This window comes from Vidua chalybeata, chromosome 8, assembly GCF_026979565.1.
Source record: "Vidua chalybeata isolate OUT-0048 chromosome 8, bVidCha1 merged haplotype, whole genome shotgun sequence".
In the NCBI taxonomy this organism is placed as follows: Eukaryota; Metazoa; Chordata; class Aves; order Passeriformes; family Viduidae; genus Vidua; species Vidua chalybeata.
In genome coordinates, this window is record NC_071537.1 from 36,574,373 (window position 1) to 36,637,750 (window position 63,378).

The 63,378-nt window shown below is 51.8% G+C and overlaps 1 long non-coding RNA gene across 1 annotated transcript; it reads right to left on the reverse strand.

Moving 5' to 3' along the window:
* Positions 1–7,419: 7,419 nt before the first annotated feature.
* On the reverse strand, positions 7,420–12,224 carry LOC128791398 (uncharacterized). The gene is made up of 2 exons (XR_008432042.1): positions 8,375–12,224; positions 7,420–8,263 (listed from the first exon to the last, which is right to left on the reverse strand). It is a non-coding gene; the product is annotated as an uncharacterized LOC128791398 (long non-coding RNA).
* Between the last annotated feature and the right edge of the window lie 51,154 nt (positions 12,225–63,378).

Here is a 63,378-nt window from a genome sequence, read left to right on the forward strand (position 1 = left end):
CGTCATGCATCCCACCTTGGGAATTCTTGTTGCTCCCCAGAGGCTCCGAGATGCAGAGAACACGGTGGCAGCTGCTGAAAAAGAAGGGCAACTGTGAGTGGTCAAGAAGAAGAACTAGGCAGCTAGCTGTGCTTGGCAAGGAGCAGCTGCGGATTCTTTCGCAATTGCCTTCAGTGCGCCACAGAAGCCCGCTGCTCTGCTGCTTGGTTTTTCGCCTTCAGTCAATTACACATGCTGAAGCTGAGCAGTGTTCACAGCTTTGCTGCTTTTCAGCATCTCAGCTGCCCTTCTGCTCTGTGACAGCTTCTCCAGGTTTCTTGCCTTCGCCAGGCTGCAACGTGCCCGCTAGTACCAAGAACTGGGGCAGGAGTGGGCAGAGAGCACGGCCATCTGCCAGCAGGTGCAGCTTGCCCAGGAAAGTGCAGTGTCCTTGGAATGTGCAGCAAATCTTATTCTGGCAAGGTCGGGCTAAGTGAGCAGTGCTGGTACACTTTCTCCTTGAGAACTGGAGCGGAAAAGCTTTTCGCTAAGATGTAGGCGACTAGAGAGGCAGAATACGCAGCTCCGGAGCTGGCCGAAGCAAGTGTCTTCCGCTTGCCGGCGTCTTCGGCAGAAGCGGCGCTTCGGAGCGCACCGTGCGCTCAGTGATCTGTGCGCGAAGTAGAGTAGCCGTTCTTGTCCTCCGGCGCCGGAGATCGCGGTAGCTGCAAGAGGCGAAGAACGAAGCCGCCAAGAAGCCGGCTTGTTGTGCGAAGCTCGCAGACAGCTGCGGGACGGTGGCTGCTGCTCTCCTGCCTCTTGAATCACTCTTTGGCATGCCAATGGGAGGTGTTCCAGGACAACTTTCCTGGGTTTTGACCTAGTCGTCATGCATCCCACCTGGAAATTCTTGTTGCTCCCCAGAGGCTCGAGATGCAGAGAACACGGTGGCAGCTGCTGAAAAGAAGGGCAAGTGTGAGTTGGTTTCAAGAAGCAAGAACCTAGGCAGCTGCCTGTGCTTGGCAAGGAGCAGCTGCTGGATTCTTGCAATTGCCTTCAGTGCGCACAGAAGCCCGCTGCTCTGCTGCTTGGTTTTTTCGCCTTCAGTCAATTACACACTGCTGAAGCTGAGGCAGGCTTTTCAGCTTTGCTGCTTTTCAGCATCTCAGCTGCCCTTCTGCTCTGTGACAGCTCTCGAGGCTTCTTGCCTTCGCCAGGCGTCAACGTGCCCGCTAGTACCAAGAACTGGGCAGAGTGGGCAGAGAGCACGGCATCTGCCAGCAGGTTGCAGCTTGCCCAGGAAAGTGCAGTGTCCTTGGAATGTGCAGCAAATCTTATTTCCTGGCAAGGTCGGGCTAAGTCAGCAGTGCTGGTACACTTTCTCCTTGAGAACTGGAGCGGAAAAGCTTTTGGCTAAGACGTAGGCGACTAGAGAGGCAGAATACGCAGCTCCGGAGCTGGCCCGAAAGCAAGTGCCGCTTGCCGGCGTCTTTCGGCAGAAGCGGCGCTTCGGAGCGCACCGCTGCGCTCCAGTGATCTGTGCGCGAAGTAGCCGCTTCTGTCCTCCGGCAGCCGGAGATCACGGTAGCTTGCAAGAGGCGAAGAACGAAGCGCGAAGAAGCGGCTTGTGTGCGAAGCTCGCAGACAGCTGCAGGACGGTGGCTGCCGCTCTCCTGCCTCTTGAATTCAATCTTGGCATGCCAATGGGAGGTGTTCCAGGACAAACTTCCTGAGTTTTGATTTTATTTTTTCATGCATCCCACCTGTCACGATCCGCTTTTGCAGGGTGTCGTGATGGTTCTTTTCACCGATCCAAAAGTGCAAAAAGGCAAACAACAAGGGACTATCAGGTTAATCACAACAAATGCACCTTTATTAGGGGCCAAACCAGTAAATGCGATAGTGGGGATCGGAAAGGAGATAAAAGGAGAGAGAGAGAGAGAAGAGGGGTATGGGAATAGCTACCAACACAGGCGAGATCCTCAGTGGTCCGGACGATGGGATCCGTCTGTCGTGTCGGGGGAGTCTCGAAGTTCTGGTCGACTCGGGGCTCCAGTTATAGTCCACAGAGGAAAGAGGGGGGAGCAAGTGTAACAACGAAAAGTCCATTGTTAATCGCCACGCGGGAACAGCTGAGTCCACAGAAACCACCAAAGCAGGACGAATACAATGAAGAATGAGTCCATTTGAATCACTGAAGGGAAGCAGGTCATGTCATTAGTGGTCAGACCACCAATTTCCCCTCCTCCCTGTAGCAGGGGTCTCAGTCTCAGTCCTTGGGAGGAGGGTTCTCATTCTTTGTTTGTCACAGTGGTAACGAGGCAGATGAGGGGTCTCAATGAAGGACCCCGGGAGACACCCCCAAAAGTTCATTTGGCTTAAGAACGGAGATTAGAAGCAGGCCGCGCATCAGGCTGTCCTGTGCTGGGTCCACGTCAGGTCTTTGCCAAGTCTTGCCAAGTCCTTGCCAAGTTCTTGCCAGGCCTTGTTCGGAACAGCTAGCATGACGGTTCAGTGGTTGCACCTGCACTGTGTCCTGTTCTAAGCCGGAACTGCAGTGGAGGAAGGGATTCTTTCTCGTGGCAATCGGAAGGCAGAATGGAAAATGAGGGCTTCAGACGGGCTCTTACACCACCCCGTGACTGACGATTGCCCTCGAAGATCTTCATCAGCAGGGTTCCATGGTGTCGTCGTGGAGTCTTCAGGACTCATCAAGTGTTGGCAGCACATTCCAGGGAAAAGGGAAGAGAAAAAGGAAAGGAAAGAGAAAACAGGAAAACTAAGACAAGAATTAAATCAGCAATAGTTTGTTTAAATAATAATCAATATTAATCAATTAAACAATAAATTGATCAAATAATAAACCAGTATAATCAATATTAAGCAGTAAAGTAATAAACTTAGTATCATCGATATTACTCAGTATAATTTTATAATCAAGAAACAAAAATAATAAAACAGTGATTAAAGGAAATCATAAAACAAAATGATGTAAAAACATATCTACCAACCCTATAATCTTCTTGTGTCTACAGTCCTGGGAACATCTATAGTGTAAAGGATGTCGGCCAAGTGGTGTGCATTAATTATAGATGTTAATTTTGTTCATCGTTTCATCATTCTCCAATTTACAATAAGCAAGATTACTGATAAAACAAAACCAATCATAACTAAAATCAGAAGAACAACAACGGGATGGCACAATTGTTCAGGATACGGTGGCGGTGGGTGACCACCCGAAAAGGGTATCCCACCACTTGTGCTCGGCATCACTTTCCACCCTTTCTACAACACGATGTATTTCTTGCACATCATGATGAACAGTTACCAGAGTTTTCTGTCCATTCTCCTTGATTTTTCCTAGGATCTCTATTAGATCTTGATGAAGTAATAGTTGCTTTACCAAAGTAAGGTTCATCCCAATGGGAGTAGGCAGTAGCTTGTGAATCAACATGAGATTGGGTTCTAAAAGTTCATGTAAGGTAACTGGAGCTACAAAAGAAAAATCACATCCTGCAATTTTAGTAAAGTTGCAAGCACAATAATTTGAATGATTTTTAGTATCTACTACTGTACTTTCTATATAAACACAGTATCACAAGCGGTTCTGAAGCAGGCACGCCCATTGCCTGTAGATACAAGGACTGTTTCAGAAGTCTCGTTAGGATGAATATCAAAATGACAGCTATTTTGTTCTGTGTCTAAACAGATATCTTGAGCTATAATTGCGTTACCTTCGCAGATAAACCTAGTTGTTCTCGGATAGTACAGGACTCTAAATTGACAGTTTGCCATTTGTCATCAATTTGACGGGCCCATTCTCTATGTCAGAAGGATAGAAAGTGGGTCCATCATGATTTAATCCTAATGCGATGCTAGGGAATATCAAATGCACTGAGGCATTACTTATGGTCAGCACAAAATGCTGTGGCTGTGTTTGTGTTAGGGTCATAGGTAAAATTCACTAAATTCCACCAGGATTGGAAATCTCTTTCAAAGTCAGTGGCACTGTCCCAGACTATTTTCCTAATCTCAGTAGGAAAAGTGCCTTCTTCACCTTCTCTTATAATTGAGGCAGCAACTGACTGCATTCATAATTGAGCCTGGATACAGCTAAGAGCTAAGGAAACATTGCTTTGTGTGGCATTAAGTGCATCAATGATCATTTTTTATCCTTCACATTTATCTTTTCCCAATTTGGTAGAATGTTTGATAGCAAGCACTGATGTATTCCCAAGGCCGATAAGGACGACTGCAGTGGTTGCTGTATTTTGGTCAAATCTCTAGTCGTAGAAGCCAATTTATTCATTAATACCTCTGAACTGATTCCCAATTCTGTTCCCACAACACCAGTTAATGTCTCTTGGCACCCGCTTTTAGGAGGGTTCCACTGTCGCAGCCAGGCTGTCCAAGCCTGAAAAGAGGTTTGCAAAAAGGGTGAACAAGCTGGTTGTATTTCTGAGACATTGTTTTGCATCAGAATTTGACTTGTTTAAGAGACCATGCCGGATCAAATAATATCTGTTGTTGGCCAGTTTTCTGATTATATATGGTCCAACTTCAAAAATTTTCGGGGTAAGCATAACTGGTGGCTGGGCTCGAGTGGTGGTAGTGGTGGTGGTATAAACCGTAGTAGATTGAGCTACAGCATTTATTATAAACTTAAAAGAAAGCCCTTTGGTGTTTTTTTCCCCATAAACAAACCACTTCTGCAGTCTGTGTTAGTGTAAAATTGTGCCAACAATCCTGTACGCTTGGGTGCGTGCAGACCTTTTTGTGCTTAAAGAGATCCTTTCACTTTTTCTGCATGCTACCACAATTAGTTCAGACCACGGTCACTCAGCTGGTTTCTGGCCATGGGGTTGTGGTAGGATGCAGAAAAGTATTACCAGTTTGATCATGGATTAGGTGGTCTTCATGTCCCTTGGAGTTCTTCTGAAAAAGTAAACACAACAGAATTCTGCCACGAGAGGCAGAAAAGTTAGAATGATGGAATTATTCAGCATGTATTTGTCCAATGCTCTTTCCCTAGAGCACCAGAGGCTTCCCATGCATATTTATTCAGAGGGGGTTTTAGCACAAGTGCTACTAGTCCTATAGTAAGAGAGGTCCACCAGAACAGGTTGGCCAGGGTCATGAGCTGGATTATTAGGATCATTTGGTAGAGAGCATAGGAGTCAGTGTAGATGCAGACCAAAGAGGATTCTGTGCTTCTCGTTGAAAAACACGCCAGACAGCTATCAGCTCCCCAATGTGTGCACTACCTTCTCCCTCTGTAATCATTTGCTCACCAGAGGAAAAGTGGAGGGCTTCTGCCCTATATTTCCATACTTTTCCTTTCCCTTTAGCAGAAGCATCAGTAAACCAAGAGTTTGCTGATTGTTTGGGGCAGAAAGGAGGGGTTACTTTGATTACAGAGGCAGGTTTGTCCAAGCTCTCAGTTTCTTGGATTGGTAAAGTTTTTACAGATCCTTCTGTCATTGAGAAGAAGTTACAGTAATGTTCAACCTGAGCATACCACTTTCTCACTAAGGCCCTCTGGGCCACCCCGTCAGGAGGGGGAGTCCCACTAGTGGCTGTCTTAATAACCTTGAAGGGGCCTCTCAATACAATGGTTGTTTTCGTGCAATTTTTTCTACTTCTAGGAAAGCTAAGATAACCATCAACAATCCTTTTTCCCAGGTAGTGTATCTTTTCTCAGCATCTTGGAACCACGGGAGTAAAACCAACAGGTCTTGTCAGACCCTCAGCACCCCGCTGCCATATGTGTACTGACAGCCCTGAGGAGGCAAATCCCATTCCACCTGGAAAGGATCTGTAGGATGGATAGGGGTCTGCAAGTGCTTGATGAGCTGTTGCTTCAAAAATCAGCAATTGCAATGCTGACTCCTGAGAAAGACTCCAATCCCATTTCACCCCTTTCCTCAACAAGTCATAAAGGGGAACAAATGGGTCCTTCTGCTTACTAGGAAATCTATCTGGTCTTTCTACAGGAGATACAGCTGCTATCGTTTTTGGAAGGAGAATTGCTGTAGGTTTGAGTGATTCTGGAAGCCCACAAATTCAAGGGGTCGTTATCTCGGGCTTCACAGGTAATTGCATCAGGGATTCAAAGCCAGGAATTAATTTCTTTTTGTGAGTCATTTGCAGGCAAGCAGCTTTGTGCACATTTTCCAAGAGTTGGTCGGGGGGTACTAATTATAGCTATGGGATCTCCCCTTTCCAAGGGGCTTGTTCCCCCGGCCCAAAAAGCTGCACGCTGTGTCAGGGACCATGTGTCACCTTTCTCTCCTGTTGTTAAGAAGACACCATGTCCCCAGTACCCACTGGCTTCCTGTTCAGTTAATTGAATTTGATCACCACCAGTGAGGGACACCCGGAAAACATATTCTGTTTCTGATTCATGTGGAGGGTGTCCATATTCCCTTTTAAGCTTAGCTAGCTCAGTGGCAGTGTTTAGTTGTGATGGTATGTGTTTGGTTGTGATGTGAGGTTGGAGATCATCATCACTGAGATAGCTATACACTGAGATAGTTTTAATCAAGGGTCTCAAGTGATGGCAGCAATGTTCCCCACAATTACTTGCTGCTTCAAGTTCTTGATGAGGATAGATTTGTTTCATGTGAGGAGTTTCCTTCTCCTCAGGCTCTGTAGAGGAATCAGCATGATGTGATTTGTTAACATGTTCCTCTGTTAAGGCAGCTCGCAATGCATAGATCACATCTTTTGCTTCATAGAACTGTTTTTGCAAAATTTCAACTAGATTTTGAAGGGAGTCTATTAGAGCATGTTCCTCACTTCTTCGCTCGAAGCCATTTTCTATAGCTGCCATAAGACAAGCTCCCAAAACTGAGCATAAGATAGTTTTATTTTTGCCCAGTTTGAATTTTGTTTCATGTTGTAATGAACACACTCTATCAATAACATTTTCTAAGTTCAACCAATTACTCTGTGCCCATTTTTCTCCTTCCGTAGAAGGTCTGGCATTGTGTTTGGCTAGTAGTGCATAAAATTCAGCTTTAATTTCAAGGCTAAGATTGTCACTCATTTTGTGAAGGGACCAAAACCACGACAGGGAGCTACAAACTTAAGTTCCACAAAACTACACAGCCCTCGCTGTGTCGCCCTTCGCTTCCCTGGCTGGGTGAAAGGACAATCATCTGCCTGGGAGGCTCTGCTTAGTTGCTTCAAGTTGTCCCTCCTTCCCAGACCAGATACACAACAACAACGAAACAAGTGTCCCGCCTTTTGCACTAGTGGATCCTTTGTGAATTTCCAAAGACAGTGTGGGTGCCTTTTCAGCTGCAACCCTTCTGTCTAGACAGAAATCCTGTCCGTGACGCCAATTTTAATGTCACGATCCGCTTCTTGCGGGGTGTCGTGATGGTTCTTTTCACCGATCCCAAAAGTGCAAAAAGGCAAACAACAAGGGACTATCAGTTAATCACAACAAATGCACCTTTATTAGGGGCCAAAACAGTAAATGCGATAGTGGGGATCGGAAAGGAGATAAAAGGAGAGAGAGAGAGAGAGAAGAGGGGTATGGGAATAGCTACCAACACAGGCGAGATCCTCAGTGGTCCGGACGATGGGGTTCCGTCTGTCGTGTCGGGGGAGTCTCCGAAGTTCTGGTCGACTCGGGGCTCCAGTTATAGTCCACAGAGGAAAGAGGGGGGAGCAAGTGTAACAACAAAAGTCCATTGTAATCGCCACGCGGGAACAGCTGAGTCCACAGAAACCACAAAAGCAAGACGAATACAATGAAGAATGAGTCCATTTGAATCACTGAAGGGAAGCAGGTCATGTCATTAGTGGTCAGACCACCAATTTCCCCTCCTCCCTGTAGCAGGGGTCTCAGTCTCAGTCCTTGGGAGGAGGGTTCTCATTCTTTGTTTGTCACAGTGGTAACGAGGCAGATGAGGGGTCTTCAATGAAGGACCCCGGGAGACACCCCAAAAGTTCATTTGGCTTAAGAACGGAGATTAGAAGCAGGCCGCGCATCAGGCTGTCCCGTGCTGGGTCCACGTCAGGTCTTTGCCAAGTTCTTGCCAAGTCCTTGCCAAGTTCTTGCCAGGCCTTGTTCGGAACAGCTAGCATGACGGTTCAGTGGTTGCACCTGCACTGTGTCCTGTTCTAAGCCGGAACTGCAGTGGAGGAAGGGATTCTTTCTCGTGGCAATTGGAAGGCAGAACGGAAAATGAGGGGCTTCAGACGGGCTCTTACACCACCTTGGAAATTCTTGTTGCTCCCCAGAGGCTCCGAGATGCAGAGAACACGGTGGCAGCTGCTGAAAAGAAGGGCAACTGTGAGTTGGTCAAGAAGCAAGAACCTAGGCAGCTGACTGTGCTTGGCAAGGAGCAGCTGCTGGATTCTTGCAATTGCCTTCAGTGCGCACAGAAGCCCGCTGCTCTGCTGCTTCGTGTTTTGCCTTCAGTCAATTGCACACTGCTGAAGCTGAGGCAGGCTGTTCAGCTTTGCTGCTTTTCAGCATCTCAGCTGCCCTTCTGCTCTGTGACAGCTCTCGAGGTGAAACAGAGATTTTTAGAGTTAGGTTAACAAAATGAATTAAGCATTTCTAATTTAGCTTGTAGAGTTATCTGTTGAATTTTCAACCTTTTACTTAAGAAACCTCTGCCTAATACAAAGGGCAAGGGAAAATGCAAATTTCTGAAGCTTTTTGCATAAAGAACAATACCAGAAGAAGCAAAGAACCCAGATAAAGAAGCTCCTCTGTCTCTAAGCCTATCAAGACTGACAGACGTACTCAGATAAGCACCAAAGGACCAAAAGCGCACGCGCAGAGAGGAAAAGTTCAAAAGTTCAATCATGAGGAAGACCATAATCTTCAGCCTCAGGACCACCAAGAGACCCCCCGTACGACCACCACAGCAAACCACGCATGCCCAGAAGGGCGTGGACTTACTTAGCATGGGAAGCGAGGACAGGCGGGGCCAGGGGTTGAATACGCATGAAAAAGTCGTGCAGTGTATTGCATATGGAACATCTTTAATAAAAGTGTGGGTCAGACTGAGGCTCGGGGCACAAGTTTTGGAGAGCTATCTCACTTGTCCCGGGCGCTGACGTACATACCCACTTCATAACTAACCCAGGTTATGGAATCTATTGATTTATTCCGCGTATCGTTTCAGTTGGCGACCACGAAGGGACTGCTCTGCTCACCCGCAGGTCCGGTTGGGAGCAGACACCCTCAGGCGCCACGGGGCTTTTCCCCGGAGGGACTCTGCGCCTCGGCTGTACACTGCGGGGAGCATACCACGGCCCGTCGACTAGCGGATGAAAGCGGTGTGTATTAATTTATTTTCTTAAGGTTGGCACTGATAAGTCGCAAAAAGATGTTTTTGCGCGCAGGTTTGCCTAGGGGCTTGCAAGCAGACCGCCATCGGGGGAGAGGCCGGCGGCGGGAGGACCTCCCCAGCTGATAGCGCGGCTCGGGGAGGGCGAAATCGCGATTTCAGTGTGTGGTGTGTGTCCCGATTGCAGTGTAGTGTGTCTGTTACGTCCGGACGTGCGTGCTTGTGCGTGTGTGTGTATGTGTGAGTGGAACAGTGATGCGCGGTGCGGCGTTGCTAAGATAGAGAGACGCGGCGCGGCAGTGCTAGAGAGCGCATGCGCAGGGCAGCTCTCAGCCCACACTACCTGCTAGTGCGGGTAGTGCGCATGCGCGGGGCAGCTCAGCCACACTACCTGCTAGTGCGGGTAGTGCGCATGCTCGGGGCGGCTAGCAGCCACTCTACCTGATAGAGCGGGTGGGGCGCATGCGTGGCACGGGCTGTCCCTGGCGAGCGAGGGGAGCGCGGCGCGGGGCTTAAGTCGGGGCTTGCAAAGGTGCTTTAGGCGCAGCCCAGCTGATAGCGCAGCGGGCGCGCGGGCACAAGCCGCGGTTTGAGGAGCTGCTTTGAACGCCGCTAGCTGATAGCGCAGCTAGTGGCAGCGTGGTACAAGCTAGGAGTTACAAGCACCGCTTACAAGCATCGCTAGTTGGTAAAAAGCTTGCAAAAGTAGCCAGCGAGCCCGGCTGGGCTAAGAGTTAAGTGTTTGTTATACAATAGCACTGCCCTTCAGTGTGAAAAGCTGTCACTGGTGTAGGAGGAGGGGTTGGGGAAGGCAGTCTAGGGTTGCCATGGGAAACAGCAGTTGTATGAATTCTCCACCCCCTTTTGTAGGAGAATTGTACCCTCCCCCTGTCTTGTCAGTTATTGTTCAAGTCTGCCCCTTAGCCTAGAATCTTCTCTGTTCCACGTTTTCCCTTTAGTTCTTCCACCAAGAACACTCCTTTCCCTTTTCCCCACTGGTTAATGTTATATTTCCCCTCCCTTTAGCCTTCTCCCTGTGATAAATTGAGGCGAATAATTTGATTCAGCCTTTTGAAGGTCAATTAGAATTTTATTAATTACAGCAAGCAGTAGCAAGCAAAACAGCGCTGGGTGGGTAGGGGTCTCCTAACCGCCCCTCCTGCAGTGTCCCACACTGCAGTGCCCCACACCCCACCCCCCTTATTCAGTCTCTTTTATAGTTTCTTGGAGGTTTCTTCATTCGCGTCTCTTGCCATAGCGGTGGGCGTAGCTTGAGCATCCCTCTGCATCGTGTCTGCGTTGTGTCGAGGCAGGTGATCGTTGGTTTCACAATCGGTTCCGGACAATGATGGGCGTACCCGGAGCACTCCTACGTTGTCTAGTCCGGTGGCTGTTGCCTGGTGGTCGCTGATTTCATAATCAGCTCCGGCCATCCCCCAACATCCTTAGCCTGTGTCTGCAAGAGAAGCTAAGAAAAGCTCCCTAAATGGTGATTAATCATACTTGCGGTCTTGCGTTTTGCAATATGTCTATAGCCTTGCAATATGCCTATAGCCTTGCGGTTTGTAGCAGTTGCTTCTTTATTGTCCTTTTTTTAGTAAAACCCACGAGTTGCTGTTTCCCAACTTCACAGATGCTTCCCCTATCTCCTAACAAGCAAGCTAGTCCCTCATACTTTAATTTTATTTTTCCTCCTTTAATATTCCAATTCCTTTGATGAACAAACAAGTTACCACAGTTTATCACAATCCCCCATTTTCTCTTTTACCATTTCGTTCATCAAATCGCTTTGCTGTTTCGTAGGCTAGAAGTAAAGTGTTTAGCATTGTCCTGACTAGAAACACCACTAGGACAGAGCAATAGAAAACTAATAATTCGCCAATAAGGGTGGAGTCCTAGCCTTGATTTTGTTTTGTAATATCCTGTTTTCCCCTTTTTGGCTTGCTGCTCCCTTGGTGTTTCGGAGGCACTTAGACTGGTCCTTTGAGGGATCCTAGTACTCGGCTGGCAATAGTTGGAGCATTTCAGCATTGTTCCACTTAGAGGGGGCTTGGCCTTTTCCTCTCTGCCTCGCTCGCCGACTCGGGTGCTTCGAGCCGCGAGGTAAACCATCTTCTCGGCAGCAGCAGTACTCGCCTGAGCGTCCCCTTTTCCGCTCCTGCCTAGCCTTGTACTGTTCCCAGTTCTTATCTTTGACCAGAAGTGGGTTGCAAGGAATCCCCTTCAGTTCCTTTCGACAACACCCTTTTATTACCTGAGCAGCAAATGGAGTGGGCTCGTTAGTATGAAAACAAAAATACTCAGGGTATACTCCCTTGGTAAATATTTCCCACCACTCAGATCCAAAACTGACCCACCAATTTTCCAATTCTCCTATCCTTAGCACAGTTTCAGTTAGTTTTCGCTGAGTTTTATAGCACTCAGTACAAACCCCAATTGGTGGTCTTCCCCTCTGGCAATGGACCCACCACCGTTCTTGGCAAATTTTACATATAAAGCACACAAAAGGATAACAATCTCCACAACCTTCCTTGTTACAAATCACTATATAGTCTTTAGCTAGTTTGTAATTGTATCCCTTTGCTTCCCCTTATGGTTGATTTGGATGATGTCCACAGAGTTCATTAGTTTTTCTTAAGAGTCACTTTCAAGTTCCCAGGCTGGCTAGTCACTCTTCACTGGTTATTTGTGGCAACCGGGCCTTTCACTCGGCTGGCGTGAGTCCACCCCTTTTCGGCCGTCTTGACTGCCGTTTCTGTGATACTTGATCTCCTGGTTTTATCTTATGGATTGGTGGTCTCTGTGCCAACACTTCTTTCTTCCTCAATTCTTGCCCTCTGCTCATAATTTGGGTGATGTAAAATTTAATATGAGAATCTTTTAGGCAGGGGTGATCTTTGGGCATTCTAAATAACATTTCAAATGGAGAGATTCCCACAGTTTGGGGTTGAGTTCGAATGTTCAATAAGGCAAGAGGTAGACACTTAACCCATGACATTTTTGTTTCCAGCATTAACTTTGTGAGGTTTTTTTGGGGTTTTTTTTTGGTGTGTGTTTTTTTTTTTTTTTTGTTTTTTTTTTTTTTTTTTTTTTTGTTTTTTTTTTTTTTTTTTTTTTTTTTTTTTTGTTTTTTGTTTTTTTCTTCTCCATTCATCCTTTCCACCCTCCCGAGCTCTGTGGATGCTATGGGGTGTGATATTTCCATTGAGTTCCCAAATCTGTCAGGACATCTTTTGCAATTTTAGAGGTGAAATGGGGTCCCCGGTCTGAGTCTAAACACTCAATTAATCCATACCGGGGGATAATTTGCTCTAATAATACTTTTACCACAGTGTTCGAAGTAGCTCGGGCCGTAGGATAAGCTTCCACGTAATGGGTTAAGTGGTCTACCAGTACCAATAAATATTTATACCTCCCCACTTTTGGTAATTCTGTAAAATCTATTTGTATATGTGAAAAGGGTCGTTGTACCAGTTCCCTTCTGCCCATTGGTATTTCTCTTAATTGTTGTTTATTTATTCTTTGACAGGTTAAACATTGTTGGGTTACCTGTTTTGCAAGATTATAGACCCCTATACACATATATTTAATTGCAAATTGGTCAACCAGGGCTTGAGTTCCCCAGTGGGTTTTCTCATGGATTGCTTGCAGGAGCCTCATTGCCATTCTTTTTGGGAGTACCTCCCGCCTGTCCGGTAGTATCCACTTGCCTCCCTCTTTTTCCTTCACCCCCATTTGGTTTAGTTTTTGTTTTTCCTGTACCGTGAAGGCTAACACATGGTTAATGGGTCCATGGAACCGGCAATGTTTCTCTTGGGGGTCTTCACAGGCACACTCATGATTAATGAGTCCGTGGCACCATCAATGTTCCTTTTGGGGGTTATCACAGGCGCACTGTATCGAATCAATTCCGTATGCATCCCAACAAGCCCAACATGGTTCTTCCTCTAAGTCAGCTCCACAAGTGGAGCAATTTTCCCTTTGTGCGACCCCCCCCTTATATGGTTTTAAACTCATTAGAGCTGCCTTTTTCGCCTCCTGGTCGGCTAAGTTATTTCCCTGTACTGAGTTTCCCATCCCCACTTGATGTCCTTTTACATGAACAATAGCTATTCTTTCCGGACCTCTCAAGGCCTGGAGCACTTTCCGAATTAATTCCCCATGTATCAACCCCTTTCCCTGTGAATTGATAAGTCCCCTTTCTTCCCAGATTTTACCAAATGTATGAACCACCCCATAAGCATATTTTGAATCAGTAGAAATGGTCCCAGCCTTTCCTCTTAGCAGTTCTAAAGCTCTGAGCACTGCATACAATTCACATGCTTGTGCTGACCAGCTGGGACTAAGAGGACCAGATTCTATTTTCTTAAGAATCTTCCCATCCACAATAGCATACCCAGATTTCCTTTTCCCTTCAAGGACCCGAGAGGATCCATCTACATAATATCGATATCCTTCTTCTAATTCCTCCTCTTTGAGGTCTGGTCTTATTTTTGTTTGTTCCTCTATTTGCAAAAGACAATGATGAGTTAGTCCCACAACTGGTTCCCCATATAGAAACTGGGCTGGATTTTGTAAGCTTGTGGTTTCGATACTTAACCTAGGAGAAGAAATTAGGATGCCTTCATACTTTAGGAGGCTGGCATCTGTTATCCATTTATCCGCTTTTTGTTGTAGTACTCCACGGATGTTATGAGGAGATAGAACCTTCAGTTCACTCCCAAAAGTTATCTTTCCTGCTTCTTCTACCAAAAGGGCAGCAGCCACTATCGATTGCAAACAGGCAGGCCACCCTCGACTAACAGGGTCGAGAAGCTTTGAAAGATATGCCACTGGTTTCTTTCCGCCAGCCCATTCCTGGGCTAACACCCCGTATGCCACCCCTTCATTGACATTAATGAATAAAAAGAATGGTCTTTTTAGATCCGGGAGGCTGAGAACCGGGGCATTGACCAATTCAGTTTTCAATGATTTTAACCGGGTCTCATCCTCAGAGCTCCACTTTAATAGCCCATCTGTTGTTAATTTTTCATACAGAAATTTAACTTTCCCACTAAAATTTTCAATCCATTGTCTGCAATACCCAGAAAGTCCCAGTAACTGTCGAACCTGCCTTTTAGTTTTTGGAGCTTCCAGGGAAAGTATTCCTTGGACTCTATCAGTATCCAATTTCTTAGTCCCCTGAGTCAGCCAGTGTCCGAGGTACTTAACTTCCTCTTCCACGAATTGTAATTTCGACTTTGAAACTTTGAGTCCCTTAAGGCTTAAATAATTTAGGAGTTTTATAGTTTCTTCCCTTACTTTTTCTTCTTCTTTCCCTGCAATTAATAAATCATCTACGTATTGTAGAAGCACAATCCCCTCCCCCTGTGAATATTCTGCCAATATTTGTTCCAGAGCTTGCCCAAACAAATTTGGGGATTCTGTAAACCCCTGGGGAAGGACTGTCCACCTCAATTGTTGTTTTCTATGTGTATCCGGGTCTTCCCATTCAAAAGCAAAATAATCTCTAGAAGTTTCCTTAAGGGGACAGGCCCAAAAAGCATCTTTAAGATCTATTACACTATACCACTGGTTTTCTGGGCCAAGTTGGCTTAAAACAGTATGTGGATTGGCTACGACCGGGAATCTCTCAACTGTTCTTTTACTGATTTCCCGCAAGTCATGCACCAATCTGTAACTGCCATTCGGTTTCTTTACCGGCAGAATGGGGGTATTGAAAGGGGACATGCAGGGTTCTAAAAGTCCCTTTTCCAAAAGTCTCTTTATTTCTGTTTTTAGTCCTTCCCTCCCCTCTTTGGGTATGGGATATTGCCGAATCCTGACAGGGATTTCTGGGTTCCTGATAGTTACCTCAAAGGGTTCAACATTTGATTTCCCCACACTGTCGGGGGTATACCAAACTTCTGGGTTAATCTTTTTCTCGTCTTCAGCCCGGAGAGGATATAGTTTCACTGTTAGTTCTCCCTTTTTTGCCTCTATCCCTATCCCCAACTCGACCATCAAATCTCTCCCTAATAGATTATAATCTGCTTCTGGAACTAGTAAAAATGACACAATTCCTAATTTAGAATCACTTTCTAAGAGTACATCCTTAATTACAGGTACTCCAAAGGGTTCCCCTTTGGCCCCAATCACCTGTATTATTTCAGGTGAAACCTTACACCCTTGGGGAAGGGTCAGGACGGTTGATCTCTCCGCCCCTGAGTCCACAAGGAACTCATATTCTTGTTTTTAATTTTACCAGGGGCTCTGTTCTTTCTCTTGTCCCCAGTAGATAGAGCCCCCGACCCCCTTAATCTTCTTTGAACTGTTCCTCATCAGCAATCTTCTGCCGACACTCTCTCCTCATGTGTCCCTTCTTCCCACAATAGAAACAGACAATGCTCTCTCCACCTCTCGACTTCCCTTCAAACCAACTCTCGACTTCCCTTCAAACCATCTTCGCTGGACGTCAGTCCGACCTCTGGACTGGCCTCCAGTTCCCCCCACCCCGGGGACTCCGCTGTCCCCCCCCACTGCTGCTAACACGATTCCAGACTGCTTTTTAAAACTCTCATCCTCTCTCCCAACACACACCTTTTGAGCCTCTCACAACAACTCATCCAATCCTCTCGCCTGCCATCCCTCCAACCTCTCCAACTTCTTCCGAATGTCCACCCAAGAATCGACCACAAAATGCACCTTCAAAAGTGTCTCACCCTCTGGGGTATTGGGGTCCACCCCTGAATACAACTGGAAAGCTTTCTTCAATCTCTCCCACTATCCAAAGAGCTGCATATTGGCTCTCCTCTTGGTTAAAGGGCTCTTTGGAGTTAATATATATATATATTTAGAGCTTGACAGATCCAATCCTCAAACGACCCAAACACGGGCCAATACAGCTGGTCTCCCCCTATCCGTTTACTCCCCCCAAATTTTCATACAATAATGGATCATTTTAACCCTATCTTTTCCTTTTCTAGAAGGAAAGGCATCCCAATACTTTACCGTTAAGCCTAGTGGAAGTTTTACCGAGATTCTCCCACCCATGGGTTCAGCAGATTTACTTTTTTCTCTGACCCATCTTCTAGAGTGCCTTCTCACACTCAACACAAACAATACGACAGTCGCTTCCCCCAGTTCGTGGCCTACTCCGTCGCCGGATATGGGAAACGCCCTACTATGGGGTCCACACTCACTTGGGGAATCTGAGCTGCCATTTCCCCTCTCACACACACATTCGCATTTGCTACACTCCAGGACTCCCACCCCTGACCGAGCGACCGAGCAGACCGGACTACTCACGTCTTTCCGGCGCCTCCGTTTCTCGACCGGGGCTTCGCCCTGTGTGTCTTCTTATTCACCTCAATCACCCCGGGACTACACACCCCTAAACGACTCTTAAAGACCCCGTTTCCGGGGTTGAGGCTTTGTCCCTTTCACATGCACTCCGGAGCCCGCTTGTACGGGGCCCACTGTCTTTTTCACACGCACACGCATTCCGGAGCCCGCTTGTACGGGGCCCACCGAGCACATACACTTATACTAAATTAGTAAGCCGAAACTTGGGGAAGTTTCTCCGGGGATCCCCCGCCCCAGGAACTTTGACGCAGTCCACCTCCGCGTCTGGGTTAGGCCCGCTTGCTCTCCTCCTAACCCAGGAGCCTCCCCACCGAGGGTAACTCGACGCCGAGGGGGGTGCAGCTCCCCCCCTCCAACGTCCCCCAACCCTGGATGCTCTTGGAACATTAGTCCCTCAATCCAGCAGGTTTGAATCAACCCTGGATGCTCTTAGAATATTAATCCCTCAATCCAGCAGGTTTGAATCAACCCTGGATGCTCTTGGAATATTAATCCCTCAATCCAGCAGGTTTGAATCAACCCTGGATGCTCTTGGAATATTAATCCCTCAATCCAGCAGGTTGAATCAACCCTGGATGCTCTTGGAATATTAATCCCTCAATCCAGCAGGTTTGAATCAACCCTGGAAAAAACCCACCGGGGGCTACTTACGCTTCCTGCGTGTTCACTCTTCCGCGGTTCTTCGTGCACAAAGATTAATGGGGGTAACTTTGCTTGCTACTGAGTTTTAGGTTCGTCGGTAAAGGCCCAAGGAGGAAGCCCCCGCTTAGGTCCACCGCAAAAAGGCGGTGGGGCGCCTCACGCTAGTGGGGCCTCCGTCCCGGGTTTCCTTTATCCGAGTCACGGCACCAAATTGTGATAAATTGAGGCGAATAATTTGATTCAGCCTTTTTAAGGTCAATTGGAATTTTATTAATTACAGCAAGCAGTAGCAAGCAAAACAGCGCTGGGTGGGTAGGGGTCTCCTAACCGCCCCTCCTGCAGTGTCCCACGCTGCAGTGCCCCACACCCCACCCCCCTTATTCAGTCTCTTTTATAGTTTCTTGGAGGTTTCTTCATTCGCGTCTCTTGCCATAGCGGTGGGCGTAGCTTGAGCATCCCTCTGCATCGTGTCTGCGTTGTGTCGAGGCAGGTGATCGTTGGTTTCACAATCGGTTCCGGACAGTGATGGGCGTACCCGGAGCACTCCTACGTTGTCTAGTCCGGTGGCTGTTGCCTGGTGGTCGCTGATTTCATAATCAGCTCCGGCCATCCCCCAACATCCTTAGCCTGTGTCTGCAAGAGAAGCTAAGAAAAGCTCCCTAAATGGTGATTAATCATACTTGCGGTCTTGCGTTTTGCAATATGTCTATAGCCTTGCAATATGCCTATAGCCTTGCGGTTTGTAGCAGTTGCTTCTTTATTGTCCTTTTTTTAGTAAAACCCACAAGTTGCTGTTTCCCAACTTCACAGATGCTTCCCCTATCTCCTAACAAGCAAGCTAGTCCCTCATACTTTAATTTTATTTTTCCTCCTTTAATATTCCAATTCCTTTGATGAACAAACAAGTTACCACAGTTTATCACATCCCGATTGTACCCTCGAATGCTAAACCCTCCTACCCCTACGCAGTAAAAGAATCCTCACCCCGCCCTTCGGGGCTCTCGGAATCTGCCTCCCTTCTGCTTCGTTGTCTCCCTGTTTGCCCCTTCTGTGACCCTTCAATCAACGAGCAGGATTTCAGCAGCCCGAGTGTCCCTCCCGTTCTTCTGGTGGACCCTCAGATGTACCAGCTATCCGAGCTTCGTGCCGAGTGCCTAAAAGCCCCCACGGCTCGGCAACTGGGAGATCCTTTGCATTACAGGGCGAATAAAGGGGGGATGAATGTGTGTGAATGAGAGGCGGGCTGGTTACCCCAGACCTGCTAAGCGAGAGCGGCAGTCTCCCATGCTGCGTTTCCGTCTTTTTCGCGAGAAAAGCGGCCAGTAAAGAGACTAAGCGAGTGATAAAAAGAGTGAGAGAACCCCCCCCTGGGACTGGGTCTCAGAGAAAGAGTGGGACCCCTTAGTGGGGGGGGGGGGGGGGAGGAAAAGGTAATTAATTAGAAAAAAAAATTAATTAAAAGGTAAAAAGAGGGTTTTCTTGGCATAATCTATTGGGGAAAAATAAAAGGTAAAATGTGTAGGAGGGGCCCCTAAAAATTCTGCTGGATTGAGGGATAAGAATGCCCAAGAACATCCAAGATCAAACCTGCTGGATTGAGGGATTAATGTTCCAAGAGCATCCAGGGTTAAGTCAAACCTGCTGGGTTGAGGGATTAACATTCCAAGAGCAGCCAGAATTAAGTTTGCTGGGTTGTTGAGAGCACCCAAGATTGAGTAAAAATTTTGCCAGTTTGAAGATAAGTCTGACAGGATCTAGAGTTGGGAACCACACAGCTAGATTGAGGGGTATCCAAGAACACTGGGACTAGCCAGGGACACCTAAAAGTGTAATAGGTGTGTTGAAAAATAAAAGGTACCTTGTTGTTGTGGTTGTTTTGTTATGTGTAAGAGTAAGTAAAAATAAAGTGAAGTGAATGTAGACGAAGGAAAGTATATGTATGCATCCTGCCCTGTTAAGCAGCCTCACTGTGCTTCCCTGCTGTGACTGACAAACACAAGTTACGAACCCTCAGAACTGAAAAAGTTCAATCAAATATTGCTTCCATTGATGACCATGATATTGTCTATAATACCTTGTTACAACTTATGTTATGTAAGTGTTAATACCCCTATCCTACCAGTTTGTAAACCTGATGGGTCATACCGGTTAGTACAGGATCTGCGGGCCATAAACAAGGTAACCGAGGATCTGTATCCTGTGGTGGCCAATCCCTACACGTTATTAACTTGCTTAACAGCCGAGCTAACTTGGTTTACCGTTTTAGATTTAAAAGATGCCTTCTTTTGCCTTCCTATCCACGAAGCCAGAAAATTTTTGCATTTGAATGGGAAAATCCTAAGAGCGGGCGAAGAACTCAACTGACATGGACCAGACTCCCACAAGGATTCAAAAACTCACCCACTTTGTTTGGAGAACAACTTGCAAAAGAATTAGAGACCTGAGAAGCCCCTCCAGAGGAAGGGAAGTTGCTACAGTACGTAGATGACATCCTGATAGCCACACGGACAAGGGAAGCATGCATGGCCTGGACGATAAGCCTCTTGAACTTTTTGGGGCTCCAAGGGTACCGAGTATCAAAGAAAAAAGCCCAAGTAGTAAAACAGAAAGTAACTTATCTGGGCTACGAAGTCAGTGCTAGACAACGTACCTTGGGCCGAAACCGGAAGGAGGCAATATGCCAGACCCCAAAACCTCAGACTGTAAAGGAACTACGAACTTTCCTGAGGATGACAGGGTGGTGCAGGTTATGGATCTATAACTATGGACTGTTTGTTAAGCCCTTATATGAACTGATTGCAACTGAAAGCAGGAACATCCAAGAGACAAAGGAAGCTACGCAAGCTTTCAACCAGCTGAAAAAAGCCCTCATGTCAGCTCCAGCCCTGAGATTGCCGGACGTGAGTAAGCCTTTCCTTTTATTCTCCCATGAGAAGCAAGGAATCGCCTTAGGAATACTAGCACAGGACCTCGGCCCATATCGGAGAGCAGTGGCTTACTTCTCTAAGCAATTGGATACAGCAGCTAAAGGGTGGCCTGGGTGCCTCAGAGTTGTTGCAGCAGTCGTACTGAACATCCAAGAGGCACACAGATTCACCCTAGGCCAGAAAAGAACTGTGCTAGTGTCTCACACAGTGTCTGCAGTGCTAGAGGTAAAAGGTGGGCATTGGCTTTCCCCACAACGGCTCCTGAGATACCAAGCTATCATAGTGGAGCAAGATGATGTAGAGATAGTAGTGACTAACATTGTCAATCCAGCCTCCTTCCTCAGTAGAAACCAAGGGGAACCAGTGGAACATGACTGCCTGGAGACCATTGAAGCCACCTACTCCAGCTGCCCTGACTCGAAGGACACCCCTCTGGAGAATGCAGAAGTCTCGTTTACTGATGGAAGCAGTTATATCATCAGTGGAAAACGGCACGCCGGGTAGGCAGTTACAACGTGCAAGGAAGTAATATCATCTGGGCCCCTGCCAACAAATACCTCTGCACAGAAGGCCGAGATAATTGCTCTAACTCGGGCCCTAGAATTGGCAAGAGGGAAAGAAATAAACATCTACACGGACTCGAAGTATGCATTTGGAGTAGTGCATGCTCACAGAGCCATTTAGAAAGAGAGAGGACTGCCGAACTCTCAAGGGAAAAATATTAAAGATGCATCAGAAGTACTGCGACTTCTAGAAGCAGTCCAGTTGCCAGAGAAAGTAGCGATCATGCACATTAAGGCGCATCAGAAGATAAACTCAGAATTGGAAGAAGGAAACGAGCTGGCAGATAGGGAAGCAAAAGAAGCAGCAAGAATTGAGGTCATAACTGAGGCAGCCCTGATTCCAGACGGGCAAATTTCCCCTAAAGGTAAGCCAAGATACAACAAACTAGAAAAAAAATTAATCTATGAGCAAAAAGGAGACTATAACCAAGAGGGATGGGCCACCATAGAAGGAAAATTAGTTCTACCCTCCTATTTATTATGGTCCCTAATAAAGGAAGAACACCAGAAAACCATTGGGGTATTGATGCTCTATCATAACTAGACATTTACAACTCGACAATGTGACCTTTGCCTCCAGACCAACCCCAAAAATACTCCCAAACCAAAGCTTAGCCAGATTAGGAAGGGTCATGGGCCGGAGCAGCAATGGCAGATTGATTGTACAGAATTGCCAAGAAAAGGGGGGTATAAGTTTTTACTGGTGCTAACAGATACCTTTTCAGGATGGCCAGAAGCATTCCCCATCAGGACTTCTAAAGCTCAAGAAGTAACTAAGGTATTGGTACAAGAAAACATACCACGCTTTAGAGTCCTGGCCACAATCTCCTCAAATAGAGGACCAGATTTTATTGTAAAATTCGTGCAACAAGTTAGCCAATACTTGAACATAGACTGAGAACTTCACACCCCATATAACCCACAATCAAGTGGTCAGGTAAAAAAAAATGAATCATTTGATCAAACAACAAATTGTACAATTGGGACAAGAAGCTAATTTGTCATGGACTCAATCCCTCCCATTAGCACTACTGCAGATCCGAACCAAACCCAAGACTAAAGAAAAGCTAAACCACTTTGAATTGCTTTATGAAAAACCATATGGGGTGCGAAAGAGAATGTCTACCCAAGACATGTCACTAACCTCCTGTATGTTAAGTCTCTCAACTTGGTGTATCCAGCACCAATCACTAGCTAATAAACACAAGTCATAACTAGTGAAATACACTGTTTAGAAGACTTTATGTCACCCAATTATAATTCTATTAATTTTAGTTACTGTAAGTTTAATGATGTCTACTTTAACACTCATGTAGAATTCGAGGATGTTAAAACACATGGCCAGTCTGACATCACTCTCTAGAACTCATAGAATCTTACTGAAAGAGGACGGTCATGATAGTAGATCAGAATTTAAATCAAGACCCCTGTAGTAAAAGAATTGACTATATTTTAAGAAAAGGGGGGACTGAAGCAGAGATTTTTAGAGTTAGGTTAACAAAATGAATTAAGCATTTCTAATTTAGCTTGTAGAGTTATGCATTGAATTTTCAACCTTTTACTTAAGAAACCTCTGCCTAGTACAAAGGGCATAGGAAAATGCAAATTTCGGAAGCTTCTTGCATAAAGAACAATACCAGAAGAAGCAAAGAACCCAGATAAAGAAGCTCCTCTGTCTCCAAGCCTATCAAGACTGACAGACCTACTCAGATAAGCACCAAAGGACCAAAAGCGCACGCGCAGAGAGGAAAAGTTCAAAAGTTCAATCATGAGGAAGACCACAATCTTCAGCCTCAGGACCACCAAGAGACCCCCCGTACGACCACCACAGCAAACCACGCATGCCCAGAAGGGCGTGGACTTACTTAGCATGAGAAGCGAGGACAGGCGGGGCCAGGGGTTGAATACGCATGAAAAAGTTGTGCAGTGTATTACATATGGAACGTTGTCGGAACCCAAGGTGTCCCTCAGACACTCTTGGATGTTCCGGGCCCAGGGCAGAAGCCTCTGAGACCCTGGCAGGCGGCCAGGAACCCCTGTGGTCTTGAGTCTGACCCATGGAACAATTTACCAACCTTGCAGGAAGAACAAGAAATCACAAAAGTTTAGATATTATAATAGAAGTAGTCACAAAGTGAAAGGTAGGATTTTTGAGTGCTGTACAGGGGGGTTTTAGGCCTTGTACAGAGGGGTCTGAGTTTTGTACATGGGGGTCAGAGGTTCTAAGATGGAGGGATTTGGGCGTGCCCTGTCCTCCTTCTTTCTTCTTCCTATTCCCCATGTTCTTGGTGGTGTTGGCACTCACAGATTGGTTTAGAGTAGAAAGTCACTGTTCAACATAGGTAATAGGCATTGGGGAAAAACTATAAACACCTAATACGTAATGTGTGATAGAAAAGATGGCACCAGCCCCTCGAGGGACAGAGACGGAGACAGGGACAGAGACAGGGACAGAGACGGAGACAGAGAAGAAGACGAAGAGAGACGCAGAGAGAGACGCAGAGGGAGAAGAAATCAGGGACAATGTCAGGGAGTCTGTGTGCCTTGAGATAACATGCAATAAACTGCCTTGAGACCAGATGACTGAAGACTACTGAGTCTTTCTTTGAAGGCACGGGTTGGAGGAGAGACTTTACCACCACCCGGAGTCACCCCAATCTGGGGGAAGGCTCCGGCAGAACGTCTTTAAGAATAAAAGTGTGGGTCAGACTGAGGCTCGGGGCACAAGTTTTGGAGAGCTATCTCACTTGTGCCAGGCGCTGACATACATACCCACTTCATAACTACCCCAGGTTATGGAGTCTATTTATTTATTCCGCGTATCGTTTCAGAGGTTTCTTCCCTTCGCCAGGCTGCAACGTGCCCGCTAGTACCAAGAACTGGGCAGGAGTGGGCAGAGAGCACGGCCATCTGCCAGCAGGTTGCAGCTTGCCCAGGAAAGTGCAGTGTCCTTGGAATGTGCAGCAAATCTTATTTCCTGGCAAGGTCGGGCTAAGTCAGCAGTGCTGGTACACTTTCTCCTTGAGAACTGGAGCGGAAAAGCTTTTCGCTAAGATGTAGGCGACTAGAGAGGCAGAATACGCAGCTCCGGAGCTGGCCGAAAGCAAGTGCCGCTTGCCGGCGTCTTTCGGCAGAAGCGGCGCTTCGGAGCGCACCGCTGCCGCTCCAGTGATCTGTGCGCGAAGTAGCCGCTTCTTGTCCTCCGGCAGCCGGAGATCGCGGTAGCTTGCAAGAGGCGAAGAACGAAGCCGCGAAGAAGCCGGCTTGTGTGCGAAGCTCGCAGACAGCTGCGGGACGGTGGCTGCTGCTCTCCTGCCTCTTGAATTCACTCTTGGCATGCCAATGGGAGGTGTTCCAGGACAACTTTCCTGGGTTTTGACCTAGTCGTCATGCATCCCACCTTGGAAATTCTTGTTGCTCCCCAGAGGCTCCGAGATGCAGAGAACACGGTGGCAGCTGCTGAAAAGAAGGGCAACTGTGAGTTGGTCAAGAAGCAAGAACCTAGGCAGCTGCCTGTGCTTGGCAAGGAGCAGCTGCTGGATTCTTGCAATTGCCTTCAGTGCGCACAGAAGCCCGCTGCTCTGCTGCTTGGTTTTTCGCCTTCAGTCAATTACACACTGCTGAAGCTGAGGCAGGCTGTTCAGCTTTGCTGCTTTTCAGCATCTCAGCTGCCCTTCTGCTCTGTGACAGCTCTCCAGGTTTCTTGCCTTCGCCAGGCTGCAACGTGCCCGCTAGTACCAAGAACTGGGCAGGAGTGGGCAGAGAGCACGGCCATCTGCCAGCAGGTTGCAGCTTGCCCAGGAAAGTGCAGTGTCCTTGGAATGTGCAGCAAATCTTATTTCCTGGCAAGGTCGGGCTAAGTGAGCAGTGCTGGTACACTTTCTCCTTGAGAACTGGAGCGGAAAAGCTTTTCGCTAAGATGTAGGCGACTAGAGAGGCAGAATACGCAGCTCCGGAGCTGGCCGAAAGCAAGTGCCGCTTGCCGGCGTCTTTCGGCAGAAGCGGCGCTTCGGAGCGCACCGCTGCCGCTCCAGTGATCTGTGCGCGAAGTAGCCGCTTCTTGTCCTCCGGCAGCCGGAGATCGCGGTAGCTTGCAAGAGGCGAAGAACGAAGCCGCGAAGAAGCCGGCTTGTGTGCGAAGCTCGCAGACAGCTGCGGGACGGTGGCTGCTGCTCTCCTGCCTCTTGAATTCACTCTTGGCATGCCAATGGGAGGTGTTCCAGGACAACTTTCCTGGGTTTTGACCTAGTCGTCATGCATCCCACCTTGGAAATTCTTGTTGCTCCCCAGAGGCTCCGAGATGCAGAGAACACGGTGGCAGCTGCTGAAAAGAAGGGCAACTGTGAGTTGGTCAAGAAGCAAGAACCTAGGCAGCTGCCTGTGCTTGGCAAGGAGCAGCTGCTGGATTCTTGCAATTGCCTTCAGTGCGCACAGAAGCCCGCTGCTCTGCTGCTTGGTTTTTCGCCTTCAGTCAATTACACACTGCTGAAGCTGAGGCAGGCTGTTCAGCTTTGCTGCTTTTCAGCATCTCAGCTGCCCTTCTGCTCTGTGACAGCTCTCCAGGTTTCTTGCCTTCGCCAGGCTGCAACGTGCCCGCTAGTACCAAGAACTGGGCAGGAGTGGGCAGAGAGCACGGCCATCTGCCAGCAGGTTGCAGCTTGCCCAGGAAAGTGCAGTGTCCTTGGAATGTGCAGCAAATCTTATTTCCTGGCAAGGTCGGGCTAAGTGAGCAGTGCTGGTACACTTTCTCCTTGAGAAACGGAGAGGAGAAGCTTTTCGCTAAGATGTAGGCGACTAGAGAGGCAGAATACGCAGCTCCGGAGCTGGCCGAAAGCAAGTGCCGCTTGCCGGCGTCTTTCGGCAGAAGCGGCGCTTCGGAGCGCACCGCTGCCGCTCCAGTGATCTGTGCGCGAAGTAGCCGCTTCTTGTCCTCCGGCAGCCGGAGATCGCGGTAGCTTGCAAGAGGCGAAGAACGAAGCCGCGAAGAAGCCGGCTTGTGTGCGAAGCTCGCAGACAGCTGCGGGACGGTGGCTGCTGCTCTCCTGCCTCTTGAATTCACTCTTGGCATGCCAATGGGAGGTGTTCCAGGACAACTTTCCTGGGTTTTGACCTAGTCGTCATGCATCCCACCTTGGAAATTCTTGTTGCTCCCCAGAGGCTCCGAGATGCAGAGAACACGGTGGCAGCTGCTGAAAAGAAGGGCAACTGTGAGTTGGTCAAGAAGCAAGAACCTAGGCAGCTGCCTGTGCTTGGCAAGGAGCAGCTGCTGGATTCTTGCAATTGCCTTCAGTGCGCACAGAAGCCCGCTGCTCTGCTGCTTGGTTTTTCGCCTTCAGTCAATTACACACTGCTGAAGCTGAGGCAGGCTGTTCAGCTTTGCTGCTTTTCAGCATCTCAGCTGCCCTTCTGCTCTGTGACAGCTCTCCAGGTTTCTTGCCTTCGCCAGGCTGCAACGTGCCCGCTAGTACCAAGAACTGGGCAGGAGTGGGCAGAGAGCACGGCCATCTGCCAGCAGGTTGCAGCTTGCCCAGGAAAGTGCAGTGTCCTTGGAATGTGCAGCAAATCTTATTTCCTGGCAAGGTCGGGCTAAGTCAGCAGTGCTGGTACACTTTCTCCTTGAGAACTGGAGCGGAAAAGCTTTTCGCTAAGATGTAGGCGACTAGAGAGGCAGAATACGCAGCTCCGGAGCTGGCCGAAAGCAAGTGCCGCTTGCCGGCGTCTTTCGGCAGAAGCGGCGCTTCGGAGCGCACCGCTGCCGCTCCAGTGATCTGTGCGCGAAGTAGCCGCTTCTTGTCCTCCGGCAGCCGGAGATCGCGGTAGCTTGCAAGAGGCGAAGAACGAAGCCGCGAAGAAGCCGGCTTGTGTGCGAAGCTCGCAGACAGCTGCGGGACGGTGGCTGCTGCTCTCCTGCCTCTTGAATTCACTCTTGGCATGCCAATGGGAGGTGTTCCAGGACAACTTTCCTGGGTTTTGACCTAGTCGTCATGCATCCCACCTTGGAAATTCTTGTTGCTCCCCAGAGGCTCCGAGATGCAGAGAACACGGTGGCAGCTGCTGAAAAGAAGGGCAACTGTGAGTTGGTCAAGAAGCAAGAACCTAGGCAGCTGCCTGTGCTTGGCAAGGAGCAGCTGCTGGATTCTTGCAATTGCCTTCAGTGCGCACAGAAGCCCGCTGCTCTGCTGCTTGGTTTTTCGCCTTCAGTCAATTACACACTGCTGAAGCTGAGGCAGGCTGTTCAGCTTTGCTGCTTTTCAGCATCTCAGCTGCCCTTCTGCTCTGTGACAGCTCTCCAGGTTTCTTGCCTTCGCCAGGCTGCAACGTGCCCGCTAGTACCAAGAACTGGGCAGGAGTGGGCAGAGAGCACGGCCATCTGCCAGCAGGTTGCAGCTTGCCCAGGAAAGTGCAGTGTCCTTGGAATGTGCAGCAAATCTTATTTCCTGGCAAGGTCGGGCTAAGTCAGCAGTGCTGGTACACTTTCTCCTTGAGAACTGGAGCGGAAAAGCTTTTCGCTAAGATGTAGGCGACTAGAGAGGCAGAATACGCAGCTCCGGAGCTGGCCGAAAGCAAGTGCCGCTTGCCGGCGTCTTTCGGCAGAAGCGGCGCTTCGGAGCGCACCGCTGCCGCTCCAGTGATCTGTGCGCGAAGTAGCCGCTTCTTGTCCTCCGGCAGCCGGAGATCGCGGTAGCTTGCAAGAGGCGAAGAACGAAGCCGCGAAGAAGCCGGCTTGTGTGCGAAGCTCGCAGACAGCTGCGGGACGGTGGCTGCTGCTCTCCTGCCTCTTGAATTCACTCTTGGCATGCCAATGGGAGGTGTTCCAGGACAACTTTCCTGGGTTTTGACCTAGTCGTCATGCATCCCACCTTGGAAATTCTTGTTGCTCCCCAGAGGCTCCGAGATGCAGAGAACACGGTGGCAGCTGCTGAAAAGAAGGGCAACTGTGAGTTGGTCAAGAAGCAAGAACCTAGGCAGCTGCCTGTGCTTGGCAAGGAGCAGCTGCTGGATTCTTGCAATTGCCTTCAGTGCGCACAGAAGCCCGCTGCTCTGCTGCTTGGTTTTTCGCCTTCAGTCAATTACACACTGCTGAAGCTGAGGCAGGCTGTTCAGCTTTGCTGCTTTTCAGCATCTCAGCTGCCCTTCTGCTCTGTGACAGCTCTCCAGGTTTCTTGCCTTCGCCAGGCTGCAACGTGCCCGCTAGTACCAAGAACTGGGCAGGAGTGGGCAGAGAGCACGGCCATCTGCCAGCAGGTTGCAGCTTGCCCAGGAAAGTGCAGTGTCCTTGGAATGTGCAGCAAATCTTATTTCCTGGCAAGGTCGGGCTAAGTGAGCAGTGCTGGTACACTTTCTCCTTGAGAACTGGAGCGGAAAAGCTTTTCGCTAAGATGTAGGCGACTAGAGAGGCAGAATACGCAGCTCCGGAGCTGGCCGAAAGCAAGTGCCGCTTGCCGGCGTCTTTCGGCAGAAGCGGCGCTTCGGAGCGCACCGCTGCCGCTCCAGTGATCTGTGCGCGAAGTAGCCGCTTCTTGTCCTCCGGCAGCCGGAGATCGCGGTAGCTTGCAAGAGGCGAAGAACGAAGCCGCGAAGAAGCCGGCTTGTGTGCGAAGCTCGCAGACAGCTGCGGGACGGTGGCTGCTGCTCTCCTGCCTCTTGAATTCACTCTTGGCATGCCAATGGGAGGTGTTCCAGGACAACTTTCCTGGGTTTTGACCTAGTCGTCATGCATCCCACCTTGGAAATTCTTGTTGCTCCCCAGAGGCTCCGAGATGCAGAGAACACGGTGGCAGCTGCTGAAAAGAAGGGCAACTGTGAGTTGGTCAAGAAGCAAGAACCTAGGCAGCTGCCTGTGCTTGGCAAGGAGCAGCTGCTGGATTCTTGCAATTGCCTTCAGTGCGCACAGAAGCCCGCTGCTCTGCTGCTTGGTTTTTCGCCTTCAGTCAATTACACACTGCTGAAGCTGAGGCAGGCTGTTCAGCTTTGCTGCTTTTCAGCATCTCAGCTGCCCTTCTGCTCTGTGACAGCTCTCCAGGTTTCTTGCCTTCGCCAGGCTGCAACGTGCCCGCTAGTACCAAGAACTGGGCAGGAGTGGGCAGAGAGCACGGCCATCTGCCAGCAGGTTGCAGCTTGCCCAGGAAAGTGCAGTGTCCTTGGAATGTGCAGCAAATCTTATTTCCTGGCAAGGTCGGGCTAAGTCAGCAGTGCTGGTACACTTTCTCCTTGAGAACTGGAGCGGAGAAGCTTTTGGCTAAGATGTAGGCGACTAGAGAGGCAGAATACGCAGCTCCGGAGCTGGCCGAAAGCAAGTGCCGCTTGCCGGCGTCTTTCGGCAGAAGCGGCGCTTCGGAGCGCACCGCTGCCGCTCCAGTGATCTGTGCGCGAAGTAGCCGCTTCTTGTCCTCCGGCAGCCGGAGATCGCGGTAGCTTGCAAGAGGCGAAGAACGAAGCCGCGAAGAAGCCGGCTTGTGTGCGAAGCTCGCAGACAGCTGCGGGACGGTGGCTGCTGCTCTCCTGCCTCTTGAATTCACTCTTGGCATGCCAATGGGAGGTGTTCCAGGACAACTTTCCTGGGTTTTGACCTAGTCGTCATGCATCCCACCTTGGAAATTCTTGTTGCTCCCCAGAGGCTCCGAGATGCAGAGAACACGGTGGCAGCTGCTGAAAAGAAGGGCAACTGTGAGTTGGTCAAGAAGCAAGAACCTAGGCAGCTGCCTGTGCTTGGCAAGGAGCAGCTGCTGGATTCTTGCAATTGCCTTCAGTGCGCACAGAAGCCCGCTGCTCTGCTGCTTGGTTTTTCGCCTTCAGTCAATTACACACTGCTGAAGCTGAGGCAGGCTGTTCAGCTTTGCTGCTTTTCAGCATCTCAGCTGCCCTTCTGCTCTGTGACAGCTCTCCAGGTTTCTTGCCTTCGCCAGGCTGCAACGTGCCCGCTAGTACCAAGAACTGGGCAGGAGTGGGCAGAGAGCACGGCCATCTGCCAGCAGGTTGCAGCTTGCCCAGGAAAGTGCAGTGTCCTTGGAATGTGCAGCAAATCTTATTTCCTGGCAAGGTCGGGCTAAGTCAGCAGTGCTGGTACACTTTCTCCTTGAGAACTGGAGCGGAAAAGCTTTTCGCTAAGATGTAGGCGACTAGAGAGGCAGAATACGCAGCTCCGGAGCTGGCCGAAAGCAAGTGCCGCTTGCCGGCGTCTTTCGGCAGAAGCGGCGCTTCGGAGCGCACCGCTGCCGCTCCAGTGATCTGTGCGCGAAGTAGCCGCTTCTTGTCCTCCGGCAGCCGGAGATCGCGGTAGCTTGCAAGAGGCGAAGAACGAAGCCGCGAAGAAGCCGGCTTGTGTGCGAAGCTCGCAGACAGCTGCGGGACGGTGGCTGCTGCTCTCCTGCCTCTTGAATTCACTCTTGGCATGCCAATGGGAGGTGTTCCAGGACAACTTTCCTGGGTTTTGACCTAGTCGTCATGCATCCCACCTTGGAAATTCTTGTTGCTCCCCAGAGGCTCCGAGATGCAGAGAACACGGTGGCAGCTGCTGAAAAGAAGGGCAACTGTGAGTTGGTCAAGAAGCAAGAACCTAGGCAGCTGCCTGTGCTTGGCAAGGAGCAGCTGCTGGATTCTTGCAATTGCCTTCAGTGCGCACAGAAGCCCGCTGCTCTGCTGCTTGGTTTTTCGCCTTCAGTCAATTACACACTGCTGAAGCTGAGGCAGGCTGTTCAGCTTTGCTGCTTTTCAGCATCTCAGCTGCCCTTCTGCTCTGTGACAGCTCTCCAGGTTTCTTGCCTTCGCCAGGCTGCAACGTGCCCGCTAGTACCAAGAACTGGGCAGGAGTGGGCAGAGAGCACGGCCATCTGCCAGCAGGTTGCAGCTTGCCCAGGAAAGTGCAGTGTCCTTGGAATGTGCAGCAAATCTTATTTCCTGGCAAGGTCGGGCTAAGTGAGCAGTGCTGGTACACTTTCTCCTTGAGAACTGGAGCGGAAAAGCTTTTCGCTAAGATGTAGGCGACTAGAGAGGCAGAATACGCAGCTCCGGAGCTGGCCGAAAGCAAGTGCCGCTTGCCGGCGTCTTTCGGCAGAAGCGGCGCTTCGGAGCGCACCGCTGCCGCTCCAGTGATCTGTGCGCGAAGTAGCCGCTTCTTGTCCTCCGGCAGCCGGAGATCGCGGTAGCTTGCAAGAGGCGAAGAACGAAGCCGCGAAGAAGCCGGCTTGTGTGCGAAGCTCGCAGACAGCTGCGGGACGGTGGCTGCTGCTCTCCTGCCTCTTGAATTCACTCTTGGCATGCCAATGGGAGGTGTTCCAGGACAACTTTCCTGGGTTTTGACCTAGTCGTCATGCATCCCACCTTGGAAATTCTTGTTGCTCCCCAGAGGCTCCGAGATGCAGAGAACACGGTGGCAGCTGCTGAAAAGAAGGGCAACTGTGAGTTGGTCAAGAAGCAAGAACCTAGGCAGCTGCCTGTGCTTGGCAAGGAGCAGCTGCTGGATTCTTGCAATTGCCTTCAGTGCGCACAGAAGCCCGCTGCTCTGCTGCTTGGTTTTTCGCCTTCAGTCAATTACACACTGCTGAAGCTGAGGCAGGCTGTTCAGCTTTGCTGCTTTTCAGCATCTCAGCTGCCCTTCTGCTCTGTGACAGCTCTCCAGGTTTCTTGCCTTCGCCAGGCTGCAACGTGCCCGCTAGTACCAAGAACTGGGCAGGAGTGGGCAGAGAGCACGGCCATCTGCCAGCAGGTTGCAGCTTGCCCAGGAAAGTGCAGTGTCCTTGGAATGTGCAGCAAATCTTATTTCCTGGCAAGGTCGGGCTAAGTCAGCAGTGCTGGTACACTTTCTCCTTGAGAACTGGAGCGGAAAAGCTTTTCGCTAAGATGTAGGCGACTAGAGAGGCAGAATACGCAGCTCCGGAGCTGGCCGAAAGCAAGTGCCGCTTGCCGGCGTCTTTCGGCAGAAGCGGCGCTTCGGAGCGCACCGCTGCCGCTCCAGTGATCTGTGCGCGAAGTAGCCGCTTCTTGTCCTCCGGCAGCCGGAGATCGCGGTAGCTTGCAAGAGGCGAAGAACGAAGCCGCGAAGAAGCCGGCTTGTGTGCGAAGCTCGCAGACAGCTGCGGGACGGTGGCTGCTGCTCTCCTGCCTCTTGAATTCACTCTTGGCATGCCAATGGGAGGTGTTCCAGGACAACTTTCCTGGGTTTTGACCTAGTCGTCATGCATCCCACCTTGGAAATTCTTGTTGCTCCCCAGAGGCTCCGAGATGCAGAGAACACGGTGGCAGCTGCTGAAAAGAAGGGCAACTGTGAGTTGGTCAAGAAGCAAGAACCTAGGCAGCTGCCTGTGCTTGGCAAGGAGCAGCTGCTGGATTCTTGCAATTGCCTTCAGTGCGCACAGAAGCCCGCTGCTCTGCTGCTTGGTTTTTCGCCTTCAGTCAATTACACACTGCTGAAGCTGAGGCAGGCTGTTCAGCTTTGCTGCTTTTCAGCATCTCAGCTGCCCTTCTGCTCTGTGACAGCTCTCCAGGTTTCTTGCCTTCGCCAGGCTGCAACGTGCCCGCTAGTACCAAGAACTGGGCAGGAGTGGGCAGAGAGCACGGCCATCTGCCAGCAGGTTGCAGCTTGCCCAGGAAAGTGCAGTGTCCTTGGAATGTGCAGCAAATCTTATTTCCTGGCAAGGTCGGGCTAAGTCAGCAGTGCTGGTACACTTTCTCCTTGAGAACTGGAGCGGAGAAGCTTTTGGCTAAGATGTAGGCGACTAGAGAGGCAGAATACGCAGCTCCGGAGCTGGCCGAAAGCAAGTGCCGCTTGCCGGCGTCTTTCGGCAGAAGCGGCGCTTCGGAGCGCACCGCTGCCGCTCCAGTGATCTGTGCGCGAAGTAGCCGCTTCTTGTCCTCCGGCAGCCGGAGATCGCGGTAGCTTGCAAGAGGCGAAGAACGAAGCCGCGAAGAAGCCGGCTTGTGTGCGAAGCTCGCAGACAGCTGCGGGACGGTGGCTGCTGCTCTCCTGCCTCTTGAATTCACTCTTGGCATGCCAATGGGAGGTGTTCCAGGACAACTTTCCTGGGTTTTGACCTAGTCGTCATGCATCCCACCTTGGAAATTCTTGTTGCTCCCCAGAGGCTCCGAGATGCAGAGAACACGGTGGCAGCTGCTGAAAAGAAGGGCAACTGTGAGTTGGTCAAGAAGCAAGAACCTAGGCAGCTGCCTGTGCTTGGCAAGGAGCAGCTGCTGGATTCTTGCAATTGCCTTCAGTGCGCACAGAAGCCCGCTGCTCTGCTGCTTGGTTTTTCGCCTTCAGTCAATTACACACTGCTGAAGCTGAGGCAGGCTGTTCAGCTTTGCTGCTTTTCAGCATCTCAGCTGCCCTTCTGCTCTGTGACAGCTCTCCAGGTTTCTTGCCTTCGCCAGGCTGCAACGTGCCCGCTAGTACCAAGAACTGGGCAGGAGTGGGCAGAGAGCACGGCCATCTGCCAGCAGGTTGCAGCTTGCCCAGGAAAGTGCAGTGTCCTTGGAATGTGCAGCAAATCTTATTTCCTGGCAAGGTCGGGCTAAGTGAGCAGTGCTGGTACACTTTCTCCTTGAGAACTGGAGCGGAAAAGCTTTTCGCTAAGATGTAGGCGACTAGAGAGGCAGAATACGCAGCTCCGGAGCTGGCCGAAAGCAAGTGCCGCTTGCCGGCGTCTTTCGGCAGAAGCGGCGCTTCGGAGCGCACCGCTGCCGCTCCAGTGATCTGTGCGCGAAGTAGCCGCTTCTTGTCCTCCGGCAGCCGGAGATCGCGGTAGCTTGCAAGAGGCGAAGAACGAAGCCGCGAAGAAGCCGGCTTGTGTGCGAAGCTCGCAGACAGCTGCGGGACGGTGGCTGCTGCTCTCCTGCCTCTTGAATTCACTCTTGGCATGCCAATGGGAGGTGTTCCAGGACAACTTTCCTGGGTTTTGACCTAGTCGTCATGCATCCCACCTTGGAAATTCTTGTTGCTCCCCAGAGGCTCCGAGATGCAGAGAACACGGTGGCAGCTGCTGAAAAGAAGGGCAACTGTGAGTTGGTCAAGAAGCAAGAACCTAGGCAGCTGCCTGTGCTTGGCAAGGAGCAGCTGCTGGATTCTTGCAATTGCCTTCAGTGCGCACAGAAGCCCGCTGCTCTGCTGCTTGGTTTTTCGCCTTCAGTCAATTACACACTGCTGAAGCTGAGGCAGGCTGTTCAGCTTTGCTGCTTTTCAGCATCTCAGCTGCCCTTCTGCTCTGTGACAGCTCTCCAGGTTTCTTGCCTTCGCCAGGCTGCAACGTGCCCGCTAGTACCAAGAACTGGGCAGGAGTGGGCAGAGAGCACGGCCATCTGCCAGCAGGTTGCAGCTTGCCCAGGAAAGTGCAGTGTCCTTGGAATGTGCAGCAAATCTTATTTCCTGGCAAGGTCGGGCTAAGTCAGCAGTGCTGGTACACTTTCTCCTTGAGAACTGGAGCGGAAAAGCTTTTCGCTAAGATGTAGGCGACTAGAGAGGCAGAATACGCAGCTCCGGAGCTGGCCGAAAGCAAGTGCCGCTTGCCGGCGTCTTTCGGCAGAAGCGGCGCTTCGGAGCGCACCGCTGCCGCTCCAGTGATCTGTGCGCGAAGTAGCCGCTTCTTGTCCTCCGGCAGCCGGAGATCGCGGTAGCTTGCAAGAGGCGAAGAACGAAGCCGCGAAGAAGCCGGCTTGTGTGCGAAGCTCGCAGACAGCTGCGGGACGGTGGCTGCTGCTCTCCTGCCTCTTGAATTCACTCTTGGCATGCCAATGGGAGGTGTTCCAGGACAACTTTCCTGGGTTTTGACCTAGTCGTCATGCATCCCACCTTGGAAATTCTTGTTGCTCCCCAGAGGCTCCGAGATGCAGAGAACACGGTGGCAGCTGCTGAAAAGAAGGGCAACTGTGAGTTGGTCAAGAAGCAAGAACCTAGGCAGCTGCCTGTGCTTGGCAAGGAGCAGCTGCTGGATTCTTGCAATTGCCTTCAGTGCGCACAGAAGCCCGCTGCTCTGCTGCTTGGTTTTTCGCCTTCAGTCAATTACACACTGCTGAAGCTGAGGCAGGCTGTTCAGCTTTGCTGCTTTTCAGCATCTCAGCTGCCCTTCTGCTCTGTGACAGCTCTCCAGGTTTCTTGCCTTCGCCAGGCTGCAACGTGCCCGCTAGTACCAAGAACTGGGCAGGAGTGGGCAGAGAGCACGGCCATCTGCCAGCAGGTTGCAGCTTGCCCAGGAAAGTGCAGTGTCCTTGGAATGTGCAGCAAATCTTATTTCCTGGCAAGGTCGGGCTAAGTCAGCAGTGCTGGTACACTTTCTCCTTGAGAACTGGAGCGGAAAAGCTTTTGGCTAAGATGTAGGCGACTAGAGAGGCAGAATACGCAGCTCCGGAGCTGGCCGAAAGCAAGTGCCGCTTGCCGGCGTCTTTCGGCAGAAGCGGCGCTTCGGAGCGCACCGCTGCCGCTCCAGTGATCTGTGCGCGAAGTAGCCGCTTCTTGTCCTCCGGCAGCCGGAGATCGCGGTAGCTTGCAAGAGGCGAAGAACGAAGCCGCGAAGAAGCCGGCTTGTGTGCGAAGCTCGCAGACAGCTGCGGGACGGTGGCTGCTGCTCTCCTGCCTCTTGAATTCACTCTTGGCATGCCAATGGGAGGTGTTCCAGGACAACTTTCCTGGGTTTTGACCTAGTCGTCATGCATCCCACCTTGGAAATTCTTGTTGCTCCCCAGAGGCTCCGAGATGCAGAGAACACGGTGGCAGCTGCTGAAAAGAAGGGCAACTGTGAGTTGGTCAAGAAGCAAGAACCTAGGCAGCTGCCTGTGCTTGGCAAGGAGCAGCTGCTGGATTCTTGCAATTGCCTTCAGTGCGCACAGAAGCCCGCTGCTCTGCTGCTTGGTTTTTCGCCTTCAGTCAATTACACACTGCTGAAGCTGAGGCAGGCTGTTCAGCTTTGCTGCTTTTCAGCATCTCAGCTGCCCTTCTGCTCTGTGACAGCTCTCCAGGTTTCTTGCCTTCGCCAGGCTGCAACGTGCCCGCTAGTACCAAGAACTGGGCAGGAGTGGGCAGAGAGCACGGCCATCTGCCAGCAGGTTGCAGCTTGCCCAGGAAAGTGCAGTGTCCTTGGAATGTGCAGCAAATCTTATTTCCTGGCAAGGTCGGGCTAAGTGAGCAGTGCTGGTACACTTTCTCCTTGAGAACTGGAGCGGAAAAGCTTTTCGCTAAGATGTAGGCGACTAGAGAGGCAGAATACGCAGCTCCGGAGCTGGCCGAAAGCAAGTGCCGCTTGCCGGCGTCTTTCGGCAGAAGCGGCGCTTCGGAGCGCACCGCTGCCGCTCCAGTGATCTGTGCGCGAAGTAGCCGCTTCTTGTCCTCCGGCAGCCGGAGATCGCGGTAGCTTGCAAGAGGCGAAGAACGAAGCCGCGAAGAAGCCGGCTTGTGTGCGAAGCTCGCAGACAGCTGCGGGACGGTGGCTGCTGCTCTCCTGCCTCTTGAATTCACTCTTGGCATGCCAATGGGAGGTGTTCCAGGACAACTTTCCTGGGTTTTGACATAGTCGTCATGCATCCCACCTTGGAAATTCTTGTTGCTCCCCAGAGGCTCCGAGATGCAGAGAACACGGTGGCAGCTGCTGAAAAGAAGGGCAACTGTGAGTTGGTCAAGAAGCAAGAACCTAGGCAGCTGCCTGTGCTTGGCAAGGAGCAGCTGCTGGATTCTTGCAATTGCCTTCAGTGCGCACAGAAGCCCGCTGCTCTGCTGCTTGGTTTTTCGCCTTCAGTCAATTACACACTGCTGAAGCTGAGGCAGGCTGTTCAGCTTTGCTGCTTTTCAGCATCTCAGCTGCCCTTCTGCTCTGTGACAGCTCTCCAGGTTTCTTGCCTTCGCCAGGCTGCAACGTGCCCGCTAGTACCAAGAACTGGGCAGGAGTGGGCAGAGAGCACGGCCATCTGCCAGCAGGTTGCAGCTTGCCCAGGAAAGTGCAGTGTCCTTGGAATGTGCAGCAAATCTTATTTCCTGGCAAGGTCGGGCTAAGTCAGCAGTGCTGGTACACTTTCTCCTTGAGAACTGGAGCGGAAAAGCTTTTCGCTAAGATGTAGGCGACTAGAGAGGCAGAATACGCAGCTCCGGAGCTGGCCGAAAGCAAGTGCCGCTTGCCGGCGTCTTTCGGCAGAAGCGGCGCTTCGGAGCGCACCGCTGCCGCTCCAGTGATCTGTGCGCGAAGTAGCCGCTTCTTGTCCTCCGGCAGCCGGAGATCGCGGTAGCTTGCAAGAGGCGAAGAACGAAGCCGCGAAGAAGCCGGCTTGTGTGCGAAGCTCGCAGACAGCTGCGGGACGGTGGCTGCTGCTCTCCTGCCTCTTGAATTCACTCTTGGCATGCCAATGGGAGGTGTTCCAGGACAACTTTCCTGGGTTTTGACCTAGTCGTCATGCATCCCACCTTGGAAATTCTTGTTGCTCCCCAGAGGCTCCGAGATGCAGAGAACACGGTGGCAGCTGCTGAAAAGAAGGGCAACTGTGAGTTGGTCAAGAAGCAAGAACCTAGGCAGCTGCCTGTGCTTGGCAAGGAGCAGCTGCTGGATTCTTGCAATTGCCTTCAGTGCGCACAGAAGCCCGCTGCTCTGCTGCTTGGTTTTTCGCCTTCAGTCAATTACACACTGCTGAAGCTGAGGCAGGCTGTTCAGCTTTGCTGCTTTTCAGCATCTCAGCTGCCCTTCTGCTCTGTGACAGCTCTCCAGGTTTCTTGCCTTCGCCAGGCTGCAACGTGCCCGCTAGTACCAAGAACTGGGCAGGAGTGGGCAGAGAGCACGGCCATCTGCCAGCAGGTTGCAGCTTGCCCAGGAAAGTGCAGTGTCCTTGGAATGTGCAGCAAATCTTATTTCCTGGCAAGGTCGGGCTAAGTCAGCAGTGCTGGTACACTTTCTCCTTGAGAACTGGAGCGGAAAAGCTTTTCGCTAAGATGTAGGCGACTAGAGAGGCAGAATACGCAGCTCCGGAGCTGGCCGAAAGCAAGTGCCGCTTGCCGGCGTCTTTCGGCAGAAGCGGCGCTTCGGAGCGCACCGCTGCCGCTCCAGTGATCTGTGCGCGAAGTAGCCGCTTCTTGTCCTCCGGCAGCCGGAGATCGCGGTAGCTTGCAAGAGGCGAAGAACGAAGCCGCGAAGAAGCCGGCTTGTGTGCGAAGCTCGCAGACAGCTGCGGGACGGTGGCTGCTGCTCTCCTGCCTCTTGAATTCACTCTTGGCATGCCAATGGGAGGTGTTCCAGGACAACTTTCCTGGGTTTTGACATAGTCGTCATGCATCCCACCTTGGAAATTCTTGTTGCTCCCCAGAGGCTCCGAGATGCAGAGAACACGGTGGCAGCTGCTGAAAAGAAGGGCAACTGTGAGTTGGTCAAGAAGCAAGAACCTAGGCAGCTGCCTGTGCTTGGCAAGGAGCAGCTGCTGGATTCTTGCAATTGCCTTCAGTGCGCACAGAAGCCCGCTGCTCTGCTGCTTGGTTTTTCGCCTTCAGTCAATTACACACTGCTGAAGCTGAGGCAGGCTGTTCAGCTTTGCTGCTTTTCAGCATCTCAGCTGCCCTTCTGCTCTGTGACAGCTCTCCAGGTTTCTTGCCTTCGCCAGGCTGCAACGTGCCCGCTAGTACCAAGAACTGGGCAGGAGTGGGCAGAGAGCACGGCCATCTGCCAGCAGGTTGCAGCTTGCCCAGGAAAGTGCAGTGTCCTTGGAATGTGCAGCAAATCTTATTTCCTGGCAAGGTCGGGCTAAGTCAGCAGTGCTGGTACACTTTCTCCTTGAGAACTGGAGCGGAAAAGCTTTTCGCTAAGATGTAGGCGACTAGAGAGGCAGAATACGCAGCTCCGGAGCTGGCCGAAAGCAAGTGCCGCTTGCCGGCGTCTTTCGGCAGAAGCGGCGCTTCGGAGCGCACCGCTGCCGCTCCAGTGATCTGTGCGCGAAGTAGCCGCTTCTTGTCCTCCGGCAGCCGGAGATCGCGGTAGCTTGCAAGAGGCGAAGAACGAAGCCGCGAAGAAGCCGGCTTGTGTGCGAAGCTCGCAGACAGCTGCGGGACGGTGGCTGCTGCTCTCCTGCCTCTTGAATTCACTCTTGGCATGCCAATGGGAGGTGTTCCAGGACAACTTTCCTGGGTTTTGACCTAGTCGTCATGCATCCCACCTTGGAAATTCTTGTTGCTCCCCAGAGGCTCCGAGATGCAGAGAACACGGTGGCAGCTGCTGAAAAGAAGGGCAACTGTGAGTTGGTCAAGAAGCAAGAACCTAGGCAGCTGCCTGTGCTTGGCAAGGAGCAGCTGCTGGATTCTTGCAATTGCCTTCAGTGCGCACAGAAGCCCGCTGCTCTGCTGCTTGGTTTTTCGCCTTCAGTCAATTACACACTGCTGAAGCTGAGGCAGGCTGTTCAGCTTTGCTGCTTTTCAGCATCTCAGCTGCCCTTCTGCTCTGTGACAGCTCTCCAGGTTTCTTGCCTTCGCCAGGCTGCAACGTGCCCGCTAGTACCAAGAACTGGGCAGGAGTGGGCAGAGAGCACGGCCATCTGCCAGCAGGTTGCAGCTTGCCCAGGAAAGTGCAGTGTCCTTGGAATGTGCAGCAAATCTTATTTCCTGGCAAGGTCGGGCTAAGTGAGCAGTGCTGGTACACTTTCTCCTTGAGAACTGGAGCGGAAAAGCTTTTCGCTAAGATGTAGGCGACTAGAGAGGCAGAATACGCAGCTCCGGAGCTGGCCGAAAGCAAGTGCCGCTTGCCGGCGTCTTTCGGCAGAAGCGGCGCTTCGGAGCGCACCGCTGCCGCTCCAGTGATCTGTGCGCGAAGTAGCCGCTTCTTGTCCTCCGGCAGCCGGAGATCGCGGTAGCTTGCAAGAGGCGAAGAACGAAGCCGCGAAGAAGCCGGCTTGTGTGCGAAGCTCGCAGACAGCTGCGGGACGGTGGCTGCTGCTCTCCTGCCTCTTGAATTCACTCTTGGCATGCCAATGGGAGGTGTTCCAGGACAACTTTCCTGGGTTTTGACATAGTCGTCATGCATCCCACCTTGGAAATTCTTGTTGCTCCCCAGAGGCTCCGAGATGCAGAGAACACGGTGGCAGCTGCTGAAAAGAAGGGCAACTGTGAGTTGGTCAAGAAGCAAGAACCTAGGCAGCTGCCTGTGCTTGGCAAGGAGCAGCTGCTGGATTCTTGCAATTGCCTTCAGTGCGCACAGAAGCCCGCTGCTCTGCTGCTTGGTTTTTCGCCTTCAGTCAATTACACACTGCTGAAGCTGAGGCAGGCTGTTCAGCTTTGCTGCTTTTCAGCATCTCAGCTGCCCTTCTGCTCTGTGACAGCTCTCCAGGTTTCTTGCCTTCGCCAGGCTGCAACGTGCCCGCTAGTACCAAGAACTGGGCAGGAGTGGGCAGAGAGCACGGCCATCTGCCAGCAGGTTGCAGCTTGCCCAGGAAAGTGCAGTGTCCTTGGAATGTGCAGCAAATCTTATTTCCTGGCAAGGTCGGGCTAAGTGAGCAGTGCTGGTACACTTTCTCCTTGAGAACTGGAGCGGAAAAGCTTTTCGCTAAGATGTAGGCGACTAGAGAGGCAGAATACGCAGCTCCGGAGCTGGCCGAAAGCAAGTGCCGCTTGCCGGCGTCTTTCGGCAGAAGCGGCGCTTCGGAGCGCACCGCTGCCGCTCCAGTGATCTGTGCGCGAAGTAGCCGCTTCTTGTCCTCCGGCAGCCGGAGATCGCGGTAGCTTGCAAGAGGCGAAGAACGAAGCCGCGAAGAAGCCGGCTTGTGTGCGAAGCTCGCAGACAGCTGCGGGACGGTGGCTGCTGCTCTCCTGCCTCTTGAATTCACTCTTGGCATGCCAATGGGAGGTGTTCCAGGACAACTTTCCTGGGTTTTGACATAGTCGTCATGCATCCCACCTTGGAAATTCTTGTTGCTCCCCAGAGGCTCCGAGATGCAGAGAACACGGTGGCAGCTGCTGAAAAGAAGGGCAACTGTGAGTTGGTCAAGAAGCAAGAACCTAGGCAGCTGCCTGTGCTTGGCAAGGAGCAGCTGCTGGATTCTTGCAATTGCCTTCAGTGCGCACAGAAGCCCGCTGCTCTGCTGCTTGGTTTTTCGCCTTCAGTCAATTACACACTGCTGAAGCTGAGGCAGGCTGTTCAGCTTTGCTGCTTTTCAGCATCTCAGCTGCCCTTCTGCTCTGTGACAGCTCTCCAGGTTTCTTGCCTTCGCCAGGCTGCAACGTGCCCGCTAGTACCAAGAACTGGGCAGGAGTGGGCAGAGAGCACGGCCATCTGCCAGCAGGTTGCAGCTTGCCCAGGAAAGTGCAGTGTCCTTGGAATGTGCAGCAAATCTTATTTCCTGGCAAGGTCGGGCTAAGTGAGCAGTGCTGGTACACTTTCTCCTTGAGAACTGGAGCGGAAAAGCTTTTGGCTAAGATGTAGGCGACTAGAGAGGCAGAATACGCAGCTCCGGAGCTGGCCGAAAGCAAGTGCCGCTTGCCGGCGTCTTTCGGCAGAAGCGGCGCTTCGGAGCGCACCGCTGCCGCTCCAGTGATCTGTGCGCGAAGTAGCCGCTTCTTGTCCTCCGGCAGCCGGAGATCGCGGTAGCTTGCAAGAGGCGAAGAACGAAGCCGCGAAGAAGCCGGCTTGTGTGCGAAGCTCGCAGACAGCTGCGGGACGGTGGCTGCTGCTCTCCTGCCTCTTGAATTCACTCTTGGCATGCCAATGGGAGGTGTTCCAGGACAACTTTCCTGGGTTTTGACATAGTCGTCATGCATCCCACCTTGGAAATTCTTGTTGCTCCCCAGAGGCTCCGAGATGCAGAGAACACGGTGGCAGCTGCTGAAAAGAAGGGCAACTGTGAGTTGGTCAAGAAGCAAGAACCTAGGCAGCTGCCTGTGCTTGGCAAGGAGCAGCTGCTGGATTCTTGCAATTGCCTTCAGTGCGCACAGAAGCCCGCTGCTCTGCTGCTTGGTTTTTCGCCTTCAGTCAATTACACACTGCTGAAGCTGAGGCAGGCTGTTCAGCTTTGCTGCTTTTCAGCATCTCAGCTGCCCTTCTGCTCTGTGACAGCTCTCCAGGTTTCTTGCCTTCGCCAGGCTGCAACGTGCCCGCTAGTACCAAGAACTGGGCAGGAGTGGGCAGAGAGCACGGCCATCTGCCAGCAGGTTGCAGCTTGCCCAGGAAAGTGCAGTGTCCTTGGAATGTGCAGCAAATCTTATTTCCTGGCAAGGTCGGGCTAAGTGAGCAGTGCTGGTACACTTTCTCCTTGAGAACTGGAGCGGAGAAGCTTTTGGCTAAGATGTAGGCGACTAGAGAGGCAGAATACGCAGCTCCGGAGCTGGCCGAAAGCAAGTGCCGCTTGCCGGCGTCTTTCGGCAGAAGCGGCGCTTCGGAGCGCACCGCTGCCGCTCCAGTGATCTGTGCGCGAAGTAGCCGCTTCTTGTCCTCCGGCAGCCGGAGATCGCGGTAGCTTGCAAGAGGCGAAGAACGAAGCCGCGAAGAAGCCGGCTTGTGTGCGAAGCTCGCAGACAGCTGCGGGACGGTGGCTGCTGCTCTCCTGCCTCTTGAATTCACTCTTGGCATGCCAATGGGAGGTGTTCCAGGACAACTTTCCTGGGTTTTGACCTAGTCGTCATGCATCCCACCTTGGAAATTCTTGTTGCTCCCCAGAGGCTCCGAGATGCAGAGAACACGGTGGCAGCTGCTGAAAAGAAGGGCAACTGTGAGTTGGTCAAGAAGCAAGAACCTAGGCAGCTGCCTGTGCTTGGCAAGGAGCAGCTGCTGGATTCTTGCAATTGCCTTCAGTGCGCACAGAAGCCCGCTGCTCTGCTGCTTGGTTTTTCGCCTTCAGTCAATTACACACTGCTGAAGCTGAGGCAGGCTGTTCAGCTTTGCTGCTTTTCAGCATCTCAGCTGCCCTTCTGCTCTGTGACAGCTCTCCAGGTTTCTTGCCTTCGCCAGGCTGCAACGTGCCCGCTAGTACCAAGAACTGGGCAGGAGTGGGCAGAGAGCACGGCCATCTGCCAGCAGGTTGCAGCTTGCCCAGGAAAGTGCAGTGTCCTTGGAATGTGCAGCAAATCTTATTTCCTGGCAAGGTCGGGCTAAGTCAGCAGTGCTGGTACACTTTCTCCTTGAGAACTGGAGCGGAAAAGCTTTTCGCTAAGATGTAGGCGACTAGAGAGGCAGAATACGCAGCTCCGGAGCTGGCCGAAAGCAAGTGCCGCTTGCCGGCGTCTTTCGGCAGAAGCGGCGCTTCGGAGCGCACCGCTGCCGCTCCAGTGATCTGTGCGCGAAGTAGCCGCTTCTTGTCCTCCGGCAGCCGGAGATCGCGGTAGCTTGCAAGAGGCGAAGAACGAAGCCGCGAAGAAGCCGGCTTGTGTGCGAAGCTCGCAGACAGCTGCGGGACGGTGGCTGCTGCTCTCCTGCCTCTTGAATTCACTCTTGGCATGCCAATGGGAGGTGTTCCAGGACAACTTTCCTGGGTTTTGACCTAGTCGTCATGCATCCCACCTTGGAAATTCTTGTTGCTCCCCAGAGGCTCCGAGATGCAGAGAACACGGTGGCAGCTGCTGAAAAGAAGGGCAACTGTGAGTTGGTCAAGAAGCAAGAACCTAGGCAGCTGCCTGTGCTTGGCAAGGAGCAGCTGCTGGATTCTTGCAATTGCCTTCAGTGCGCACAGAAGCCCGCTGCTCTGCTGCTTGGTTTTTCGCCTTCAGTCAATTACACACTGCTGAAGCTGAGGCAGGCTGTTCAGCTTTGCTGCTTTTCAGCATCTCAGCTGCCCTTCTGCTCTGTGACAGCTCTCCAGGTTTCTTGCCTTCGCCAGGCTGCAACGTGCCCGCTAGTACCAAGAACTGGGCAGGAGTGGGCAGAGAGCACGGCCATCTGCCAGCAGGTTGCAGCTTGCCCAGGAAAGTGCAGTGTCCTTGGAATGTGCAGCAAATCTTATTTCCTGGCAAGGTCGGGCTAAGTGAGCAGTGCTGGTACACTTTCTCCTTGAGAACTGGAGCGGAAAAGCTTTTCGCTAAGATGTAGGCGACTAGAGAGGCAGAATACGCAGCTCCGGAGCTGGCCGAAAGCAAGTGCCGCTTGCCGGCGTCTTTCGGCAGAAGCGGCGCTTCGGAGCGCACCGCTGCCGCTCCAGTGATCTGTGCGCGAAGTAGCCGCTTCTTGTCCTCCGGCAGCCGGAGATCGCGGTAGCTTGCAAGAGGCGAAGAACGAAGCCGCGAAGAAGCCGGCTTGTGTGCGAAGCTCGCAGACAGCTGCGGGACGGTGGCTGCTGCTCTCCTGCCTCTTGAATTCACTCTTGGCATGCCAATGGAAGGTGTTCCAGGACAACTTTCCTGGGTTTTGACATAGTCGTCATGCATCCCACCTTGGAAATTCTTGTTGCTCCCCAGAGGCTCCGAGATGCAGAGAACACGGTGGCAGCTGCTGAAAAGAAGGGCAACTGTGAGTTGGTCAAGAAGCAAGAACCTAGGCAGCTGCCTGTGCTTGGCAAGGAGCAGCTGCTGGATTCTTGCAATTGCCTTCAGTGCGCACAGAAGCCCGCTGCTCTGCTGCTTGGTTTTTCGCCTTCAGTCAATTACACACTGCTGAAGCTGAGGCAGGCTGTTCAGCTTTGCTGCTTTTCAGCATCTCAGCTGCCCTTCTGCTCTGTGACAGCTCTCCAGGTTTCTTGCCTTCGCCAGGCTGCAACGTGCCCGCTAGTACCAAGAACTGGGCAGGAGTGGGCAGAGAGCACGGCCATCTGCCAGCAGGTTGCAGCTTGCCCAGGAAAGTGCAGTGTCCTTGGAATGTGCAGCAAATCTTATTTCCTGGCAAGGTCGGGCTAAGTGAGCAGTGCTGGTACACTTTCTCCTTGAGAACTGGAGCGGAAAAGCTTTTGGCTAAGATGTAGGCGACTAGAGAGGCAGAATACGCAGCTCCGGAGCTGGCCGAAAGCAAGTGCCGCTTGCCGGCGTCTTTCGGCAGAAGCGGCGCTTCGGAGCGCACCGCTGCCGCTCCAGTGATCTGTGCGCGAAGTAGCCGCTTCTTGTCCTCCGGCAGCCGGAGATCGCGGTAGCTTGCAAGAGGCGAAGAACGAAGCCGCGAAGAAGCCGGCTTGTGTGCGAAGCTCGCAGACAGCTGCGGGACGGTGGCTGCTGCTCTCCTGCCTCTTGAATTCACTCTTGGCATGCCAATGGGAGGTGTTCCAGGACAACTTTCCTGGGTTTTGACATAGTCGTCATGCATCCCACCTTGGAAATTCTTGTTGCTCCCCAGAGGCTCCGAGATGCAGAGAACACGGTGGCAGCTGCTGAAAAGAAGGGCAACTGTGAGTTGGTCAAGAAGCAAGAACCTAGGCAGCTGCCTGTGCTTGGCAAGGAGCAGCTGCTGGATTCTTGCAATTGCCTTCAGTGCGCACAGAAGCCCGCTGCTCTGCTGCTTGGTTTTTCGCCTTCAGTCAATTACACACTGCTGAAGCTGAGGCAGGCTGTTCAGCTTTGCTGCTTTTCAGCATCTCAGCTGCCCTTCTGCTCTGTGACAGCTCTCCAGGTTTCTTGCCTTCGCCAGGCTGCAACGTGCCCGCTAGTACCAAGAACTGGGCAGGAGTGGGCAGAGAGCACGGCCATCTGCCAGCAGGTTGCAGCTTGCCCAGGAAAGTGCAGTGTCCTTGGAATGTGCAGCAAATCTTATTTCCTGGCAAGGTCGGGCTAAGTGAGCAGTGCTGGTACACTTTCTCCTTGAGAACTGGAGCGGAAAAGCTTTTGGCTAAGATGTAGGCGACTAGAGAGGCAGAATACGCAGCTCCGGAGCTGGCCGAAAGCAAGTGCCGCTTGCCGGCGTCTTTCGGCAGAAGCGGCGCTTCGGAGCGCACCGCTGCCGCTCCAGTGATCTGTGCGCGAAGTAGCCGCTTCTTGTCCTCCGGCAGCCGGAGATCGCGGTAGCTTGCAAGAGGCGAAGAACGAAGCCGCGAAGAAGCCGGCTTGTGTGCGAAGCTCGCAGACAGCTGCGGGACGGTGGCTGCTGCTCTCCTGCCTCTTGAATTCACTCTTGGCATGCCAATGGAAGGTGTTCCAGGACAACTTTCCTGGGTTTTGACCTAGTCGTCATGCATCCCACCTTGGAAATTCTTGTTGCTCCCCAGAGGCTCCGAGATGCAGAGAACACGGTGGCAGCTGCTGAAAAGAAGGGCAACTGTGAGTTGGTCAAGAAGCAAGAACCTAGGCAGCTGCCTGTGCTTGGCAAGGAGCAGCTGCTGGATTCTTGCAATTGCCTTCAGTGCGCACAGAAGCCCGCTGCTCTGCTGCTTGGTTTTTCGCCTTCAGTCAATTACACACTGCTGAAGCTGAGGCAGGCTGTTCAGCTTTGCTGCTTTTCAGCATCTCAGCTGCCCTTCTGCTCTGTGACAGCTCTCCAGGTTTCTTGCCTTCGCCAGGCTGCAACGTGCCCGCTAGTACCAAGAACTGGGCAGGAGTGGGCAGAGAGCACGGCCATCTGCCAGCAGGTTGCAGCTTGCCCAGGAAAGTGCAGTGTCCTTGGAATGTGCAGCAAATCTTATTTCCTGGCAAGGTCGGGCTAAGTGAGCAGTGCTGGTACACTTTCTCCTTGAGAACTGGAGCGGAAAAGCTTTTGGCTAAGATGTAGGCGACTAGAGAGGCAGAATACGCAGCTCCGGAGCTGGCCGAAAGCAAGTGCCGCTTGCCGGCGTCTTTCGGCAGAAGCGGCGCTTCGGAGCGCACCGCTGCCGCTCCAGTGATCTGTGCGCGAAGTAGCCGCTTCTTGTCCTCCGGCAGCCGGAGATCGCGGTAGCTTGCAAGAGGCGAAGAACGAAGCCGCGAAGAAGCCGGCTTGTGTGCGAAGCTCGCAGACAGCTGCGGGACGGTGGCTGCTGCTCTCCTGCCTCTTGAATTCACTCTTGGCATGCCAATGGGAGGTGTTCCAGGACAACTTTCCTGGGTTTTGACATAGTCGTCATGCATCCCACCTTGGAAATTCTTGTTGCTCCCCAGAGGCTCCGAGATGCAGAGAACACGGTGGCAGCTGCTGAAAAGAAGGGCAACTGTGAGTTGGTCAAGAAGCAAGAACCTAGGCAGCTGCCTGTGCTTGGCAAGGAGCAGCTGCTGGATTCTTGCAATTGCCTTCAGTGCGCACAGAAGCCCGCTGCTCTGCTGCTTGGTTTTTCGCCTTCAGTCAATTACACACTGCTGAAGCTGAGGCAGGCTGTTCAGCTTTGCTGCTTTTCAGCATCTCAGCTGCCCTTCTGCTCTGTGACAGCTCTCCAGGTTTCTTGCCTTCGCCAGGCTGCAACGTGCCCGCTAGTACCAAGAACTGGGCAGGAGTGGGCAGAGAGCACGGCCATCTGCCAGCAGGTTGCAGCTTGCCCAGGAAAGTGCAGTGTCCTTGGAATGTGCAGCAAATCTTATTTCCTGGCAAGGTCGGGCTAAGTGAGCAGTGCTGGTACACTTTCTCCTTGAGAACTGGAGCGGAAAAGCTTTTGGCTAAGATGTAGGCGACTAGAGAGGCAGAATACGCAGCTCCGGAGCTGGCCGAAAGCAAGTGCCGCTTGCCGGCGTCTTTCGGCAGAAGCGGCGCTTCGGAGCGCACCGCTGCCGCTCCAGTGATCTGTGCGCGAAGTAGCCGCTTCTTGTCCTCCGGCAGCCGGAGATCGCGGTAGCTTGCAAGAGGCGAAGAACGAAGCCGCGAAGAAGCCGGCTTGTGTGCGAAGCTCGCAGACAGCTGCGGGACGGTGGCTGCTGCTCTCCTGCCTCTTGAATTCACTCTTGGCATGCCAATGGAAGGTGTTCCAGGACAACTTTCCTGGGTTTTGACATAGTCGTCATGCATCCCACCTTGGAAATTCTTGTTGCTCCCCAGAGGCTCCGAGATGCAGAGAACACGGTGGCAGCTGCTGAAAAGAAGGGCAACTGTGAGTTGGTCAAGAAGCAAGAACCTAGGCAGCTGACTGTGCTTGGCAAGGAGCAGCTGCTGGATTCTTGCAATTGCCTTCAGTGCGCACAGAAGCCCGCTGCTCTGCTGCTTGGTTTTCGCCTTCAGTCAATTACACACTGCTGAAGCTGAGGCAGGCTGTTCAGCTTTGCTGCTTTTCAGCATCTCAGCTGCCCTTCTGCTCTGTGACAGCTCTCCAGGTTTCTTGCCTTCGCCAGGCTGCAACGTGCCCGCTAGTACCAAGAACTGGGCAGGAGTGGGCAGAGAGCACGGCCATCTGCCAGCAGGTTGCAGCTTGCCCAGGAAAGTGCAGTGTCCTTGGAATGTGCAGCAAATCTTATTTCCTGGCAAGGTCGGGCTAAGTGAGCAGTGCTGGTACACTTTCTCCTTGAGAACTGGAGCGGAAAAGCTTTTGGCTAAGATGTAGGCGACTAGAGAGGCAGAATACGCAGCTCCGGAGCTGGCCGAAAGCAAGTGCCGCTTGCCGGCGTCTTTCGGCAGAAGCGGCGCTTCGGAGCGCACCGCTGCCGCTCCAGTGATCTGTGCGCGAAGTAGCCGCTTCTTGTCCTCCGGCAGCCGGAGATCGCGGTAGCTTGCAAGAGGCGAAGAACGAAGCCGCGAAGAAGCCGGCTTGTGTGCGAAGCTCGCAGACAGCTGCGGGACGGTGGCTGCTGCTCTCCTGCCTCTTGAATTCACTCTTGGCATGCCAATGGGAGGTGTTCCAGGACAACTTTCCTGGGTTTTGACATAGTCGTCATGCATCCCACCTTGGAAATTCTTGTTGCTCCCCAGAGGCTCCGAGATGCAGAGAACACGGTGGCAGCTGCTGAAAAGAAGGGCAACTGTGAGTTGGTCAAGAAGCAAGAACCTAGGCAGCTGACTGTGCTTGGCAAGGAGCAGCTGCTGGATTCTTGCAATTGCCTTCAGTGCGCACAGAAGCCCGCTGCTCTGCTGCTTGGTTTTTCGCCTTCAGTCAATTACACACTGCTGAAGCTGAGGCAGGCTGTTCAGCTTTGCTGCTTTTCAGCATCTCAGCTGCCCTTCTGCTCTGTGACAGCTCTCCAGGTTTCTTGCCTTCGCCAGGCTGCAACGTGCCCGCTAGTACCAAGAACTGGGCAGGAGTGGGCAGAGAGCACGGCCATCTGCCAGCAGGTTGCAGCTTGCCCAGGAAAGTGCAGTGTCCTTGGAATGTGCAGCAAATCTTATTTCCTGGCAAGGTCGGGCTAAGTGAGCAGTGCTGGTACACTTTCTCCTTGAGAACTGGAGCGGAAAGCTTTTCGCTAAGATGTAGGCGACTAGAGAGGCAGAATACGCAGCTCCGGAGCTGGCCGAAAGCAAGTGCCGCTTGCCGGCGTCTTTCGGCAGAAGCGGCGCTTCGGAGCGCACCGCTGCCGCTCCAGTGATCTGTGCGCGAAGTAGCCGCTTCTTGTCCTCCGGCAGCCGGAGATCGCGGTAGCTTGCAAGAGGCGAAGAACGAAGCCGCGAAGAAGCCGGCTTGTGTGCGAAGCTCGCAGACAGCTGCGGGACGGTGGCTGCTGCTCTCCTGCCTCTTGAATTCACTCTTGGCATGCCAATGGGAGGTGTTCCAGGACAACTTTCCTGGGTTTTGACCTAGTCGTCATGCATCCCACCTTGGAAATTCTTGTTGCTCCCCAGAGGCTCCGAGATGCAGAGAACACGGTGGCAGCTGCTGAAAAGAAGGGCAACTGTGAGTTGGTCAAGAAGCAAGAACCTAGGCAGCTGCCTGTGCTTGGCAAGGAGCAGCTGCTGGATTCTTGCAATTGCCTTCAGTGCGCACAGAAGCCCGCTGCTCTGCTGCTTGGTTTTTCGCCTTCAGTCAATTACACACTGCTGAAGCTGAGGCAGGCTGTTCAGCTTTGCTGCTTTTCAGCATCTCAGCTGCCCTTCTGCTCTGTGACAGCTCTCCAGGTTTCTTGCCTTCGCCAGGCTGCAACGTGCCCGCTAGTACCAAGAACTGGGCAGGAGTGGGCAGAGAGCACGGCCATCTGCCAGCAGGTTGCAGCTTGCCCAGGAAAGTGCAGTGTCCTTGGAATGTGCAGCAAATCTTATTTCCTGGCAAGGTCGGGCTAAGTCAGCAGTGCTGGTACACTTTCTCCTTGAGAACTGGAGCGGAAAAGCTTTTGGCTAAGATGTAGGCGACTAGAGAGGCAGAATACGCAGCTCCGGAGCTGGCCGAAAGCAAGTGCCGCTTGCCGGCGTCTTTCGGCAGAAGCGGCGCTTCGGAGCGCACCGCTGCCGCTCCAGTGATCTGTGCGCGAAGTAGCCGCTTCTTGTCCTCCGGCAGCCGGAGATCGCGGTAGCTTGCAAGAGGCGAAGAACGAAGCCGCGAAGAAGCCGGCTTGTGTGCGAAGCTCGCAGACAGCTGCGGGACGGTGGCTGCTGCTCTCCTGCCTCTTGAATTCACTCTTGGCATGCCAATGGGAGGTGTTCCAGGACAACTTTCCTGGGTTTTGACATAGTCGTCATGCATCCCACCTTGGAAATTCTTGTTGCTCCCCAGAGGCTCCGAGATGCAGAGAACACGGTGGCAGCTGCTGAAAAGAAGGGCAACTGTGAGTTGGTCAAGAAGCAAGAACCTAGGCAGCTGACTGTGCTTGGCAAGGAGCAGCTGCTGGATTCTTGCAATTGCCTTCAGTGCGCACAGAAGCCGGCTGCTCTGCTGCTTGGTTTTTCGCCTTCAGTCAATTACACACTGCTGAAGCTGAGGCAGGCTGTTCAGCTTTGCTGCTTTTCAGCATCTCAGCTGCCCTTCTGCTCTGTGACAGCTCTCCAGGTTTCTTGCCTTCGCCAGGCTGCAACGTGCCCGCTAGTACCAAGAACTGGGCAGGAGTGGGCAGAGAGCACGGCCATCTGCCAGCAGGTTGCAGCTTGCCCAGGAAAGTGCAGTGTCCTTGGAATGTGCAGCAAATCTTATTTCCTGGCAAGGTCGGGCTAAGTGAGCAGTGCTGGTACACTTTCTCCTTGAGAACTGGAGCGGAGAAAGCTTTTGGCTAAGATGTAGGCGACTAGAGAGGCAGAATACGCAGCTCCGGAGCTGGCCGAAAGCAAGTGCCGCTTGCCGGCGTCTTTCGGCAGAAGCGGCGCTTCGGAGCGCACCGCTGCCGCTCCAGTGATCTGTGCGCGAAGTAGCCGCTTCTTGTCCTCCGGCAGCCGGAGATCGCGGTAGCTTGCAAGAGGCGAAGAACGAAGCCGCGAAGAAGCCGGCTTGTGTGCGAAGCTCGCAGACAGCTGCGGGACGGTGGCTGCTGCTCTCCTGCCTCTTGAATTCACTCTTGGCATGCCAATGGAGGTGTTCCAGGACAACTTTCCTGGGTTTTGACATAGTCGTCATGCATCCCACCTTGGAAATTCTTGTTGCTCCCCAGAGGCTCGAGATGCAGAGAACACGGTGGCAGCTGCTGAAAAGAAGGGCAACTGTGTGAGTTGGTCAAGAAGCAAGAACCTAGGCAGCTGCCTGTGCTTGCTGGCAAGGAGCAGCTGCTGGATTCTTGCAATTGCCTTCAGTGCGCACAGAAGCCCGCTGCTCTGCTGCTTGGTTTTTCGCCTTCAGTCAATTACACACTGCTGAAGCTGAGGCAGGCTGTTCAGCTTTGCTGCTTTTCAGCATCTCAGCTGCCCTTCTGCTCTGTGACAGCTCTCCAGGTTTCTTGCCTTCGCCAGCTGCAACGTGCCCGCTAGTACCAAGAACTGGGCAGGAGTGGGCAGAGAGCACGGCCATCTGCCAGCAGGTTGCAGCTTGCCCAGGGAAGTGCAGTGTCCTTGAATGTGCAGCAAATCTTATTTCCTGGCAAGGTCGGGCTAAGTCAGCAGTGCTGGTACACTTTCTCCTTGAGAACTGGAGCGGAAAAGCTTTTCGCTAAGATGTAGGCGACTAGAGAGGCAGAATACGCAGCTCGGGAGCTGGCCGAAAGCAAGTGCCGCTTGCCGGCGTCTTTCGGCAGAAGCGGCGCTTCGGAGCGCACCGCTGCCGCTCCAGTGATCTGTGCGCGAAGTAGCCGCTTCTTGTCCTCCGGCAGCCGGAGATCGCGGTAGCTTGCAAGAGGCGAAGAACGAAGCCGCGAAGAAGCCGGCTTGTGTGCGAAGCTCGCAGACAGCTGCGGGACGGTGGCTGCTGCTCTCCTGCCTCTTGAATTCACTCTTGGCATGCCAATGGGAGGTGTGTTCCAGGACAACTTTCCGGGTTTTGACATAGTCGTCATGCATCCCACCTTGGAAATTCTTGTTGCTCCCCAGAGGCTCCGAGATGCAGAGAACACGGTGGCAGCTGCTGAAAAGAAGGGCAACTGTGAGTTGGTCAAGAAGCAAGAATCCAGCAGCTGCTCCTTGCCAAGCACAGTCAGCTGCTGGATTCTTGCAATTGCCTTCAGTGCGCACAGAAGCCCGCTGCTCTGCTGCTTGGTTTTTCGCCTTCAGTCAATTACACACTGCTGAAGCTGAGGCAGGCTGTTCAGCTTTGCTGCTTTTCAGCATCTCAGCTGCCCTTCTGCTCTGTGACAGCTCTCCAGGTTTCTTGCCTTCGCCAGGCTGCAACGTGCCCGCTAGTACCAAGAGCTGGGCAGGAGTGGGCAGAGAGCACGGCCATCTGCCAGCAGGTTGCAGCTTGCCCAGGAAAGTGCAGTGTCCTTGGAATGTGCAGCAAATCTTATTTCCTGGCAAGGTCGGGCTAAGTGAGCAGTGCTGGTACACTTTCTCCTTGAGAACTGGAGCGGAAAAGCTTTTGGCTAAGATGTAGGCGACTAGAGAGGCAGAATACGCAGCTCCGGAGCTGGCCGAAAGCAAGTGCCGCTTGCCGGCGTCTTCGGCAGAAGCGGCGCTTCGGAGCGCACCGCTGCCGCTCAGTGATCTGTGCGCGAAGTAGCCGCTTCTTGTCCTCCGGCAGCCGGAGATCGCGTAGCTTGCAAGAGGCGAAGAACGAAGCCGCGAAGAAGCCGGCTTTGTGTGCGAAGCTCGCAGACAGCTGCAGGACGGTGGCTGCTGCTCTCCTGCCTCTTGAATTCACTCTTGGCATGCCAATGGGAAGGTGTTCCAGGACAAACTTTCCTGGGTTTTGACATAGTCGTCATGCATCCCACCTTGGAAATTCTTGTTGCTCCCCAGAGGCTCCGAGATGCAGGAACACGGTGGCAGCTGCTGAAAAGAAGGGCAACTGTGAGTTGGTCAAGAAGCAAGAACCTAGGCAGCTGCCTGTGCTTGGCAAGGAGCAGCTGCTGGATTCTTGCAATTGCCTTCAGTGCGCACAGAAGCCCGCTGCTCTGCTGCTTGGTTTTTCGCCTTCAGTCAATTACACACTGCTGAAGCTGAGGCAGGCTGTTCAGCTTTGCTGCTTTTCAGCATCTCAGCTGCCCTTCTGCTCTGTGACAGCTCTCAGGTTTCTTGCCTTCGCCAGGCTGCAACGTGCCCGCTAGTACCAAGAACTGGGCAGGAGTGGGCAGAGAGCACGGCCATCTGCCAGCAGGTTGCAGCTTGCCCAGGAAAGTGCAGTGTCCTTGGAATGTGCAGCAAATCTTATTTCCTGGCAAGGTCGGGCTAGTGAGCAGTGCTGGTACACTTTCTCCTTGAGAACTGGAGCGGAGAAGCTTTTCGCTAAGATGTAGGCGACTAGAGAGGCAGAATACGCAGCTCCCGAGCTGGCCGAAAGCAAGTGCCGCTTGCCGGCGTCTTTCGGCAGAAGCGGCGCTTCGGAGCGCACCGCTGCCGCTCCAGTGATCTGTGCGCGAAGTAGCCGCTTCTTGTCCTCCGGCAGCCGGAGATCGCGGTAGCTTGCAAGAGGCGAAGAACGAAGCCGCGAAGAAGCCGGCTTGTGTGCGAAGCTCGCAGACAGCTGCGGGACGGTGGCTGCTGCTCTCCTGCCTCTTGAATTCACTCTTGGCATGCCAATGGGAGGTGTTCCAGGACAACTTTCCTGGGTTTTGACCTAGTCGTCATGCATCCCACCTTGGAAATTCTTGTTGCTCCCCAGAGGCTCCGAGATGCAGAGAACACGGTGGCAGCTGCTGAAAAGAAGGGCAACTGTGAGTTGGTCAAGAAGCAAGAACCTAGGCAGCTGCCTGTGCTTGGCAAGGAGCAGCTGCTGGATTCTTGCAATTGCCTTCAGTGCGCACAGAAGCCCGCTGCTCTGCTGCTTGGTTTTTCGCCTTCAGTCAATTACACACTGCTGAAGCTGAGGCAGGCTGTTCAGCTTTGCTGCTTTTCAGCATCTCAGCTGCCCTTCTGCTCTGTGACAGCTCTCCAGGTTTCTTGCCTTCGCCAGGCTGCAACGTGCCCGCTAGTACCAAGAACTGGGCAGGAGTGGGCAGAGAGCACGGCCATCTGCCAGCAGGTTGCAGCTTGCCCAGGAAAGTGCAGTGTCCTTGGAATGTGCAGCAAATCTTATTTCCTGGCAAGGTCGGGCTAAGTGAGCAGTGCTGGTACACTTTCTCCTTGAGAACTGGAGCGGAAAAGCTTTTGGCTAAGATGTAGGCGACTAGAGAGGCAGAATACGCAGCTCCGGAGCTGGCCGAAAGCAAGTGCCGCTTGCCGGCGTCTTTCGGCAGAAGCGGCGCTTCGGAGCGCACCGCTGCCGCTCCAGTGATCTGTGCGCGAAGTAGCCGCTTCTTGTCCTCCGGCAGCCGGAGATCGCGGTAGCTTGCAAGAGGCGAAGAACGAAGCCGCGAAGAAGCCGGCTTGTGTGCGAAGCTCGCAGACAGCTGCGGGACGGTGGCTGCTGCTCTCCTGCCTCTTGAATTCACTCTTGGCATGCCAATGGGAGGTGTTCCAGGACAACTTTCCTGGGTTTTGACATAGTCGTCATGCATCCCACCTTGGAAATTCTTGTTGCTCCCCAGAGGCTCCGAGATGCAGAGAACACGGTGGCAGCTGCTGAAAAGAAGGGCAACTGTGAGTTGGTCAAGAAGCAAGAACCTAGGCAGCTGCCTGTGCTTGGCAAGGAGCAGCTGCTGGATTCTTGCAATTGCCTTCAGTGCGCACAGAAGCCCGCTGCTCTGCTGCTTGGTTTTTCGCCTTCAGTCAATTACACACTGCTGAAGCTGAGGCAGGCTGTTCAGCTTTGCTGCTTTTCAGCATCTCAGCTGCCCTTCTGCTCTGTGACAGCTCTCCAGGTTTCTTGCCTTCGCCAGGCTGCAACGTGCCCGCTAGTACCAAGAACTGGGCAGGAGTGGGCAGAGAGCACGGCCATCTGCCAGCAGGTTGCAGCTTGCCCAGGAAAGTGCAGTGTCCTTGGAATGTGCAGCAAATCTTATTTCCTGGCAAGGTCGGGCTAAGTGAGCAGTGCTGGTACACTTTCTCCTTGAGAACTGGAGCGGAAAAGCTTTTCGCTAAGATGTAGGCGACTAGAGAGGCAGAATACGCAGCTCCGGAGCTGGCCGAAAGCAAGTGCCGCTTGCCGGCGTCTTTCGGCAGAAGCGGCGCTTCGGAGCGCACCGCTGCCGCTCCAGTGATCTGTGCGCGAAGTAGCCGCTTCTTGTCCTCCGGCAGCCGGAGATCGCGGTAGCTTGCAAGAGGCGAAGAACGAAGCCGCGAAGAAGCCGGCTTGTGTGCGAAGCTCGCAGACAGCTGCGGGACGGTGGCTGCTGCTCTCCTGCCTCTTGAATTCACTCTTGGCATGCCAATGGAAGGTGTTCCAGGACAACTTTCCTGGGTTTTGACATAGTCGTCATGCATCCCACCTTGGAAATTCTTGTTGCTCCCCAGAGGCTCCGAGATGCAGAGAACACGGTGGCAGCTGCTGAAAAGAAGGGCAACTGTGAGTTGGTCAAGAAGCAAGAACCTAGGCAGCTGCCTGTGCTTGGCAAGGAGCAGCTGCTGGATTCTTGCAATTGCCTTCAGTGCGCACAGAAGCCCGCTGCTCTGCTGCTTGGTTTTTCGCCTTCAGTCAATTACACACTGCTGAAGCTGAGGCAGGCTGTTCAGCTTTGCTGCTTTTCAGCATCTCAGCTGCCCTTCTGCTCTGTGACAGCTCTCCAGGTTTCTTGCCTTCGCCAGGCTGCAACGTGCCCGCTAGTACCAAGAACTGGGCAGGAGTGGGCAGAGAGCACGGCCATCTGCCAGCAGGTTGCAGCTTGCCCAGGAAAGTGCAGTGTCCTTGGAATGTGCAGCAAATCTTATTTCCTGGCAAGGTCGGGCTAAGTGAGCAGTGCTGGTACACTTTCTCCTTGAGAACTGGAGCGGAAAGCTTTTCGCTAAGATGTAGGCGACTAGAGAGGCAGAATACGCAGCTCCGGAGCTGGCCGAAAGCAAGTGCCGCTTGCCGGCGTCTTTCGGCAGAAGCGGCGCTTCGGAGCGCACCGCTGCCGCTCCAGTGATCTGTGCGCGAAGTAGCCGCTTCTTGTCCTCCGGCAGCCGGAGATCGCGGTAGCTTGCAAGAGGCGAAGAACGAAGCCGCGAAGAAGCCGGCTTGTGTGCGAAGCTCGCAGACAGCTGCGGGACGGTGGCTGCTGCTCTCCTGCCTCTTGAATTCACTCTTGGCATGCCAATGGAGGTGTTCCAGGACAACTTTCCTGGGTTTTGACATAGTCGTCATGCATCCCACCTTGGAAATTCTTGTTGCTCCCCAGAGGCTCCGAGATGCAGAGAACACGGTGGCAGCTGCTGAAAAGAAGGGCAACTGTGAGTTGGTCAAGAAGCAAGAACCTAGGCAGCTGCCTGTGCTTGGCAAGGAGCAGCTGCTGGATTCTTGCAATTGCCTTCAGTGCGCACAGAAGCCCGCTGCTCTGCTGCTTGGTTTTTCGCCTTCAGTCAATTACACACTGCTGAAGCTGAGGCAGGCTGTTCAGCTTTGCTGCTTTTCAGCATCTCAGCTGCCCTTCTGCTCTGTGACAGCTCTCCAGGTTTCTTGCCTTCGCCAGGCTGCAACGTGCCCGCTAGTACCAAGAACTGGGCAGGAGTGGGCAGAGAGCACGGCCATCTGCCAGCAGGTTGCAGCTTGCCCAGGAAAGTGCAGTGTCCTTGGAATGTGCAGCAAATCTTATTTCCTGGCAAGGTCGGGCTAAGTGAGCAGTGCTGGTACACTTTCTCCTTGAGAACTGGAGCGGAAAAGCTTTTCGCTAAGATGTAGGCGACTAGAGAGGCAGAATACGCAGCTCCGGAGCTGGCCGAAAGCAAGTGCCGCTTGCCGGCGTCTTTCGGCAGAAGCGGCGCTTCGGAGCGCACCGCTGCCGCTCCAGTGATCTGTGCGCGAAGTAGCCGCTTCTTGTCCTCCGGCAGCCGGAGATCGCGGTAGCTTGCAAGAGGCGAAGAACGAAGCCGCGAAGAAGCCGGCTTGTGTGCGAAGCTCGCAGACAGCTGCGGGACGGTGGCTGCTGCTCTCCTGCCTCTTGAATTCACTCTTGGCATGCCAATGGAAGGTGTTCCAGGACAACTTTCCTGGGTTTTGACATAGTCGTCATGCATCCCACCTTGGAAATTCTTGTTGCTCCCCAGAGGCTCCGAGATGCAGAGAACACGGTGGCAGCTGCTGAAAAGAAGGGCAACTGTGAGTTGGTCAAGAAGCAAGAACCTAGGCAGCTGCCTGTGCTTGGCAAGGAGCAGCTGCTGGATTCTTGCAATTGCCTTCAGTGCGCACAGAAGCCCGCTGCTCTGCTGCTTGGTTTTTCGCCTTCAGTCAATTACACACTGCTGAAGCTGAGGCAGGCTGTTCAGCTTTGCTGCTTTTCAGCATCTCAGCTGCCCTTCTGCTCTGTGACAGCTCTCCAGGCTTCTTGCCTTCGCCAGGCTGCAACGTGCCCGCTAGTACCAAGAACTGGGCAGGAGTGGGCAGAGAGCACGGCCATCTGCCAGCAGGTTGCAGCTTGCCCAGGAAAGTGCAGTGTCCTTGGAATGTGCAGCAAATCTTATTTCCTGGCAAGGTCGGGCTAAGTGAGCAGTGCTGGTACACTTTCTCCTTGAGAACTGGAGCGGAAAAGCTTTTGGCTAAGATGTAGGCGACTAGAGAGGCAGAATACGCAGCTCCGGAGCTGGCCGAAAGCAAGTGCCGCTTGCCGGCGTCTTTCGGCAGAAGCGGCTCTTCGGAGCGCACCGCTGCCGCTCCAGTGATCTGTGCGCGAAGTAGCCGCTTCTTGTCCTCCGGCAGCCGGAGATCGCGGTAGCTTGCAAGAGGCGAAGAACGAAGCCGCGAAGAAGCCGGCTTGTGTGCGAAGCTCGCAGACAGCTGCAGGACGGTGGCTGCTGCTCTCCTGCCTCTTGAATTCACTCTTGGCATGCCAATGGAGGTGTTCCAGGACAAACTTTCCTGGTTTTGATTTTATTTTTCATGCATCCCACCTGTCACGATCCGCTTTTTGCAGGGTGTCGTGATGGTTCTTTTCACACGATCCCAAAGTGCAAAAAGGCAACAACAAGGGACTATCAGTTAATCACAACAAATGCACCTTTATTAGGGGCCAAACCAGTAAATGCGATAGTGTGGATCGAAAGGAGATAAAAGGAGAAGAGAGAGAGAGAAGAGGGGTATGGGAATAGCTACCAACACAGGCGAGATCCTCAGTGGTCCGGACGATGGGGATCCGTCTGTCGTGTCGGGGGAGTCTCCGAAGTTCTGGTCGACTCGGGGCTCCAGTTATAGTCCACAGAGGAAAGAGGGGGGAGCAAGTGTAACAACGAAAGTCCATTGTAATCGCCACGCGGGAACAGCTGAGTCCACAGAAACCACCAAAGCAAGACGAATCAATGAAGAATGAAGTCCATTTGAATCACTGAAGGGAAACAGGTCTGTCATTAGTGGTCAGACCACCATTTCCCCTCCTCCCTATAGCAGGGGTCTCAGTCTCAGTCCTTGGGAGGAGGGTTCTCATTCTTTGTTTGTCACAGTGGTAACGAGGCAGATGAGGGGTCTTCAATGAAGGACCCCGGGAGTCACCCCAAAAGTTCATTTGGCTTAAGAACGGAGATTAGAAGCAGCCGCGCATCAGGCTGTCCTGTGCTGGGTCCAAGTCAGGTCTTTGCCAAGTCCTTGCCAAGTCCTTGCCAAGTTCTTGCCAGGCCTTGTTCGGAACAGCTAGCATGACGGTTCAGTGGTTGCACCTGCACTGTGTCCTGTTCTAAGCCGGAACTGCAGTGGAGGAAGGGATTCTTTCTCGTGGCAATCGGAAGGCAGAATGGAAAATGAGGGGCTTCAGACGGGCTCTTACACCACCCCGTGACTGACGATTGCCCTCGAAAGATCTTCATCAGCAGGGTTCCATGGTGTCGTCGTGGAGTCTTCAGGACTCATCAAGTGTTGGCAGCACATTCCAGGGAAAAGGGAAGAGAAAAAGGAAAGGAAAGAGAAAACAGGAAACTAAGACAAGAATTAAATCAGCAATAGTTTGTTTAAATAATAATCAATATTAATCAATTAAACAATAAATTGATCAAATAATAAACCAGTATAATCAATATTAAGCAGTAAAGTAATAAACCTAGTATCATCGATATTACTCAGTATAATTTTTATAATCAAGAAACAAAATAATTAAAACAGTGATTAAAGGAATCATAAAAGAAAATGATGTAAAACATATCTACCAACCCTATAATCTTCTTGTGTCTACAGTCCTGGGAACATCTATAGTGTAAAGGATGTCGGCCAAGTGCTGTGCATTAATTATAGATGTTAATTTTGTTCATCGTTTCATCATTCTCCAATTTACAATAAGCAAGATTACTGATAAAACAAAACCATCATAACTAAAATCAGAAGAACAACAACGGGATGGCACAATTTGTTCAGGATACCGTGGCGGTGGGTGACCACCCGAAAAGGGTATCCCACCACTTGTGCTCGGCATCACTTTCCACCCTTTCTACAACACGATGTATTTCTTGCACATCATGATGAACAGTTACCAGAGTTTTCTGTCCATTCTCCTTGATTTTTCCTAGGATCTCTATTAGATCTTGATGAAGTAATAGTTGCTTTACCAAAGTAAGGTTCATCCCAATGGGAGTAGGCAGTAGCTTTGAATCAACCATGAGATTGGATTCTAAAAGTTCATGTAAGGTACTGGAGCTACAAAAGAAAACCACATCCTGCAATTTTAGTAAAGTTGCAAGCACAATAATTTGAATGATTTTTAGTATCTACTACTGTACTTTCTATAAACACAGTATCACAAGCGGTTCTGAAGCAGGCACGCCCATTGCCTGTAGATACAAGGACTGTTTCAGAAGTCTCGTTAGGATGAATATCAAAATGACAGCTATTTTGTTCTGTGTCTAAACAGATATCTTGAGCTATAATTGCGTTACCTTCACAGATAAACCCTATTTGTTCTCGGATAGTACAGGACTCTAAATTGACAGTTTGCCATTTGTCATCAATTTGACGGGCCCATTCTCTATGTTCAGAAGGATAGAAAGTGGGTCCATCATGATTTAATCCTAATGCGATGCTAGGGAATATCAAATGCACTGAGGCATTACTTATGGTCAGCACAAAAGCTGTGGCTGTGTTTGTGTTAGGGTCATAGGTAAAATTCACTAAATTCCACCAGGATTGGAAATCTCTTTCAAAGTCAGTGGCACTGTCCCAGACTATTTTCCTAATCTCAGTAGGAAAAGTGCCTTCTTCACCTTCTCTTATAATTGAGGCAGCAACTGACTGCATCCATAATTGAGCCTGGATACAGCTAAGAGCTAAGGAAACATTGCTTTGTGTGGCATTAAGTGCATCAATGATCAATTTTTTATCCTTCACATTTATCTTTTCCCAATTTGGTAGAATGTTTGATAGCAAGCACTGATGTGTTCCCAAGGCCGATAAGGACGACTGCAGTGGTTGCTGTATTTTGGTCAAATCTCTAGTCGTAGAAGCCAATTATTCATTAATACCTCTGAACTGATTCCCAATTCTGTTCCCCACAACACCAGTTATGTCTCTTGGCACCCGTTTTTTTAGGAGGGTTCCACTGTCGCAGCCAGGCTGTCCAAGCCTGAAAAGAGGTTTGCAAAAAGGGTGAACAAGCTGGTTGTATTTCTGAGACATTGTTTTGCATCAGCAATTTGACTTGTTTAAGAGACCATGCCGGATCAAATAATATCTGTTGTTGGCCAGTTTTCCTGATTATATATGGTCCAACTTCAAAAATTTTCGGGTAAGCATAACTGGTGGCTGGGCTCGAGTGGTGGTAGTGGTGGTGGTATAAACCGTAGTAGATTGAGCTACAGCATTTATTATAAACTTAAAAGAAAGCCCTTTGGTGTTTTTTTTCCCCATAAACAAACCACTTCTGCAGTCTGTGTTAGTGTAAAATTGTGCCAACAATCCTGTACGCTTGGGTGCGTGCAGACCTTTTTGTGCTTAAAGAGATCCTTTCACTTTTTCTGCATGCTACCACAATTAGTTCAGACCACGGTCACTCAGCTGGTTTCTGGCCATGGGGTTGTGGTAGGATGCAGAAAAGTATTACCAGTTTGATCATGGATTAGGTGGTCTTCATGTCCCTCGGAGTTCTTCTGAAAAAGTAAACACAACAGAATTCTGCCGCCGAGAGGCAGAAAAGTTAGAATGATGGAATTATCCAGCATGTATTTGTCCAATGCTCTTTCCCTAGAGCACCAGAGGCTTCCCATGCATATTTATTCAGAGGGGGTTTTAGCACAAGTGCTACTAGTCCTATAGTAAGAGAGGTCCACCAGAACAGGTTGGCCAGGGTCATGAGCTGGATTATTAGGATCATTTGGTAGAGAGCATAGAGTCAGTGTAGATGCAGACCAAAGAGGAATTCTGTGCTTCTCGTTGAAAAACACTCCAGACAGCTATCAGCTCCCCAATGTGTGCACTACCTTCTCCCTCTGTAATCATTTGCTCACCAGAGGAAAAGTGGAGGGCTTCTGGCCTATATTTCCATACTTTTCCTTTCCCTTTAGCAGAAGCATCAGTAAACCAAGAGTTTGCTGATTGTTTTGGGGCAGAAAGGAGGGGTTACTTTGATTACAGAGGCAGGTTTGTCCAAGCTCTCAGTTCTTGGATTGGTAAAGTTTTTACAGATCCTTCTGTCATTGAGAAGAAGTTACAGTAATGTTCAACCTGAGCATACCACTTTCTCACTAAGGCCCTCTGGGCCACCCCGTCAGGAGGGGAGTCCCACTAGTGGCTGTCTTAATAACCTTGAAGGGGCCTCTCAATACAATTGGTTGTGTTTTCGTGCAATTTTTTCTACTTCTAGGAAAGCTAAGATAACCATCAACAATCCTTTTTCCCAGGTAGTGTATCTTTTCTCAGCATCTTTGGAACCACGGGAGTAAAAACCAACAGGTCTTGTCAGACCCTCAGGACCCCGCTGCCATATGTGTACTGACAGCCCTGAGGAGGCAAATCCCCATTCCACCTGGAAAGGATCTGTAGGATGGTAGGGGTCACAAGTGCTTGATGAGCTGTTGCTTCAAAAATCAGCAATTGCAATGCTGACTCCTGAGAAAGACTCCAATCCCATTTCACCCCTTTCCTCAACAAGTCATAAAGGGGAACAAATGGGTCCTTCTGCTTACTAGGAAATCTATCTGGTCTTTCTACAGGAGATACAGCTGCTATCGTTTTTGGAAGGAGAATTGCTGTAGGTTTGAGTGATTCTGGAAGCCCACAAATTCAAGGGGTCGTTATCTCGGGCTTCACAGGTAATTGCATCAGGGATTCAAAGCCAGGAATTAATTTCTTTTTGTGAGTCATTTGCAGGCAAGCAGCTTTGTGCACATTTTCCAAGAGTTGGTCGGGGGTACTATTCTAGCTATGGGATCTCCCCTTTCCAAGGGGCTTGTTCCCCCGGCCCAAAAAGCTGCACGCTGTGTCAGGGACCATGTGTCACCTTTCTCTCCTGTTTTTAGAAGACACCATGTCCCCAGTACCCACTGGCTTCCTGTTCAGCTTATTGAATTTGATCACCACCAGTGAGGGACACCCGGAAAACATATTCTGTTTCTGATTCATGTGGAGGGTGTCCTATTCCCTTTTAAGCTTAGCTAGCTCAGTGCAGTGTTTAGTTGTGATGGTATGTGTTTGGTTGTGATGTGAGGTTGGAGATCATCATCACTGAGATAGCTATACACTGAGATAGTTTTAATCAAGGGTCTCAAGTGATGGCAGCAATGTTTCCCCACAATTACTTGCTGCTTCAAGTTCTTGATGAGGATAGATTTGTTCATGTGAGGAGTTTCCTTCTCCTCAGGCTCTGTAGAGGAATCACATGATGTGATTTGTTAACATGTTCCTCTGTTAAGGCAGCTCGCAATGCATAGATCACATCTTTTGCTTCATAGAACTGTTTTTTGCAAAATTTCAACTAGATTTTGAAGGGAGTCTATTAGAGCATGTTCCTCACTTCCTCGCTCGAAAGCCATTTTCTATAGCTGCCATAAGACAAGCTCCCAAAACTGAGCAAAGATAGTTTTATTTTTGCCCAGTTTGAATTTTGTTTCATGTTGTAATGAACACACTCTATCAATAACATTTTCTAAGTTCAACCAATTACTCTGTGCCCCTTTTTCTCCTTCCGTAGAAGGTCTGGCATTTGTGTTTGGCTAGTAGTGCATAAAATTCAGCTTTAATTTCAAGGCTAAGATTGTCACTCATTTTGTGAAGGGACCAAACCACGACAGGGAGCTACAAACTTAAGTTCCAACAAAACTACACAGCCCTCGCTGTGTCGCCCTTCGCTTCCCTGGCTGGTGAAAGGACAATAATCTGCCTGGGAGGCCCTCTGCTTTAGTTGCTTCAAGTTGTCCCTTCCTTCCCAGACCATTTCACAACAACAACGAAACAAGTGTC